General features: G+C 33.8%; 7 protein-coding genes and 1 non-coding gene across 11 annotated transcripts; 6 read left to right on the forward strand and 2 right to left on the reverse strand.

Annotated features, from left to right (window-relative positions):
• The first annotated feature begins 1,400 nt into the window (after positions 1-1,400).
• On the forward strand, positions 1,401-5,763 carry LOC114420084 (sodium/hydrogen exchanger 2-like). The gene is made up of 14 exons (XM_028385938.1): positions 1,401-1,730; positions 1,813-1,931; positions 2,171-2,268; positions 2,391-2,450; positions 2,559-2,605; positions 2,694-2,888; positions 3,000-3,055; positions 3,166-3,232; positions 3,310-3,410; positions 3,500-3,601; positions 3,691-3,829; positions 3,922-3,984; positions 4,405-4,488; positions 4,990-5,763. The coding sequence occupies exons 1-14, from the start codon at positions 1,548-1,550 to the stop codon at positions 5,293-5,295; spliced, it is 1,620 nt and encodes a 539-aa protein (XP_028241739.1). The 5' UTR covers positions 1,401-1,547; the 3' UTR covers positions 5,296-5,763.
• Positions 5,764-7,730: 1,967 nt separating this feature from the next.
• Positions 7,731-10,888, reverse strand: LOC114420085 (vesicle-associated protein 1-2-like). Of its 2 annotated transcripts, none has more exons than XM_028385940.1 (8): positions 10,669-10,888; positions 10,494-10,564; positions 10,311-10,392; positions 10,094-10,209; positions 9,414-9,596; positions 8,950-9,120; positions 8,344-8,421; positions 7,731-8,075 (listed from the first exon to the last, which is right to left on the reverse strand). In XM_028385940.1, exons 1-8 carry the CDS (start codon positions 10,715-10,717, stop codon positions 7,962-7,964), a joined length of 864 nt encoding a protein of 287 aa, XP_028241741.1. In that variant the 5' UTR covers positions 10,718-10,888; the 3' UTR covers positions 7,731-7,961. The 2 variants fall into 2 exon arrangements, with proteins under 2 accessions (XP_028241741.1, XP_028241740.1); XM_028385939.1 differs by having other exon boundaries at positions 8,926-9,120.
• A 5,847-nt stretch (positions 10,889-16,735) lies between these two features.
• Positions 16,736-40,544, forward strand: LOC114420086 (chromatin structure-remodeling complex protein SYD-like). 3 transcript variants are annotated; one of them, XM_028385941.1, is made up of 37 exons: positions 16,736-16,912; positions 17,704-17,818; positions 17,915-17,976; positions 18,551-18,639; positions 18,727-19,392; positions 20,274-20,425; positions 20,593-20,735; positions 20,823-20,887; positions 20,970-21,662; positions 21,786-22,021; positions 22,193-22,290; positions 22,371-22,556; positions 22,693-22,873; positions 22,958-23,146; positions 23,231-23,274; positions 23,519-23,575; positions 23,881-23,977; positions 24,223-24,395; positions 24,474-24,687; positions 24,883-25,008; positions 25,122-25,211; positions 25,385-25,501; positions 25,669-25,749; positions 26,669-26,776; positions 27,684-27,853; positions 29,672-29,750; positions 29,844-29,918; positions 31,092-31,189; positions 31,277-31,384; positions 31,846-31,903; positions 32,349-32,579; positions 32,800-34,027; positions 34,120-37,307; positions 37,384-37,623; positions 37,727-37,954; positions 38,035-38,115; positions 38,525-40,544. In XM_028385941.1, the coding sequence occupies exons 2-37, from the start codon at positions 17,714-17,716 to the stop codon at positions 40,136-40,138; spliced, it is 11,370 nt and encodes a 3,789-aa protein (XP_028241742.1). In that variant the 5' UTR covers positions 16,736-16,912; positions 17,704-17,713; the 3' UTR covers positions 40,139-40,544. The 3 variants fall into 3 exon arrangements, with proteins under 3 accessions (XP_028241742.1, XP_028241744.1, XP_028241743.1); XM_028385943.1 differs by having other exon boundaries at positions 21,030-21,662; XM_028385942.1 differs by having other exon boundaries at positions 17,709-17,818.
• A 1,790-nt stretch (positions 40,545-42,334) lies between these two features.
• LOC114420087 (pentatricopeptide repeat-containing protein At2g36980, mitochondrial) lies at positions 42,335-44,621 on the forward strand. The gene has a single exon (XM_028385944.1). It carries the CDS (start codon positions 42,561-42,563, stop codon positions 44,457-44,459), a length of 1,899 nt encoding a protein of 632 aa, XP_028241745.1. The 5' UTR covers positions 42,335-42,560; the 3' UTR covers positions 44,460-44,621.
• A 1,214-nt stretch (positions 44,622-45,835) lies between these two features.
• Positions 45,836-50,129, forward strand: LOC114420089. The gene is made up of 2 exons (XM_028385945.1): positions 45,836-45,958; positions 46,722-50,129. The coding sequence occupies exon 2, from the start codon at positions 46,837-46,839 to the stop codon at positions 49,711-49,713; it is 2,877 nt and encodes a 958-aa protein (XP_028241746.1). The 5' UTR covers positions 45,836-45,958; positions 46,722-46,836; the 3' UTR covers positions 49,714-50,129.
• A 1,029-nt stretch (positions 50,130-51,158) lies between these two features.
• On the forward strand, positions 51,159-51,230 carry TRNAP-UGG. The gene has a single exon. It is a non-coding gene; the product is annotated as a tRNA-Pro (tRNA).
• A 51-nt stretch (positions 51,231-51,281) lies between these two features.
• Positions 51,282-57,006, reverse strand: LOC114420090. Its single transcript, XM_028385946.1, has 9 exons — positions 56,491-57,006; positions 55,352-55,462; positions 54,364-54,808; positions 54,121-54,270; positions 53,601-53,738; positions 53,430-53,504; positions 53,011-53,124; positions 52,342-52,853; positions 51,282-51,975 (listed from the first exon to the last, which is right to left on the reverse strand). Exons 1-9 carry the CDS (start codon positions 56,530-56,532, stop codon positions 51,364-51,366), a joined length of 2,199 nt encoding a protein of 732 aa, XP_028241747.1. The 5' UTR covers positions 56,533-57,006; the 3' UTR covers positions 51,282-51,363.
• Positions 57,007-60,021: 3,015 nt separating this feature from the next.
• LOC114420741 (heavy metal-associated isoprenylated plant protein 19) lies at positions 60,022-60,498 on the forward strand. The gene is made up of 2 exons (XM_028386555.1): positions 60,022-60,139; positions 60,236-60,498. The coding sequence occupies exons 1-2, from the start codon at positions 60,022-60,024 to the stop codon at positions 60,496-60,498; spliced, it is 381 nt and encodes a 126-aa protein (XP_028242356.1).
• Positions 60,499-62,652: the final 2,154 nt, after the last annotated feature.

The raw sequence follows: 62,652 nt of genomic DNA on the forward strand, positions 1-62,652 counted from the left end.
AAGAAATTATATGTACTTGGTTCGGAAATACTACAAAATACCATGCAAATCGATCACTGTTGTTCACAAGCGTGTGTTTCAATCGTGGCGTTTGACATCCATGCATTTAAAAGTTATATCATGCATGCAGGAATATATCATAATAGGTTACCAGGAATAATTCCTACGAAATCACTAGTAATTGAGAATTTAGGTCATTAATATGAAATTTTAAGTCAAAAGGATTCCTAATAATAAATCAAAAACCTTAATTACGATAGTTAATAAAATAAAATCAAATAAAAAATATCACAACGCCTTATAAGATAAAAGTTTTGCAAAATAACTAGTCAACTAGACAAGTATATATATTGTGCATCACTCAAATCTAAGTGACAGTAAGTATGTCTGGACTTGTGTTCTGAGTGAGGGGCAATATTGAATCCTGGGAGGTTATCCTGTTGGTTAAGTACGAAGAAAATATTCATCACCAGCAATATAATATCTAGCTAGCCATCCTTATAGGTGCAAGTTTCATATATATGGCTTAAAGTTATATAGGATGTCAACTTGAATCACATTCAACAAAAAGTCAAGAAGAGGTAACCCATTGCTAAATTAACTTTCTAGTTGCGTATTATTTCAACCTGTCTGGCAAATTAGTTTTAAAAAGTTAAGACATTGCTAATAAGAACTTTTAAGTGTATTAATTAATCAATAATTTTTTATTAAATTATAATAGGGTTGTAATAAAAAATTTAATGAGAGTATGTTATTAGTATTATTTCCATAAAAAAATTATATTCTTTGATCAATATTTATAAAAGATAATTAAAAGTGCTAAAATGGATGCGTTTTCAGTAATAATTTGGAATAGAAGAAAAGCACAAAGAAAGAAAAAAGCACCCAGGTCCCACACAAACAGTTTTCATTCCATAGTAGCCAAGAAAGTGTAGTCCATAGGCTTTTCTCTCTATCTTGTTATGTGAGGAAAAAAAGAAGAAAAAATACAACTAAAAGCAAATCGTGCCTAATGCAAAATGCAAATAGTGTGTGAGTCAAATGGTAAGATGATATTAAAGTTTAACGATTATTATCTTATTAGTCAGTAATTAAATAAGAGTACATACATGAAAAAAATACATTTTTTCGGTACTGATGATAATAGATCCCATCGCATGTATGTAGAAAAAATAGTAACAGATTTGAAGGATGAAAAGAAAAGAAAGGATAACGAAAAAAGTAAAATCCGACAGAATGATGAGGTGGGGCAGGGGTGAAGTGCAAACATATGTCTCACTCTTCCACTGGCATTGGCATGCCAAAAAGCTAAGTGTTCCCTACATTGCAAACCTTCATCATCGCTTTCATTTCGTCACACAATATATGCCTGTGACTATGAACACGATTCCTTATATATATATGCAACCCTTCCCACCTTTCTCTTTCCACTCACACACAGCACTTTACTGCTCCCTTCTCCATCCCAACCAAGCAACAGTAGTTGGAATGTGACAGATAAAATAGGTGGGGGGAGCACGTGCTACTGCAAGCATTTCTTCATTTCTATGGCTGTGGGAGTGGGAGCATTGTATTTGTATGATAAACTAACCACATTGATGATGACCTCTGATCATGCTTCCGTCGTCTCAATGAACCTTTTTGTTGCTCTTCTCTGTGCTTGCATCATCATCGGTCATTTGTTGGAGGAGAACCGATGGATCAATGAATCCATCACTGCCCTTCTCATCGCGAGTCACTTTCTTTATCTCTATTACTTGCCTTTTCATCAACAACATGAATTTGAAGCAGCTAGCATTTTTTCTTTGTCAGGGTCTCTGTACTGGGGTCTTTATATTGTTTACCACGGGAGGAAAAAGCTCTCATATATTAGTTTTCAGTGAAGATCTTTTCTTCATTTACCTTCTTCCACCCATCATCTTCAATGCCGGGTTAGTTCACTTCTCTTAATTTTTTATTTTTCTTATTCAGCTTTCAATTACATGCTTAACTGCATAATTTAAGTTGCATTATGATTTTGATTTGTTAGAAACAATGATTCCAACAGTTTAGGAAAATCAAAAGTTGTATTCACTGAATTGATACTTCAATCATAATGGATTTAATTTAATGACTGTGCTTGCTTCTCTTATACTCACTTCAATTTCAATTTATTCTTTAACTGTTCCAGGTTTCAGGTGAAGAAGAAACAATTTTTCCGCAATTTTATGACTATAATGCTCTTTGGTGCAGTTGGTACTTTGATATCATTCTGCATCATATCACTAGGTAATTGAAGTCTTCAATTAATGCTTCTTTTATAAATTAAAATACAAAGTAGTAACAATTCATATTTGGTAGTCAGTGCTTTGTGTTTCAATTTGTTTATAAATCTTATTTATTTTGATTAGGTGCCATACACTTTTTTCAGAAATTGGACATTGATTCCCTCAAGATTGGAGATTTTCTAGGTGTGCTTAAATTACCTTCTTTTACAGTAATTTGTTGGACTTAACTCCAAACTTGGAACATTCCCTTCTTCCCTCCTATATCTACTTACCTGAGTCAACTGAATGCAGCAATTGGAGCAATATTTTCAGCAACAGATTCTGTTTGCACGTTGCAGGTATAAATGTCAAAAGAAACACTGCAAACCTTTGTTTTAATTTTCCCTTATTGTACTGAAAATGATGATGAGTATGTGGATGCTTCAGGTTCTTAATCAGGATGAGACTCCCTTACTATATAGTCTAGTCTTTGGGGAAGGGGTAGTAAATGATGCTACCTCCATAGTTCTCTTCAAAGCAATTCAGAATTTTGACCTCTCTCACATTGACTTAACCACTGCCTTACAATTATTAGGAAATTTTTTGTATTTATTCATTGCAAGCACTGTGCTGGGAATCTTTGTAAGTTTTCCTGCCACTTTCTAATTTTGTCCCCTCTTCTTTCCTAATGTTCTTGCAATTTGCTTGGGATTACTAATATACATATTTTTTTGGTTTAATTATGTTTTTCAGGTTGGATTGCTCAGTGCATTCATTATTAAGAAGCTCTATTTTGGCAAGTTGATAAGGTTAATTCTAATTAAGCTCCATTAATTTTCAATATGCTTAACCACATCAATGAAATATATCAGTACATTGTTAGCTATTATTCCCTTATTCATTTTACGACAAATCCCAGGCATTCTACAGACCGTGAGGTTGCTCTCATGGTACTCATGGCATACCTTTCGTATATGCTGTCTGAGGTAAGAATTTTCTCTGAAACTTGGCCACCTTTTTAGTGTAAATAATTCCCATGCTAACCGATTTATTTCTTTGACAGCTATTTTCTTTAAGTGCCATTCTGACTGTTTTCTTCTGCGGCATTGTTATGTCTCACTACACGTGGCATAATGTGACAGAGAGTTCAAGAGTGACAACCAAGTACGTGAAATTCTTCAACACATTCATTAGGCATGTACAAGATAGCTACTAATGATACTACTTAACTGATTTTAATTTCCCTGCCGCAGGCATGTTTTTGCCACTTTGTCATTCATTGCTGAAATCTTTATCTTCCTCTATGTGGGGATGGATGCATTAGATATAGAAAAGTGGCGAATTGTAAGTCAAAGGTAAGAGATTTTTAGATGAAATTAAACCGCCTTGAAACTACTTTCTTAGGTGTGAAATTAACATTTTGACAATTTGTCGTCATTATTAGCCCAAGAAAATCAATTGGGGTCAGTTCGTTGCTGTTGGCACTTATCTTGGTGGGAAGAGCTGCATTTGTTTTCCCTTTGTCCTTCTTATCCAACTTGCTTAAGAACTCTCAATCTGAGAAAATTGAGTTAAAACAACAAGTATGTGTTTTCCTCCCGTTTCCTTGTCAGCAGGGTCTTGAACTCTTGATAATTGAGGTGTTACATTACTGCGATGATTTTTGGCTTCACAGGTAACTATTTGGTGGGCTGGTCTCATGCGTGGAGCTGTTTCTATCGCACTTGCTTACAATCAGGTGAAGGAATCAAACTTCATTGCTTTAAATTCTTCATCTCTATGGCTGGAGTTCTTAGTGCCCGTTTTTTTATTCTCTTGTCACCTTTAAGTTTTAAAAACCGTTTTCTAGGACATTTTCACACTATTCGACAATCAATTTCTCATAAAAAGAATCTATTAAATTTTGAAAATTGCTTCCAAAATAAGTCTTTTCAAAACCAGAAAAACAGCTGAGAGATGTTTTCTCATCACTTCCTTTTGTTTTCATCTTGTTCAACAGCTCCCTCAACCACACTCTTCTTTGTGTCTTGCACCACCCTCTACTAGCTGGCTAGGCAACTTTGTTTAGTTATATTTTCAAAACTAAGCAGCTTTTAAAATAGAAATCAAACACATCCTTAGTGTTTTAGTACTAATAAACTGTTTTTTTCACATGCAGTTTACCAGGCTGGGCCATACTAAACTGCGGGAGAATGCCATCATGATCACTAGTACCATCACTGTTGTACTCTTCAGCACATTGGTTAGACACTAATCTTCAATTGATAAGCACGGTTTGTAGTGATTATGCCATGTTCCAAATGTTCAATTTTATACCACTGGTTGCTTGAGGATGAGAAATTGTTACATGGTCCCGAACTGCATATTTATATTTCAGCTGATCTCCACGTGACACATAGTAGAGTTTTTCAATTTACAAAAAGAAATTAATAAAATTCAGCTACGTGTCTCATAGAGATTGATCAAAATCATGAGGTGGTGGAGGACCATGCAATAATTTCTCCTCGAGGACAGTGTTGGTATGTTCTTGAACCCAAATAAACAACAAGTGATAGGATGTTTTCCCAGTGTGATACGAGTCCCCACTAACTGGACATGAAAAAACAGTATTCGTTGGTGGATTTGGAGAAGTGTCATTTTCTTATGATGTAAAGGAAATGGTTGTTTGATACGTGTGATTCCCTCATGATAACATGGGAAAGTCAAAAAAGCCACCAATAATGCTTTTGAAAATAATGTGCAGGCGTTTGGGTTGATGACAAAGCCACTTGTGAGGCTATTGCTTCCATCCTCTAAACACGTAATGAGCTTGCCGTCCCCACCATCGACACCGAAATCATTCACTGTGCCACTTCTTGGCAGTCAAAATGGGCCTCCACCAAGCACCTTGAGGATGCTCCTAAGCTGCATCCCTACTCGTGGGGTACACCACTATTGGCGCAAGTTTGATGATTCTGTCATGCGACCCGTCTTTGGTGGACGAGGTTTTGTACCCTACGTTCCAGGGTCACCCCTTGAACAAAGTGTTCATCAGTGGCGTTGCACTTAATTAGAAGATATATATATATATATATATATATATATATATATATATATATATAGAGAGAGAGAGAGAGAGAGAGAGAGAGAGAGAGAGAGACTTATTATGTGATGGATGGTGTTGGTGTGGTGTAAAATTGGCTTGGCTTTGGTTGTGTGCACTTTTGTCAATAGTTACAACATTTCAACTTCACATGATACTATAAGACAGGATGTTAGGGGAAGAATTTATGTACACATGTTGATGTCAACGCGGGCTTTTTTTGTCCCCCTGATTTTGCTGACATAGAGAGAGGGGGTTGCTTGCATTTTAGTGTTAAGTTGTAACTTGATGCTGCTCAGGTGATTCGAATTAATTTTGTGTGTATACATGTTATGGATGGAAAGGTCTTGACAGTTAATATAGTTTTTGTGTTGCTTGATTGTATTTATTGTTACAGTTTTTTGAAGGATAATTTTGTGGGCTTTGAACTTGTTACACTTGTTTTGCGATCATATACTAAGGCACAAGCAGTATTATACGCATGATTAAGCTTTCGATGTTTCCCTTGACATGATAGATCTAGCTAGCTATCAATGCATAGTCACTCGATTGCCAATTGTGCATAGCTTTAGCCGCAACAATGGTGTATATTCTTCTGGAAAGAGATAAAACATTATAACTTTTGAGAAAGAAAAAAGTATCCGAGTAGTTTGCACCTTCATGGCTCACCATAGCAAGAAATTACCAAGGTGTGTCAAAATTAAGCACTGCTGAACTCATGATGTCATAATTTTAGAAGGAAAAATTGCTGTGGTGCCCGCAAATTTCAGAGGATATCAGTACCCTTCATTGTTCGGACAATAAGGCAGCAATGTGCATGCACATCAAATCCATATTAAATGCTGAAATAATACTTCACTTAACAAACCAATAAACTACTAGTTTATTTTTTCTTTTCCATTTTTATTTCAGTGTCTTGTCAAAATTTCTCCTTTATCATCCTTATATTTGAAGAAAAATGCTAAATGTTACGAAAGTAAAATTCGTGCATCTCACACGAATAACAAAATATATATTTTTTTCTCCTTCTGCCTATTTCTCTCAATTTTTCCTTTTTTGGGACTGTTTCATCCTCCCACCACATACCTAACCTATGCAGCGATCAAGAGAGATGGGAGTCTCATGACAACAAGGATGCTGCCACCCACCGACATGTTCACCTTGGAAGGCAGGTGTGAGAAACACAAACACATGATTTCTATTGGTTTTGTTGTATATATTTAGGAGTGTTCATGAACCAATTGAATACAGTGTGGACAGACAAAACTAATTAAAAAAAAAACTGAAAATCAAATGGATCAAAACTTGGAAAACCAAAGTTTATTGGATTTTGGATTAAATTTTAGAAATCAAACTTATACATATGTATTTATTTTTATTCATAAATTTATAATATCACTTATTTTTATTTTTTTTATTTCTTATATATTCATAAAATTATCATATAACTTATATTTATTTATAAAAAATATATTTAATTAAAGATATTTATACTAATTATTTGAATTAAAATACATAAATATTTTATTATTAATTATATAATAACATATATATAAAATATTTGATAGTTTAAATAATTTTTTTATCATATATCTTACCTTTTATTTAGTATTTTCTACAAAAAGTTAAAAGTAGGATTAAAACAAAAAATCAATTCAATTCAAACCGCTTTAAATTTAATCAGATTAAAAGTTTAAATTAAACCTATTGAATAATAAATTAATAAAACCATGATTGAATCAAATAGTTTTTTTCCTTCAAATCCAATTCAAAATCGAAATGTATTGTAGTGTGAGTGACATAAAATAAATAACCTGTGTACCTGTCGGAGAAAGATTTGTTCGTGCATTTCGTGCTTGAGGGATTTGTAACGTATAGCACCTCTAATATTTGAAACTCTCCCACACTCTTACCATCTCTCATAAAATATTATTTTTTATAATGTAAAATCATATATATTATCTCATTTTGTTTAATAAAAATATTTTAATATGTAAATAAAATTAAAAAATTATCCTAAATTAAGATGATAAATTTATGAAATAAAGTAAAATATGAAATGTAGTCATTATTTGAAAATATATATAATCATTGAATTTCAAGTAATATCCAAATAATTGAATATATATTTTTATATAATTATATATATTAACTAATTTAACAACTAATTTTACCAAACTCTTAATTCAATCAATTAATTTATCAGTTCTTAAATTCTAACTTCCAACTAATTTATTTGCTAGTTTTGCAACACATCTTACGTGTGATTTCCTTTATTAGAAACTAGAAAGTTCAATCAACCAAAAAAGAAACTAGGAAAATTCAGAAAAGTATTTGGAAGAATATTCTTCCACTGATGTGTCTCTCTCAGGCGGATTTTAAAGGAAGCATTTCTAGAAAAGTTAATGAACAGGCCAATGATTTGGGCTCAAAATATCAGAATGCTGGCTTATTACACTTCTATTGAAAGGCTTAGTTCACTTTACATGCAATTCCAAAGCTTCCCACATCACATATTAACATCTGTCCAGTAAAACCATCACAATAAACAAATGAACCATCCTCTATCTAGTCATTACGGAGAAATCCATGATTTTAGAACGTCTGCTATCCTATACACGCACTTTTCTCCCTTATGGGTGAATATAATATCCAACTGCCACGCTGATAAGAGCAACCATGCAAACAAACAGAAATGGAAAACCAGCCTGACTTCCTTTCGTATTGATTTGCCTCTTCAACACCTCCTACAAAACATGAAACAATTGATATCAAATATTGAAAGTAGTCAATCACTAAATAAAATGCTAATAAATAGCTCAATACTTTAATTGCATCGCTTTAAAGAGACAGAAGTGATGAAATATTCAATAAGAATCACAAGACCATTAATCAGAAAACTTTAAATGATTATATGAATAAGAACACCTCATAACTGAAAACGCATGAAAATGAGAATCTTTTTTCCCATTAGACTAATAGCATGGAAGAGGAACAAAAATAACAAAAACCTACCAACTCTTTCTTAAGCAAATCTTTTTCTTGAGTGTTCCTGTGCCTCTCCTCATTCAGCTTCGTGATGGTTACCTCAGCCTGCAGAAATTATAACTATATTGATTGCTTCCAACATTAAAGTTTTTTTTTAAAGAAAAAATAGGTAAAAAGATGCAACTTTAGGAACTAACTCCATGTACCATAAGCTGGGATAGCATCTTCATATGCTACACTGAATGCCAACTTATGGAACTAGAATGCAGGAAAAAGAAATGCTAACGTCAATGATACTGAAGAGGATAGAGTTTGACAACGTTCCTCTTTTTTTGGCTCTATGAGAACTAAAACAAAATGGTATTATGATATTATTACCGTGGCCTTATTTTTTAAAATTAGTAACATGCTCAGTTAATCAAATATTAGATACCTTGAAAACAAACATTATAATTATTTTCTCCATCAATTCCCATTTAAAATAGTTGAGTAATCACTTTCAGATATTTTGGCAGCAAAGTATAATCTAAATAACAAAGTTGACATGACTAGAAAAGTTGACATAAAAATGATTGCGACAACGTGTAATCTAAATTCATGAGCTCTAACCACTCTTAGCTTGGAATCCATTACACTAAGTTTTGACTTCAATTCCTCAGATTCGTTAGTTAAATTCAATTGCATATCATCTTTTGCTGGCTTCATGTCACCAACATTCTCAGCTTGTCTTGGGACAATATCCTCATCTTCTCTATCCTCCTTCATATCCTGGGCTGGTTCCAAACCTTTAACCTCATCAGAAACCTGATACATGGGAATAATAAATGGTACAGATCAAGCAATGGAACAGAACATCATATGCTACCACCATGTTGAACTAAAATTAAAATGTTTCAGATTTACATTTGGGTGGTGGCTACTGGATAGCTGACACACACACACACACAAAGTTAACATTGTTATTCATAGTATACTACAGCTGCAAGTCTACAAAATATATCCACAAAAAATAGATACTGTATCTTCATATGAAAGCAACTTGAGAGAAAGAGAGAGATTGAAGTTTGAAACCGGAATGATAGAGGGGAGGAGCTCACTTTACAAGGGGGAGGTATGTTTTCAACTCCACTGGGCACCCTATCTTTTTGCACATAAATTTCGTTGGATGGATCATGCTTCATATCACCATTTACTGGAAGCAACACCGGAGAAGATGGCGGACTGATGAGGACTACCCTTAGTTTCTTCTCCTCAATATACTTTCCGCTGTCTTTTGAAAACTGTCGAAAGAAAAGAAGTTTAAAATTATCCAACCTACCAAAAAGAAATATTTTAAAGGGAAAAAAACAGAAACAAGGGAGTTGGACTATTGAATTAGATATTTTACCTTCACATATCCCAGGCATCTCAAAACGGGGAGAAAATGGATAAATAATGAACTCTGGTTTATAGACACTAAGAACAGTATCACCACCTTTTGAGTGATCGTATTACGAACATACAAATTCATCTGATTTTGTTCTTATCTCTTTCTTATTATTTTTTTAATTTAATTTTAATACATAATATTTATCAAATTTTCTTTATATTTTCTCTTTTATTTCCTATCTGTCATTCCATTTGAGGGTTGAGACGCTTCATCTCTCACTCTCTCTTCCTAATTTCTTATCACATCAATTCTATCACTTTCATCTCTTCTTAGTTGTTATTTCTCTTGTGATGTCTACATCGAAAGGGATTGCGTACCAAACAATTTGCATAAACAATATGACCTTACCATATCAGAGGTGATGTCATCTTCTGTGGTTCCAAACGGGACAACTGTGCTTTGAATGAGAAATTTGTCTTTGCACAGCATATCAGGCGGTGCCATGCGCTGAGCTTGCATAGTAACTGCATCCAACACGCACATATAAAGGACACTAAAAATGTAGAAACTACATACATATATGCGTGCGTTAAAATGTTTATTGAATACAGTAACGGAAAAATACCAGTAAAATCACATTTATCATTGGGCTTGACGATGCCTATGTTGGGTCTGACGCAATATTTTTTGGGTGAAGTTGTTTTTACCTGCGAGTTGTGTCGTGACATTGGCATCAGATTCATTTGGTTATGGTTGTTAGATAGAAATGAAAGGGGAAAGAGCGAAATGGGAGAATGTAGGAAGGTACCTTAAAAGCAATAAAGTGATCGGTGGTGTTGGCAAGTTGAACCAAACATGAACTTTGTTTCTTCAATTCAACTGAGAGAGAGCACATTGTGATGTCATGATTGCAAAATATGGCATTGAAAAGAAGAAGAAGAAGAAGAAGAAGAAGAAGAAGAAAGGAGAGAAGAGTGACTTACAGACGAATCGGAGCTCGGCGGGTTCGATTTGAAGAAGCTCGGTAGCCATGGGAAAATGCAAAGTGGGAGAGTAGAGGAAAAGGCTTGATAGAACCCTAATTGGAGAAGAAGAACGAAATGAAAATGAAAGAGAAGGGAAGAAGTGTCATTGAGTTGAGTTGTTACTTTGGAATGGGATAGTTGGCGTCGTCGGTTACGCTGGTGGGCCTCACACTCTGCTGTTCTAGTTGTACCCATTCACCACCTGCTCTTTTTCCTTTCTTAATTTCTTATTTTCATCTAAAATTGAACCTTTTTAGCGCATTAATCACTCATCAATCACTTGGTTCTCTTCTTTATATCTTTAATCACTCGTCTCATTGCTTTTATTACTCTTAATTACGTGATAATTTCTTTGAAACCTATCAATATTACCATGCTTGTCCATATACTGTAACCCATCGGTTAAATAATGGTATTCATAATCATTGATTCATAGTAGGTAAATTTAATTAATACATCTAACGTAAATATAATATTATTTTTTTAATTTTTATATTATAAATATCTATATATAAAATTGTTATTCATGTTTGATCAATGTTTTCCCCTATAGTTTAGCATTAATATATGCATAATTTATATACTGATACTGTTTCAGGTAATAATATATCTTCAGTATGAGACTTTTCTCTGAAAACATGCTGCGTGTACCAAAAAATAACTAAATTATTCTTAAAGAACTTTAAATGTTAACTATCTAACAAATTACTTTTAAAAAAACGATGTAACAAATTTATGATAATTATACTCCTCGTGATGTGATATCAAGTAATGTACTGTATATAATTAGAAATTTTGAAACAATTCATCCTTGTTTTAAATATAAACTCACTTTAAAGGAACTTTTTTAGGGCAATTTAAAGGAACTTTACTTGTATATATTAAAACTATTCTTTAACCTAATAGCCTAATACTACAAATCAATAAAAAAAAAATAAAGTTCTTACATTAAAAGTGCCATACACTAATTAATAAAAAGTTGTAAAAGCATTAGTCTTGTTTTCATTAATATAATCTTTGATATAAATATAATAATGCATATTAATTTATGATAACATGCAAGTGATGTATCATTTTGTTGATATCAAATTCCTATATCAGCTTCAATATGCAGACCACATACCGCTGTATTCACACGGCCACAGACTTCAAGTGCATCGATCACATGGAGATTTCTTTCCCCCGAAGTTTTTAGTTGTCTAGCTTTCCGTTTTCGTGTTCTTTTTTTCTTCATTTATGTAGAAAAATCCTATATCAATGCAATTGTTTATGGATATACTAATAAGTAATATGTGTGTTATCATATAATTGTTTTTTTAAATATTAAAGAGAGCATTAATTGTCAATTAATTTAAAAGGTTATATTACAGATATCAGTTGACACTACGTATTATATTTTTTTCTCATTAGTATTTCCTCGCAAAGACATGAGATCACCGCTTCGGACACTAAACATTTGAGTACCTTTTTCAATGTTAACAGGGATTTGAACTTTAGTTGTGTTACTTTATGAGAACTCAGCTTCTTATTAAATAACTATTAAATATAAACTTCTTGTATATATAATTAAATTTTATTTAGTATCCATCTTCCATGTTAAATGTTTTAAACTATATATTAATATTTTTATATATTATTACACGTTAGTATATCAATTGTTTTTAAAAAAACATTTTCAGGTATTTCTCAATAAAATTACATGTCAAACAAATTGCATTTATCAACATACAAATTTATACTTTGATAATATATATCAATTTGGAGTATTTAAACTCATATTTTTTTTTTTTACAATTTGGAGACAATTTTTTTTTAAAATCAAATGGTTAATTTTTTTGAAAATTTACACATATGAATAAATTGTGTTTTAAAACATGTCTATCGAAAAGTCAAGTTTTAAAACACGTTTTGTTTTATATATTTTATAAAATATTGAGAAGTTGTGTTTAGTAATTAATACAACCTTCTATTCTTTTTAGCTCAAGTTATGCTAATAAACACAACTGTTTTATTTAGAAAAAAAATTGTTTTTTCAAAGTCTGATTCAATTCATGACTTACACATATTTTAGTTTTTTTTTCTTCCAAATTTTATAATTGAAAATCAATTTATTTTAAAAAAAAATTATAAATTATGTTTTAAAATACAACTTTTTCATGTAAAGTCGGATTTACTTCCTTATTTATGTAAATTTTTAAAACTTTATCCATTTTCGTAGTTTAAAATAAAATGAACCCTTATTTTGTAAAGTCAAACAAAAATATTTTTTCTCATTTTTTCTTCTTAAGAATCCAAACAACAAGAATTTGACAAGGGAAGAGAAGTGATAATGGAATGAAAAAAAAAAACGGCATTTAAAAAGTAATCACCCTTTTCCTCCTTTTCTTTCGTTGATTGAAAATGGTGGGGACTAATATAACGATGTAGTAGAAAATTAGAAACGGAGAAAATAAAAAAAGGCAGGGTTAATTAAATCATGAACAATAAAGCAGGGGACACAAGCTAGATGTTTCGTTGCTTTTTGTTTATTCGATTTGTAATTTTGTGTACAACATGACAGCTAATCGATTGAATAACCAAAAAACTCATTTTTTTTTTCATGTTCAATTATACTTCATTTCAATTCTCTCGAAAGATAACATCTTATTACTAAGTGTAAACAAAGGCCATACTTGCTCCAACAAAAGTTGTTTCGTCAACAAGCATAAGTTTCTTATCATTTCTTTATTCAGAATAGATTAAGAGAAGGGGTTGTGTGTTCTGTGTTCATGCGGAGAAACAACCGAATAACATATTAGGTTTGAAAGAGTACGAAATTTCAACTTGTGAAAATGAGAATACGAATTTGAACTTCTGGGGATGTCACGTAATTCTCGGATTCCTACAGTTGAGCAAACAGTTCAAATAATTATAGACAGTTCAAAACTTAAAATGAACCAAACATACAGAACATAGTAATTTTTTTATTAAAAAAAAATGCCGTAAAACGGAGAATGGCAGTTGGCAACTACTATTTATTTATATCTTAATTTGAAATACAGGTGTTGCGTTAAGGATAGAGATATGTCAGATAAATAGGTACACCAAATTAATGGCCACCTGCCTGCTATCTATCTGTCTGGTTATGGTAACCTAATTAAAATTTTAAATATTGATCATTTTGGTTTTTATTATTGTAATTTTAATTAAGTACTCAAATATTGTTGCTGTTTTTAATAAAAAAACATTTTTGTTTAGTAATATTAGAAATTAAAACAATCCTTCCATATGTCACCCAAAAGAAAAAATAAAATAAAACCAATCGCCATTTAGTAATTGTTAATTAAGTACTAAAATAATATTTTTATACAGTATTGGTTTATTTACAGCAATATATTTTTATATTGTTAAAGACCAAATTGATTGATACTTGTATTTTTAATAACAACTAATTTAGTATGTCAATTTTTTTTCTGCAATTTACTGAATTTAGTATGTCACTTGGATCTAATAATACAGAAATTTAAAGTTTTCTTCCTCGATCCTCAAGCATACAAGAAAAATTCTCAAGAACATGGATGGTATTTTTTTCCTCCTTGAAGTATTTATCTGAAATCAGTGGCTGTGCAAACACGAGTGTAGATGTGTTTTTGCTTTCGTTCATTTACAGAGTTTGATATCGTTCTAGTTGTTACCCAATCCCAATATATACGGCTAGCCTGTTTGATTTGCTGGCAAGTCACGTTTTCAGCAACCAAAATCATATTCGAAAGGTTTAAATCGCGAGCCAAACCATCCATCATTTGGGGCAATTTTTTTTTTCAAATTTAGTATTAGGAAGTAAAATTTACTCCTAACTAATAAATTTGAAAATAAAAATGCTCCCAAATGGGCGTTTAGCCGTAAATCGTGTTTAACAAATTTTGGTTTATTCTCAAAATCAATTTCGTACAGTGCAGAGTTGAATTTGCAAGTAGGAAAAAAATTACTTTTGAATTAAATTTTGGGTGTGGGATCCTGTGACACATCTAGAAATTGTAAATTCTGAGAGCAAAATTTATACTATATAAATTAGTATTTTAATCTCTATATTACATATAATATATTTTTATTTATACATAATCAATAAATAAATATTTTCCAATATATAAATTATAATGTATAAAAAATATGTCTAAATATATAACTTAGGTTTGAGATATATAATGAATAACTTGTACTTTAACTTATCTATTGTGTAAAATAAACTTTATTTTATACGACTCAAATTTATAATAAATTAATATTTCTAAATATATAAATTATATTATAATTAAATATTTCTAAATATATAAATTATATTTTTGATTTATTAAGTAATTTATATTGTAATACATGGTCATTCCTGTGATCAACATTGGTGCAATTGAGGCTTTTAAAGTTTGAACCTTCCAACAACTTACAACAAATACAAAATCTCACTAGCAATGCAAGTCTAAACCCTTAACCGTTGTTCGGGTGAGTTTCAAATGTTTTAAAAGCAATAAGTTTTTAGTTTTCAAAATTCAGTTTTATTTTTTCTCTATTTTTCAATTTCAAAACAATCTATTATAAAACTTTTCTATTCTATTAAAACTAGTTTAATGGGTTTTTGTATAACCATGATAATGATAATAATAACAATAATAATAATAATGTTAGTGTTGATAGTAGAGAATATTTGTGGTGATGTTGGTGTGATGGTAAGGATACTAACAACAATAATATTAGTGGTGATAATAAAACAAGAAAAATTATTGTTAAATGTATAATGTATCTTTTAAAAACTAGAAACAAAACTATCAATTTTTTTATTGGTTTTGAAAATAAATATAAAACTGTTTTGAAGTTTAATTAAAAATTATTTGTTTCATTTTTATTAAATATGTTTTGTTTTGAAAATTATATTTAGAAATAAAAAATCAAAATCACATAACCATTTGAATTGAGCTCTTAAAATTGAAATTAAAAGAAAACAACTATAAGATGTTAATGGAGTAAAAGTTTATCATTGATGTAATTGAAAACATGTAAAACCTCGTGCAAAGACAAAAGGAACAAATAAATGTGCATTTGGAAGAAGAAAAATGCAAATATAGCAAAGCAGAACCCTAATTTAGTGTACACATGTGAAGATGGTAAGAAAAAAATGCCCAATGTTTGGATTAGATTTTGGAACATGATATGCTAGATTTTCTTATCCTTTGTATGTTTACTTTTATTTCACCGTAATTTTCATCCTTATTATGTTCAATTCAACATTTATATTTCTAATGAAATATAATACACAACAATTGATGCACCATCATTTTTTTGGTCCGGTAACTATCTTTCTTTATCACTAGAACAGGTCATAATTGTGATTAAATACAAATCATTAATACCGTGAACTTAAGGTTGTTGAGTTATTTAAGTAGTATCTGAATTGGATTATTAATATAAATATTTATTAATCAGATTTTATTTATCTTTCTATTAAATTTTAAATTATTGAGAATCTTTTACCCCTAATGAACCCAATGATTCCAAAAATATGTGCATGAAATAAATAGACATAAAAAAATCATTATTATAAAAATTACTGTACAAGTATAATATTTTTCATTTCTAATTATGATTTCAATTAATTACATGAGTTAGTTTTTTAATGAAAACATTTTTACAATTTTTTCATTAATGAGAGTATTTTTAACCTTTAATATCTTTTAATCTAACATTATTTTTATTTCTAATAAAATTTTAATATTTTAAAATAAATCACAAGTAATTAAAACTAATATATATGATAATATAAATTATAAATCTAAAATATAGTTCATATGTTTAAAAATATTTATTTATTACAAATTTAATTATAATATAATTTATATATGTTAGTAATGTAAAATAAACATTTTTATTTATCCTATATATTCCGCATGTTAAAATGTTAGTGATTCCCCTCCAACTAAATGAAATAAGAACAAGAATGTAGTTGCGGAGTATATATTTTGTTTTTCATTTTTTATTTCTTTGAAGGAAACGTAGTGGATTTTACGACTACGTGTGAAATATAGGCCATCGTTTGGGGCTCTTCTTCACACTGTCCCGCAAAAAAAGAAGGGGTTTCGTCTTCATGGCGTGAGACTTAAGACGAGATTTTACGACTTCTCTTCTCTGCGAGTCTATGTAGGTGCAGCTGACCTCGCTTCACTTCTCGCCTCAGGTATTCATTCCTCTTTCCAATTGAATCTCTCTCTCACGCCGCAACGCAATTTCAAAACTCGACCTACTTTTTCCTTTTTCACGAAATTCCTATGCGTTTTGTTTCGATTCGCCGATTGCAAAGCGTGGCCGTCTAGGGTTCAGCTGGCATTTGAAGGTTTTAGGGGATTTTATGTGTTTCACAGTGTCAACGACGTGTTTGTGTTTCACAGGATAGTCGTTTTATTTTGGGGTAAGGAAGGAAAATGAGGTTATTCTGTACGATGATGGGTTTGGGGATCAATGAATACTTAATGTTAGGTTTTGAAGGCTTTAAGGAAGAAGGTATCTTTTGATTGTTATCTCAGATGCTAAGACACTGGCTCCTTGGTTCGTATATTCACTTAATTAATGTTTTTTCCTTTTATTTTCGGGATGTTGACACATAAGCTTGCTTGCCTGGGTTTGTCTAAGTGCTATTGCCACATCAATTCTGTTATGTCTTTGTGTTGAGTACAGTCATTCAACAACAAAACCCTTTTCCGACGAGGTGAGGTCCGCTACGTGGATCATATGATGCCATTTGGCTCGGTTAAAGACCATATTGTTTACCATGAGACCCATCTCAATAACTTCCCCAATGTCCTTGTTGGGGTAAAATTGCATCATTGCTAATTGTAGCTTCTCATTATTAGCTTAAATTATGATAGGTTTTTTTTTGCTCAGCTAAATTATGATAGGTTGACTATCCTGAAGTCTCCAGCTGGTCTGAGTTTATCTTGATATCACAATCACGATATTTTGCTTGTGCAGTTCAGATGAGATGGCCTCTTCACATAATGTTGAATTGGAGGCTGCTAAGTTTCTGCATAAACTTATTCAAGATTCTAAAGATGAACCAGCCAAGCTGGCTACTAAACTCTATGTGGTGTGTGTTGTTTTCTCCTAACGAAGCTCTTTGATTGTTCTATTACTGCTTATAAAAGACTTGGTTTACTCGTGATTAATTTGATGAATGTTTCAGATACTACAACACATGAAATCAAGCGGTAAGGAGCATTCAATGCCATATCAAGTGATATCAAGGTAAAATGTCTGCAGCTTAGCATTCAAACGCATTCATATGCTGTTATTTATTTATTTATTTTTTGTTTAGCCCTGCTCTCTTGAAGTTAGCTCAGATAAAATAATTGAATATCTGATTCTGATTGTCTTCATCAGGACACATGGTTACTTTTGAACTCTTCCTTTAATGGTAGTTAAGATATTAATCATGGGACTGGTTTGTTTAATTGCATCATATTTGGTTTGAACTTTATAGAAAGGTTAATGTTTTTTTTCCCATCTAGACAAACAGAAAATGTTGGATTTATTTTGTTGCTTTGTGTAATTTGGCCTGGGTAATATATGCTCAAAACTGTTGGCTACTTCCCTCGTAAATACCTTTATTTGTTTGACTTTGCAAATGGATGATAAACTTAATTCTCAAGGTAATTTTGAGGCTCATTGGACTTAGTTTTCTTTTTGGTGCCTTAGTGACTGTAATGAAGCTAATACATGTCATTCTTAGCACTGGACCTTTGTCAGTGTTGGTAATTTGACTCAATATTTGGTTTCATGCACAATGCTGTTTCTTCTGACTTGATGCTGTCTGTCATAGGGCAATGGAGACTGTCATCAACCAACATGGTCTTGATATTGAAGCATTGAAGTCATCACGTCTTCCTTTGACTGGTGGTCCTCAAATAGGTAATTATGCATGTTTGCCTAATGCAGAAAGGATATTTGTAATATTTTTTATGTCATTTTGATTTCATTGTTTGATAATTTATGCAGGTTCTTCTTCACAGTCAATGAATGTTACAAAAGATTCCAGAGTGAGTTTGGCTGAAAATGAGGTGTCCAAAATGGACCCGTTTGCTTCTGGCCGGCCACCGGTTGCCCCAAGTGGTGGAGCACCTGATTATTATCAAGGATCTGTGGCACAGAGGAGTGGTCAGTCTTTTGATCAAGGAAGTCCGTCTAGTTTGGATTCTAGGTCTGCTAACTCACAGTCACAAGACAGACGTGATACTGCTAATTGGGACAAACAGGTGAGCCAAAAGGATGGCAAGAAAGCCATGACAAAGAGAAAGAGGGGAGATACATCATCACCTGTGGAACTGCATGTTGACAGTCCTTCACAGCTGGATCCTCGCAATACTGGTGTTAATGCAAGGAAGGGGAAAATGACCAAGGCTGAATCATCAGATGGTCTTCCAGTTAAAAGTGGTGAACTAACCAACTTTAACATGGCTCCAAATAGTGGTCAATTGGAGAATATTTCAGCTTTGTCTGGTAGCATGAGAACAATGCTTAGAGCAAACCAAGAAGGTCATCATTTATTGGCAAAACAAACTGATTTGACAAAGGTTGGCAATCTGATGGTGCGAGCACCTAATTCAAAGTATGCAGAAGACACGGAAGTTTCCTCTGCACATATTGCTTCAGGGAAGCAGCAAGGTACTTCCTTACCTTATACACAATGAGATTAGAGGTGTATGTAACCAAAATAAAGACGGATTAGCACTTTTAAAAAATCTCAGGTTCCCCAGTCATCTTCTAATGTTGTTCCTGGTGATATGATGTCAGAAATTCCGATGCATCAGTTAATACCTCCATCCGTTGGTTCAAGAAAGGGATTTGGAGATTTTTCAATCATAAGTTGTTGGAAAAGCTGCCTTAATCGCGGACACCCCTTAGCTTGCCTTAATCACTGCCTCTTTGGTGGTTTAGTCCCACATTGACTGGTGAATAGTGATATGACCAAAATAGTGTATATAAGTGAGGGGGCAACCCTCATCTTATAAGCCAGTTTTGTAGGGTTGAGTTAGACCCAAACCCACATTCTTAGATAAGTCATGATATAACTTGATCTAACTGTGCTCCATGGTTTGAGAACTGCAAACTATTTGGATTATTTATACTAAAATGCCAATGCCTAATATTTTGAGTGTTGAAGTTTGACAGGCTCCTGGGTTTGAGAACTGCAAATAATTTGGACTATTTATACTAAAATGCCATCGCCTAATATATGACTGGTGAAGTTTGAAAAAAGACTTTCTAGAAGAGCTTACATGTAAATATAATCATTGGAATGGAAGAATTTATTTGAATAGAGGTTTTCTTTAACACTTGTTCTTTTATCAGTCATAGCTGTTCCTAAATTATTTTTGAGTATTCTCTGCTGTTGGATACTTCACAATGATTAGCTCATTATTGAGAGAATGACTGAGGAAATATCAATTTTACTTAGAATTAGATGTAGTCAAAGAAAAAGCAACTATAAATTTGAATTTCTTGTCGACAGCTATTGATAGAAAATAATTCATATTGAATTTCAGGTGCTTATGCAAAGGTTCATGGAGGGATGGCGGTTCCAGCTGGTGCATCTTCAATGGTTGAAGCTTTCTCAAATTCAATGCAATATGGTGGTGCAGTGGAGCGTGATGGGGGAAGTTCTACTACTTTAGCTGATGGACATAAAATTGCTCAGGTACTTGCTATTCACTAAATTTTGCCTATGCGTTTGTCTCTAAGCTCTATTACCCCCAAGCTATACTCATCAAACTTCAAAAGTTATTATACTTCTATTGTTCTCTTTTGACTATGTGACTTGTATATAGTCAACTTGATTATTTGACCAGGTAATTTTATTGACAGGTTGGCAGGCAAAATAGTGGCTCAGAAATAACTATGCTTAGACAAGGTGTTCCTGCAAGAGACACAGGAAAACCTGCCATGCCTTTCAAGGAACAACAGTTAAAACAGCTTCGAGCTCAGTGCCTTGTTTTCCTAGCATTTAGGTAGACAGTTCTGCTATTACCTTTTGGATTTGAAAAAAATGACTTGAATGATATTTTTGATGTGAAACTTTGTTGTTCAATGTGCAGAAATGGTCTAGCACCGAAGAAACTACATCTTGAAATTGCACTTGGAACTGCCTTTTCTAGAGAAGGTGGCTGATTTTTATATTTATCTTATTTAACATGTTAAAGATCTTCATTGACTAACTTATGAGCAATGTGATGGTAATACAGATGGTTCTCGCAAAGATCTAATTGACCACAAAGGAAAATCACAATCTTTTAATGAACCAGGTAACTCATCTGGGGTCATGATGCCATTTGGAGGTCCCAGCAATGTCAGACAGACAGATAAAAACCCTTTGGGGTCCTCTTCAGCTGGCAAAATTGTGGAGGCTGACTCTTTGTCAAAGGGAACTGAGAGCCCAAGAACATTGGAGGACAAAGGTAACCTACATGTCACAAAAAGAGGAGAGGTTGAAAGACGAATTCAAGAAAGAGTGGCTGCTCAAGCTTCCTCTGCCACTTCATGTCAGCAGCAAGATTCTTCAAGTACAAGGGGTGCTGTAGTTGGTAATAATCATTTGGATGATGTTGACACCGGTAATATGCAGGTTGGAAGATCTAACCAATCTTCTGTTGTTGGCCCAAATAACTGGGCTGGTTTTGCTGGTGCTAATGAGGCTTCAAAGGGACCTCCACAGGTCTCTACTATTCAGCATGAGTTGCCTATAGAAAGAAGAGAGAATATTCCTTGTCAGTTTCAAAATGTTGTTAACAATTGTGGTTCACGGAATCACAATTCTGTTAATCAGATGTCTTTTTCTTTAAAAGAGCAATGGAAACCTGTTCCAGGGACAGACAGTGATCCTCATGGAGCAACCATGATGAAGGATGGGAATGTAATGATAAAACACATTTCTACAGGTGAAAGCCATACTTAACGAAACCATGCTATTGCAATCAGTTACTTTAAAGCTTATATTTTCTGCATTGTTTCAAGTGTCAATAATTTATGGCTTTCTGAATATTAATTGTGATTACTCTCAGATGGCTTCAAAACAGTTCCACTTGATAATGCATCAAAGCATGGCATCTCTTTTGCTACAGAGCAAGATGGGAATGAGAGGTTGGTATCAGCTGATTTGCCACCTTCTCCAAAATGTACAATGACAGAGAGATGGATCATGGATCAGCAGAAAAAGAGGCTTCTAGTTGAGCAAAATTGGGTGCTAAAACAGCAGAAAACAAAGCAAAGAATGGCTACAAGTTTTTACAAGTTGAAGGTTTGTTTTACTTTTAACTACCTCTTTTTCTAGTTTAGTGCACACTCTGTTCTCCTTGCACATTCAAATTATTTTTGCACCCCACACATACACAATTTGTTACTGGTAATGGCTACACACTGCATAAAAATCATTGCCTGTGCTTCATTCCATCATTCCATGTTATTGTAGGAAAATGTGAGCTCCTCTGAAGATATTTCTGCTAAAACCAAAAGTGTCATAGAGTTGAAAAAACTTCAACTATTAGAGCTCCAACGTCGTCTCCGGAGGTAATTTTTGCTCTCGTGTGAATAAATTTGCTATTTTCTTCAATTATCAGTTTGACAGTATATTCTCCCTTTGTGGGCAGTGATTTTCTGAATGATTTTTTCAAACCAATTGCAACCGAGATGGAACATTTAAAATCAATTAAGAAACATAGGCATGGTAGGAGGGTCAAACAACTTGAAAGGTTTGAGCTGAAAATGAAGGAAGAGCGTCAGAAGCGGATTCGTGAGAGGCAGAAGGAGTTTTTCAGTGAGATAGAGGTTCACAAGTATGTGCTCTTTCTGTCTATTTCTATTTTCCTTTTCTACCTCTTTACTTTTTCCAATGTATTGTAGTAGATAACTATGAATCAGTGTTCTCCTTAATCCTTTCCTCAAACATGTGCACTATTCCTTGAAATCTAGGGAAAAACTTGATGATGTATTCAAAATCAAGAGGGAACGGTGGAAGGGTTTCAATAGATATGTGAAGGAGTTCCATAAGAGAAAAGAACGTATTCATCGTGAGAAGATTGATAGAATCCAGCGGGAAAAGATTAATTTACTGAAAATAAATGATGTGGAGGGCTATCTTCGAATGGTGCAGGTAGGTTTATTTTCTTATTTGATATAAATAGATACAGGGATATGATGTATTGCATGCTTAATGCAATTTTCAATGGTACATTAGGATGCAAAATCAGATCGTGTAAAGCAACTACTTAAAGAGACCGAGAAGTATCTTCAAAAGCTTGGGTCCAAGCTACAGGAAGCAAAGACTGCAGCAGGACGTTTTGGGCAGGACGTTGATGAGACAGGAAATGTCAGTTTTCTTGAGAATAGTGAAACAGAAAATGTGGATGAAAGTGATCAGGCAAAGGCAAGTTCTCTTCACACATCTCTTTCTTATGTTTAAATCTTAAATTGTTCAATGTGTGACTTATTTGTTTCACTTTTTTTACAGCATTATATGGAAAGCAATGAAAAGTATTACAAGATGGCTCACAGGTATTAGTTCTGCACTTATTTACTCTTTTTAAAAAAGGTTTCTTGGTACTATAAGTTGCTTATCTTATACTTTTGCTATTAATGAAAGGAAAAACAGCATAGGATACTGGGCAGTTTGCTGGTTTAGTTTTAGTTTCAAAGGACCAAAAGTGTTCATGGTGCATTGGTTCCATTAATCTATAAATATGTATGTGCATTGGTTCCAAAGTCCTTCGGCTTCATTCTATGATTTTCCCCCCTGCAGTATAAAGGAGAGCATTGCAGAGCAGCCATCTAGTTTGCTAGGCGGGAAATTGAGGGAGTAAGTTAAATATTTGCCTTTTTATAATGCATGTTATTTAGTTGACAAATATAACATATGCTTTTGTCTTGCAATGAGGTCAAAGTTTTTATTTTATTTTATTGCATTTAGTTGAGTTGTAGTTTTTTTTTATTATTTATTATTATGCATCTTCTTTGTCTCCATGGGGATTTTATCCTTCTCACTTTACATTCTTTTTACCAGTTTTCTTAAATTGTTTGTGACGAAAGGACTTTGGACTTTCATTCTCTATTATTTTCAATCTAAGGACTTATATTCTTTCTGATTGCAATTTTTGTGCTTAGATATCAAATGAATGGCCTGAGGTGGCTGGTTTCCCTATACAACAATCATTTGAATGGAATTCTTGCTGATGAAATGGGACTGGGTAAAACAGTACAGGTATTCAATTTTTGTGAACCGAGGAACATATTATAGTCAGTCAAATTCCTATTTAGTTCCATTTTGTCTTTTTTAATTAGCATTTCTGGTAGCCTGTTATTTGCTGTTTTTATCCCTGCTGAATATTTTGTGCTTTTACGAACATTACAGTAAATATATACATGCTGAAGATCTGGACCATATTTTGCAATGAAAAGATTAAAAGAAATTTTCTATCTATACAATCCTAATGACCCTTTTTTTAGGTTATTTCTTTAATTTGCTATCTGATGGAGGCAAAAAATGATAGAGGACCATTTCTTGTGGTTGTGCCCTCTTCAGTTCTACCTGGTTGGGACTCTGAAATAAATTTTTGGGCTCCTGGTGTTCATAAAATTGTCTATGCCGGTCCACCAGAGGAGAGGCGTCGGCTATTCAAGTAATTGGACTTTAGAACCCTTCACCTATATGATGATTGTGCCTTGGTGTGTTCCTTATCAGTTCTTTCATATTTTAGGGAAAGGATTGTTCACCAGAAATTCAATGTTCTTTTGACTACATATGAGTATTTGATGAATAAGCATGATAGACCAAAGCTGAGCAAAATACATTGGCATTATATAATAATTGATGAAGGCCACCGTATAAAGAATGCTTCTTGCAAGTTGAATGCTGACTTGAAACACTATCAGAGCTCTCACAGATTGCTGTTAACTGGAACACCTTTACAGGTTTTTTCTTCTTCTTTTTGCCCTTCAGTTTTTCAAATATATACATATGCTTTTTTCTTGGGATTAATTGAGTTTTTTCTCAACCCTTATTGGAGGCTCATGCTATATCCTTTGTTTCACTTTTGCCCTTATTTTTTATAACATTAGTGTTATATGCTTGCTGTTTCTGGTTTCATAATTTATTTTTATATGCAGAATAATCTTGAAGAGCTATGGGCACTACTTAATTTCTTGTTGCCAAACATATTCAATTCATCGGAGGATTTCTCTCAATGGTTTAACAAGCCATTTGAGAGTGCTGGAGATAGCTCACCTGATGAAGTAAGTTTTAGATCATTTCTATTTATATCTATTAAGTTTATGTAGTCTTGAGTTCTAATTTAAGCCTCATTGATTTTCATGTTCTTATTGTGTTATTTTCTATCTCTAAATAGGCTTTATTGTCCGAGGAGGAGAATCTTTTGATTATAAATCGTCTGCACCAAGTTTTGAGACCATTTGTACTTAGGAGGCTGAAACACAAGGTTTTTATACTCAACTTTAAGCTTATTAAAGCATATATTAGCTAATACACAAGGTTTTGTAATTAAAAGTAAAATTAGAAAACATTTTCTTAAACCAATTAGTCCCCTAGCTTGCATTATAGTAGCTTCTGAAATCATTGTGTTACTGTTCTTGCATTATCAATTTATTTTAGGTTGAAAATGAGCTGCCTGAGAAGATTGAGAGACTAATAAGATGTGAGGCTTCATCATATCAAAAACTTTTGATGAAGAGGGTGGAAGAAAATCTTGGTTCTATTGGCAATTCAAAGGTATCTTTTCTAGCACTTTATTCTGTGTTGAATGATGTTTCTTGACCTTTTGATACTGGACTAAGAATTGATTTCCCTCTATTTTCATTTTTGATAACTTAGCTTCCCCGCATAGTATACATGTATGTACTTACTCTGCTGGTCTAATTGAAATTTATAATTTTTAGGCTCGATCAGTGCACAACTCTGTCATGGAGCTTCGTAATATATGCAATCATCCATATCTCAGCCAGCTTCATGCAGAGGAGGTATATTCCAATCTTATGAATGGTTCTATTCTGAATGAATGCATTTTGTGAGTGACTTTAACTGTTACTCAATCAGAAAATGCATTTTAGGAGATTTAAATTACGCTGCAATACCTTTCTTATGGGAAACTGAAAGATTGAAAAATGCTGTGTTCAATTATATAAATTCTGTGTTTTAGGGGATGTTATCCCTTGTACTTTCTGTAGTACCTCTGGTACTATGTTTATTATACATATAATATTATCTTTGGCTGTTCAAAAAAAAAAATATAAATTATGAAGTATCATCGCAGGATCATTTTCTAAATATGCAATAGCTGACAAAGAATGATCCTAAACTATAAAGTAGTTTGTCTTTTATTTTGGGTTTCCCTGACATGAGACTCAACCAGGAATTCTGTTGTGACTTGATAAGGAATTTTCTAGGAGATTTGTGGTGGAAGTGGAGGGTTGTATGTATGAAATGGAGACTTGTAGAGTGAGCAAAAAGCCCAGCAAGAGTGATGATTAATGTGTATTGGAGTTAACATTAAGGTTTGTGTGTTGAGCAGTGACTGATGTTCAATGATCATAGTGAATTTGTAAACATTGGCCAATAGTTTGCTGTAGGTTGAACCACATTAACTTTATGTTTATTTCTCTTCTGTCTTCTCCATATTGTATGTTTGTGGATCCAGTTTACAATGTAAGGTTTGTCTGTAGATTTTTTTATCACTTTCCAACTTCAATGATGCAGCCAGAAAGTAATCAATTTCTTTGCAGAGTCCATAACTTTCACTTCCAAAATGGGCATTTTATCTGTCTGATGTAGTCAACTGTTTATTTGACTACTTCAGCAAGCAGTCACGTTTTAATATAATTTTGTATATTTGTTATTCTTGACTTTAGGCTATGCTACAATTTAACTTTTTTGCTGCAGGTGGATAACTTCGTACCTAAACATTATCTGCCACCAATTATTAGACTTTGTGGGAAGCTTGAGATGTTGGACCGTTTATTACCAAAACTGAAGGCGACAGATCATCGGGTATGAAATATTCTATAAAGTTTTTCTGGATGACTACATTTGACTTATTTCGTGTCAGTATTGACATGAGTTGTTATAAGGTTTGATTACTATTTTGGTCATCTAATTTATTTTTTATGTTCAATTTGGTCATTTTATTATTAGAATGTTCAATTAGGTCCTGTAATTATTAAAAATGGTTCAGTTATCAGGTCCTTTTATTTTAAAAGTTGAAATTAGGCCCCTTACTTTTTAGAATGGATTCAATTTGGTCCCATTTAAAACCTAATTTAGTCATTTTAATTTTTTTTTGAAACAGCTGGAAGAAAAATGAGACCAAATTGAACCCATTTTAAAAAAAATAAAGGACCTAATTGATCATTTTAAAAGTAAAGTGACCTAATTGAATCATTTTTAAAAGTTACAATGTCTAATTGTATTAGAATAGAAGAGTAGACTTACTCCTTTTCTGTTTTTTAACTACTGTTGGTTAGTTAACTCAACTAACTTAAGGTTAGTTGACAGTTACTAATGTTAGTTGTAACAGCTGTCTAACTCTAGTATAAATACTAGAGATGTAACTGGTTTCAGTTGAGTTAGTTAATATCAAAATTCCATTTCTGAAGTTTGTGGTTTTCTCTTCTTTCATTTCTGAAATCCTTTTAAATTGAAGCTTTTAATATTAAGAGGACCAAATTGGACCTAAAAATAAATTAGAGGACCAAAATAGTAATTAAACCTTGTTATAACTATGAAGATATTTTGTAAACTTATTTACTATGCATGCATGTGTTTGACAGTTCATTTTTCCTTTGCTAAATGTATGATACTAAATTGGTTCTTTATTTAATGAGTGCCTTCTTGTTAATGCTTTATTTTGGAAATTTAACTTTTAATGTCTGATATAATACTGCCAATCCCTTTTCAGGTTCTTTTCTTTTCGACAATGACTAGGCTTTTGGATGTTATGGAGGAATACTTAACTTCAAAACAGTATCGCTATCTCCGGTTGGATGGGCATACATCAGGAGGTGATCGTGGTGCTCTGATTGAACTATTTAACCAACCCGGTTCCCCATATTTTATTTTCTTGCTCAGGTAATTTTAATGTCGGTCAATTAAAACATTGAATTGTGGGAAAAAGGTTTTTTTGGGTGGGGGGTTTCCTGGAAATTTGGCTGAATCCCTCCTATTGACATATATATAGACCTTTGTTTGGCAAACCAGGGGACTCTGGTCCAAATCTTAATCTATATTTAATAATTGGCATTACATTATAAATTTTAGGGTCTGTTTGGTTTGAGAAAATGTTTTCTATTTTTTCATTTTCAATTTCTTATGATTTAGAGAATGTTGATCTTTTTTCTATTTTCATTTCCTGGTTTGGGAACCGTCTTGGCACTTGAACCCAACCCATCAGCCAATACCTTGTTACAATCACTGTAGCCACAAACTTTGTTGCCAAATTGGAAGCACCACTGTCCCGTGTCGTCTTCTTTGAACCACAACCTCTCCCTTTGTTGCACTGCCCATCATTCAAACCATCAAAGCCTAGACAACCACCAACTTGCCACCGAATTTAAAGCATCGATGTCATCTCCAACTCCTCGCCTTCAAAACCATTGACTCACCATCGAATTAGAAGCAAAGTAGTCGTTCCTGACTTTGCCATTGTAAACATTGATGTTCCCAATTGCACTGCACCTCTACCTCATTGATTCCCACTGCCTGTCCTCGTTGGAACCAACCATACCCCCAATAAGCTTCCATCCACACCCGCTTCAACCACCATTCTTTTACACAGAACCCATGATTGTGTGCGACTGCTAGTAAATGATAAACGCCTCACTTGGGGAACCCTCCCTTAAAAGCTAGCTGTTATGGGGGGTAAACCAAATACCCCCTTAGACAGTTTATATTCAAACTTATAGAAACTGACTCATTTTAGGATGTAATTGATGCCCCCCCAAATGATCTGATAGAAGATTGATGCGAGTACTCTTGTCTAAAAACTGAAGCTGATCTGCTGGAAATTCATGAAAACAATGAGTTGAAGAGTATCAGAAACATCAACAACTTGGTGTGCATTGCCTTTCTATATCTGAAATCTGGAAAATTGTTGAGTTACAACTGTGGCCAAAAATGAATACTTAGGGATTTTCAATTAACAAAAGTTCCAAGTGTTGAACTGTTGATAAGTGGTAACTAATATAATTGATGTTTTGATAATTGCAATTCTGCTCCTGCACCCGAATGTAGTATTTTCAAGATTTCTATAAGCTTATTGTTGAAAAGCCACAGTAATGGCGGTCATCCCTAGCCCGGCTTAATTGCAGACTCTTCAGGTGCTGCCTTAATTGCAGCTTCCAGGGAGTGCATTTAGTCCCACATTGCCTAAAGATATTTGCTTAAATAGAGCTTTATAAAGCTTGAGCAATCCTTGCCTTACAAGCCAGTTTTGTGGGGTTGAGTAAGGCCCTAAGCCCAAATTTTAAGACTTATTTTTATTTCACTTCTAGATATCTCTTGATGAAAGCCATTTCACTGCTGTAAGTTGGGAATAATTGGATTGAAGTTGTCAAGTGTCTTCCTGTGATTGAAAACTTTCACATAAATGGATATAAGTTGGAAATATTTCTTGCACTTAAAGGGATATAAGTTGGAAATACTTCTTGTAATTGTTTGGAGGAAGTTGGTTTTGGTTGGAAGCTTGACCTATCTCTTAAATCTCTATCATATTATATCTTAACAGTTTTGAAACTTGTTTTGGTGATTCTTCCCCTACATCTTTTTTCATAATTTTTAGATATAATCTTAAGTACTTAGCAAGTCAGGCCTAGTTCAATATTGTGTACTTGATAATCTTGAAGTTTTATTATCATTTTATTGCTGACATTCATCTATTGTCAAAAAAAGCATTCGAGCTGGTGGCGTTGGAGTGAATCTTCAAGCTGCTGACACGGTGATCTTATTTGACACTGACTGGAACCCACAGGCAATGAAATTTCTTTTATATGATTTTCTAAATGAAATTGTTTGCTTATGTGGCTAATTATTATGATCTCTTCATTTGTTGGAATATTTTCAGGTGGATCTGCAAGCTCAAGCAAGGGCTCATAGAATTGGTCAAAAGAGGGATGTTCTTGTTCTTCGGTTTGAAACGGTTAGTACTTTTCCCTTTGAATTGTGGTTCGTCATGGGTGGGAATTTTGTTGATATAATTATATATATGCTACATTAAAGCAACATGAATGTTTTTGATAGGAACCCTGTTGTTAAGCCTAAGTCCAAATGGGATAAGCCCTTTAACGTGTATTCCCATAGGCCCAAGATGAATTAGTGCATGGCTGGCATGCTGAGGGATAGAAAGGGAATTGATCAGTAGTTGGTTAGTGGGGAGAATGTGTGCATTCCTTTATAACAGAATGCTGTACTGGTGGGAGAACCGTCATGGGGATCAATACAGAATTGGGACTTGGGAGCACAGAGATTATTCTCTTGCTAAGGGGAGCTTGGCTCTAAGATATTTCCTTTTCTCTCTCTGTTTTCTGCCATTATTTTCCTTTCCTTGCAGGTACCATTGATACATCACGTATCAGTTTTCTTGATAGAAAAAATGTATTAATGAAGAGAATAAGTTTTAAGGAAAGTTTAGCTAGGATATCTGGTCCTTGTCACACTGTTGATTTAAAAACAATTTGCAATATGATCGTTGTTCTTTTACTCTACAGTGAGAACTAAGAATTGTAATAAATTCAAATCTCAATGTCATGTAAAATGAATCTTCTGTTCCTGTTGTGTGGTGGTCATAAAATGTGCCTTTTGCTGTCTTGGGACATATACAAATTCATAATATGTGATTCATATATATCAAATTGTTTTATTACTACTTGATTTGGGAGTTATCTTTTCCCTGTGGAATAGTTTTTAATGCTGTTATGGACCTTGTGATCCATGTATCGATTGATAGGGATAGCCTGTGGTGGTGAGTACTAGAGGTGAACTCAGCTTAATTGTACTGCTTTATGCTCAACTGTTTCTTTGCTGTTAAATATAATTGCTATGTTTTGTTGGAAAAAACTTCTAATTTTCTCTTTGAAGCTATTGGGAATTTTCATTTTGTGGTCATGGTATTGATATTTTATCCCTTTATTCTCGGGGAGTGGCCGGTGTCTATCTTGCGAAATATGTCTGGCTTTGCCCCTGCATCTAGCTTGTCTGCTTAATTGTTCGGATTGATAGTAGCTTTTTAGGCGTTAATGCTATAACATTACTACAAATGTAGTTCTACCTTTTCATATATGCTAAAGTTGCTTCTTCTGCTAAATGTAACAAGGTTCAAACCGTTGAAGAACAAGTCAGGGCTTCAGCTGAGCACAAACTTGGCGTTGCTAATCAGAGCATTACTGCTGGTTTTTTCGACAATAATACAAGGTTGGTGATGCCATGATATTTCACCTTTAGTTTATGACAAACTTTTTGAGTTAGCTCTGAAGTTTCTGTTGTCTGTGTTTATTGCAGTGCTGAAGATCGAAGAGAATACTTGGAATCGCTCCTGCGTGAGTGTAAGAAAGAAGAGGTTGCACCTGTTTTGGATGATGATGCTCTAAATGATCTCTTAGCCCGAAGGTTCTTTCTGAAATGATTTTACCATCTGTCTATTATCCACAGCCTGGTATATCTGCTTATTTTCTGATGATTAATTGGGTTGTTCGACTTTGTATTCCTAATGTGTCAATTTGAGAATGTCAACTTGGTGAGTGCAGTAGGAATTAATGGGAATTCTGGAAAGATATGTATTTGACTTTCTACTTTCTTTTTAATTAATTATAGATAATGGTTCCTGATGTATTATTGTCATGTCAGCATTCTACCCCCTTCCTACTGCTTGGTGCTAAAACCTTTTGATTGTTGATAAGATCTTTTAAATATTACAACTGCTTGTTGGTCCATTTTAATTGCATTTAAAATAACATTATAAATACATTATAATAGTTTTTCCCCCTTTGGTTATTCCTTCTTCCACCTAAATTCTGTGTTTAAAGAGAGAAGAAAAAAAGAGTTGATGTGAATTTTGTTTTTGTTGGCAGTGAAACAGAGTTGGATATATTTGAGGCTGTTGACAAAAAAAGGAAGGAAGATGAGCTGGTATTCTATTGTGTATTTGCTTAGATTTTTCATCAACACACACACACACATATTATATAGGGGACTGCTAATATACACCCACTCAAACTAATATACACCGACATAGAAATATATATAATCTCAATGCTGTCAAGCGAAGTTGTCGTGTTGCATGTTCAGGGGAAAGAGAAAAGGGAATTTTGTGTTTTGCATTTTTTTTTTAAAAAGAACACATTGAAATTACAGAACTACCCATTAAGCTATATGTTAGGTGGTCTAAATGAAAGAAGAATGGATTTTTTGGTCCAACAGAAAAGGTGTCGAGTGCTAACATATACCTAATTTTTGAGTGGGTGTACATTAGCAACCCGCCCACACACACACATGCAATCATACAATATAATATCTTTTTAAGTGCCCTTTGTGAAAGGGAGAATCTCACTGGAACTCCAAAAAATTGTTGCAGGCTACATGGAAGAAATTAGTGCTTGGACTGGCCGCTGATGGCTCTGACTCTGATATTCCTCCACTTCCTGCTCGTCTGGTCACTGATGAAGACCTGAAACAGTTCTATGAAGCAATGAAGATATCCGATGTGCCTAAGGCTGAGGTAGAATCTAGTGGAGTAAAGAGAAAGGGTGGATATATTGGGGGCCTTGATACTCAACATTACGGCAGGGGAAAACGTGCAAGAGAGGTTTGTCTGTATGCTTTATTCATTTGGATTGTGCAGTCAATTGTATTCCTTGCCTGCTTTTTGCTCTTTGTTTGTATTTTCCCTAGGGTTAATGTATAATTGTGATATACATAACATGTGATGTGTGAAAAGCAGAAGAAAAGAAAAAGTTAATTGAAAAGATACTTGTGTGCTGGATATACTATCTAATTGCTTATTGCCATTTTCATACTTTTTAAAGGTACGTTCCTATGAAGAGCAATGGACAGAGGAGGAGTTTGAGAAGATGTGTCAGGTTGAAAATCCAGATTCACCCAACAAAGTAAAAGAAGTGGCAGAGAAGAGTTGTCCAACAAATACTTCCAGCTCTGTTGTATCTACTTCTAACTCACAACCTGTGGCTGTGCCTCCAGTGGTCCCAACATTGCCAGCTGTGGAGAGTTTGCCGGTAGTGGTACAGCAAGTTAAAGAGATAACCCCACCCGCCAAACGTGGTCGTGGAAGACCTAAAAGAATAACTTCAGATAAGTCACCAGCTGTGGTGATCTCTCCAGTAACTTCTGGAACTGTTGAAGTAGACACGCAGTTACAGAAAGGAATTGGGTCTGGACATTTAGCATCATCAACTCCTGATTCTGTTGCTCATTCTGCTGAAGTTGTAGGTGTGAATGCACCCGTGCAACAGTCTGATCCGGGAGTTTCTCCTAACTCACAGCCTGTCATTCCTATGCCTTCTATTCCACCAAATTCTCAGGTAGCTGCTGTTCCTGTTTCTGTACCTATTCAAGCAAGAGGACAAGGGAGGAAAAGTCATGGTGGTGAAGGAATTAGACGTAGAGGGAAGAAGCAGGTCATGACTTCATCTCCAATCCCTGCTGGTTCTGTTGTTGCTGATCTAAAGGTTAATGAGAAATTGGAAGATACATTGGTCAGTCCTTCTTCAGGTCAAGCTATCTCCCAGAGTGAAACTGTTCCCAGCTCTGCTGCAGTTCCCCATCCACCTTCTGCTTCTTTGAGCAGTGGAAAGGATCCTGTGGGTGTTGGGATTGTTTTGAATTCTCAGGCACCCCCTCCTTTGCCCTCTAATACAACCTTGATTCAAACTGCACCCACTTATCCGTCCGTGCAGATGCAAAGTAAAGGACAAAATCAGAAGTCACAGACTGGAGTTTCCCGCCGTAGGGGAAAGAAACAGGCAACAATATTAGCATCGGTTCCAGATCTTTTACATCAGGATTTACATCAAACTGCTAATTTACCTATTTCATCAGACAGTATGTCTGGTGAAAAAGCCACTGAGTTAAAGAGCTTGCAAGCGAACAATGTTCAAGAATCAAAATGTGTTGTCCAGGATCAAGCATCACAGAGCGTAGGTGATCAGGATTTAAAATCACTGGGAGGATCAGATGATTCATCCAAACAGACAGTGATCATGTCTTCATGTGAAGATAGTATGATCAAATCTCCAGGTGAGTTGTGCATTGCAGTACTGAAGTTCTTAACGCCTTTTCATTTGTTTTAGAAAAGATCTTGAATATATACTCAACATTTTTTTTTTCAGGGCAAGATCTTGACGAGGTTAAGAATCCTGATGCTCATGATTCTTCTGTGAAGGTTGTTAAATCTTCTGAAATTACCTCATCGAAAATTGATGAAGTTTGCAATAACTCGGGGAATGAAACTTTACTTGTGACAACAGTGCCTGTTACCGAGGCGATAAAGGATCAACATTTAGGTGGTAAAACTCATAATCAAACTGTTGAAACTTCAAAAACCTTCCCTTCAGTTGTTGATACTTCAATTAATTCCTTGACTGGCAATGAAACTACAGAAAACATCAGCAAGTCTTTAGATCCTGTGACTCCAAAGATTGTTCCCAGTACATTAAGTACTGTTTATTCTTCCACGCCAGGCTCTGAATCTACTCATCCAGGATCGATTGAATCCATGCCCACCAAAAGGCAAGGTCGTAAAACTCAAAATAGAGCAGAGCCACCACGGCGTAGGGGGAAAAAATCAACTGCAGTGTTACCTGTTGTTCCTGATGCTGTTACTGGTCAGGATCCTAAGTTAAGTCATCATGCACAGAATTCATCAGGAGATTCATTGCTGGGTAAAGCCACTGCGAATGTCACTCAAACCCAAGCATTGGAGATCCTTTTACCCTGTGGAGTAGTTAGTCATGATTCGAATAGAAAAGAGAGGGCAACCAATTCTACCCACAATAAGCAACAGAAAGTTGCATCAACAAGGATTGATGGTGCACCTATCTCCACAGATAAGATTTCTGTGCATGATGTTGCACGGGTAATGAAGGAAGTTTTCTCTGGAACTTGCATACCAAAGCCTAAAGCTCATGATTCTGCTGGGAGCGAAGATAGGAATGCACCTGTTGTACCAGTACTGACTAAAGCTGCAGTGGATGTCACTTCCAATAACCAGAGTTTGAAGGATAAAGTGTATTCTGATATAGCAGCTACTGGTGCAGCATGCCTTACTTCAAATGTTGCTGTGAATGTTAACGAAAAACAACCAGAAATGGCATCCAATATGCAGAATTTGGAGGGTAAATCATGTTTAGATATGCCAATTACTGGGGAACATAACCTGACATCAGATGTTAAAGAAAAGGCTGAACAGATGCTACATTGTGTTGAAAGCTCAACCACGGGGTGTAAAATAGCTCTTGATACAACCCTCAATGCTGTCCAAAAGACCGATGGTTCTTCTGAGAGACTTCCTACCAGCTGTGCTCTCAATGATTTAAATATAGATAGTTCTAGCCATCAGATGTGTTCATCTTCAGGTGCTGAACCTCTTGCAGTAATTGATCACAAGATTAAAAGCCAATCCGACTCTTTAGAGAAGTGTTCAAGATCTTCTCCACTTGATATTGGTAGCATGGGATGCCCACCAACTCCATTGGAACCAGACACTTTTAGCAATAATCCTGTAACTAGTCAGGCTGATACCTGCACTCAGAGCCATTCATCCACAAACAAACCTCCTGTTTCCACAGAACTCATTTCTAATGAAAAATTGGAATCTTTGGAACCATCTTTGAAATCTTCATCTCTTGCTTGTGTTGACGGCTCTGGGTTTTTGGTTCAGACTGAAAATTTGGGTGATCAACCACAAGTGATCCCATCAAGTCCTGCAACAGATCTTCCTCCAATGACAATGATAGTTTCTAGTATTTCGGAACATGCCGAAGTTAAAAGTGAAACAGAGTCTACATTAAAAGCTTCTGCTGAACTCTCTTCTGATGAGGGGATTGTTGGGTATAAAGTTCCTTCTTCTCAGTTGCTGGAGACTGAGAATCGGAATCCATTTGGACATAATTCTCAAAAGGCATTAGAACCCTCCGTGAAACAGTGTTCAGAATCAGCTTCTGAAATGAAAGTTCCTGTGAGTCCTAAAGCTGTTCAAGTTCAGAAACATCCAGATGCACTAGAACCTGCTGATTTGCATGGTACTCCATTGATCGAGAGTTGCCCAAAATCTCTCTGTGAGGAAAAAAAGGATGATGGGAATTCCATATGTGAACCGCTTCAGTCTTGTGTTGTTGAACCTATAAATATTGACCCTGTTTCCCAAGAAAATATAGTATTACCCATTCCTATTGAGAATCTAAAGACTGATTCTTCTGAGGCTTGCCATATGGAAATGGACACATCAGACAGGTTAGTGTTGCCACAACCTTCTGGTTTGGAAGCTGTAGGGAATGATTTGGTTGGTATTTCTGGTGTTGGCAGTCTTGTAGAGGGAAATAAATCTGAAGCTGCAGTTCTGCCCCCGTCAACCTTGAAAGAAGAGCAAAATAGGGGATTAGCTGTAACATGTACAGTTAGGAGTTCAGAACCTTTGGAGGAGTCAATGGAGAAGGGTGTGGCTAACGACTCTAGAGTCCAGGAGGAAGCAAAAGTTGATAAAGTAGAAACCGATATTCAAATGGATTCATCAATTAGTCAGACTTTGCAAGCCAAACATGAGATTTTTCAAGAAAATATGAATTTTCCCTCCCATCTAATGACGAAGGAAGAAAACATAGAAGTCTCATCCTCAAGGCCCCTATCTATCAGTTCATCTCCATCACATGAATTGAAGGATTCTGAACTTGAACTAGGTGATAAATATATATCTCAGGTTGATGATTCTCAGACTGGATCTGAAGATAATATGTTGAAGAGGTTGGATTTAGTTTCATCTCCTTCAGTTACGAAGGAAGAAGTGCTCAGTTCTACATCTGATATTGATGGTTCTGGAGGCCTTTCAACATCTCTGAATGTTCATCAATTAGTAACTGTCCCGGATGCTGTCAAGTCTTCATCATCCCAAGTGAGAGAGGAAGAAAAGATTGGAGTATCTTCTGACAGTAAATTAGTTGTGAGGTCTGTATCTGAAAATGACATGGAAGGAACTGATCTTTTGCCAGAAAATCCTTTGCTGGAAATCAATAAAATGTCATCAGATTCCCCAATGATTATTAGCCACTCTGTGAAGGGTCGAGTGTCATTTGTGAAAGAAGACAATTCAGTAATTAAAATTAGTGATCAAATGGATGCTTCTCAGGTCTCTGAGAATAATTCAGAAAGGGTTACTTCCAAATGCATGGATGTACCTTCTTGCTTCCAAATGGTGGAGGGAGATAATGTTGATATGTTGTCTGACAAGGGCCCTCTTTGCAATTCCCTTGCTCCTAGTGAACCAAGAGACCCTTTGATTGAGAATAGTAGTGATGGCATCGAGGTAAGTTATTTGTACATATTTAGCACATCTGGCTCTGTATTTTTTCTCCAATATTGAACTGATTTCTTTTACGCAGGATTCTATTCCAAATCCATTACCACAACAGAAATCAGAATGTTCTGAATCTGAGAAGGTTGATGAGGTGAAGACATCTGATGTTGTCAGGGTTGATCCAGGACTGATGTCCAAAAACACAGATTTGCCTTCTTCCTTGGTGATGGAGCAAGATAAAGCTGATGCATCATATGATAGCCCACTGGCTGCTGCAGAACCAAAATATTGTTTGACTGGAGAGAATTGTGAAGATGCTAATGAGGTATGGCATTTGGCACCTTGGTTTATTGCTAGTTACTATCCTTTCAATTTTACTCGTGTATACATTTCTTCTGGAACCCATTACAAAACCATTAACTTTACAGGAACCGAATCCTTCAGAAGCTGAGATTGGTAATGAAATGGATGCATCTGATGTAGCTGGGATTAATACACAACTTTCATCTAGTAACAATATTGTGCCATCATCTTTCTTGATGACCAAAGATGATAAGATTGTGGTGTCATCTGACAATGGCCCACAATGCAGCGTGCAAGTACTCAAGGGATCGGAAGATTGTCAGACTGAAGGGAGCTGTAAAGATGCCACTGAGGTTAGTTATTTTGAACCTATATTATGTCTAGTGCCACAATTCTCCTCCCTTTAACTTCCTTTATGAATGCATTTCTTCAGGGTCCATCTACAAATCCAGTACTACTGCAGGAATTAATTATTAATTCTGAAGCTGAGACATGTAATGAAGGCAAGACACAGGTTGGTTACCCCTTTAGACTCTGCAAAAACCTTTTATCTTGGTTTTACAGTCAATTTGTTTGCTTCATTTTTTGAACAATTTTTTGTAATATTTTATTTAAAAGTATATTGTGAAAGGGTAAGAAGTTTTCTCTAGTTGAAAGTTAAACAAATTAAAATTTAAGCTGTCTGGCTGAGTTTATTATGATTGTACACTTATACATCCCACTTTGCAAGAATCATGACTGCATTGTTTCTGTTCTGATGCCTTATATATGGAATCAGTATTATTAGGTATTAGCACATTAGACAAATTGGGAGATGATTTTGTATTACACATACAGCTTTCATGGGTTTGTCTGCATTAAACAATATCTATGATCTATTGTTTCTATTACTTCTGGTCTGTGATTCCATCTGTGCATCCCAGGTTCGGCTATCTGTGGAAGATGTCACAGCATCAGGGGGAAAAAGAGAGGTGGAGACATTGTCTGATGAGGGTCCACAAGGAATCTTGGAAGCCCAGGATGGATCAAGAGGACTAGCTGACTTTGAGGAAGGGGCAGATAGTAAAAGCTGTGCTGCTGAGATGGGAAATGTATCTGAAGTCCCAAAACCCTCAGTATCAGCTGAGAAGGTGGAAAGAATCTTGGAAGCCCAGGATGGATCAAGAGGACTATCCGACGTTGAGGAAGGGACAGATAGTAAAAGCTGTGCTGCTGAGATGGGAAATTTATCTGAAGTCCCAAAACTCTCAGTATCAGCTGAGAAGGTGGAAGGAATCTTGGAATCCCGGGATGGATCAAGAGGACTATCTGACATTGAGGAAGGGACAGATACTAAAGGCTGTGCTGCTGAGATGGGAAATTTATCTGAAGTCCCAAAACCCTCAGTATCAGCTGAGAAGGTGGAAGGAATCTTGGAATCCCGGGATGGATCAAGAGGACTGGCTGACATTGAGGATGGGACAGATAGTAAAAGCTGTGCTGCTCAGATGGAAAATGTATCTGAAGTCCCAAAACCCTCGGTATCAGCTGTGAAGGGGGAAGAAATCTTGGAAGCCCAGGATGGATCAAGAGGACTATCTGACATTGAGGAAGGGACATGTAGTAAAAGCTGTGCTGCTGAGATGGGAAATTTATCTGAAGTCCCAAAACCCTCAGTATCAGCTGAGAAGGTGGAAGGAATCTTGGAATCCCAGGATGGATCAAGAGGACTAGCTGACATTGAGGATGGGACAGATAGTAAAAGCTGTGCTGCTGAGATGGGAAATGTATCTGAAGTCCCAAAACCCTCGGTATCAGCTGTGAAGGGGGAAGGAATCTTGGAAGCCCAGGATGGATCAAGAGGACTATCTGACATTGAGGAGGGGACAGATAGTAAAAGCTGTGCCGCTGAGATGGGAAATGTATCTGAAGTCCCAAAATCCTCAGTATCAGCTGAGAGGGTGGAAGGAATCTTGGAATCCCAGGATGGATCAAGAGGACTAGCTGACATTGAGGATGGGACAGGTAGTAAAAGCTGTGCTGCTGAGATGGAAAATGTATCTGAAGTTCCAAAACCCCTAGTATCAGTTGAGAAGGTGGAAGGATTATCTAAGGAAGGTATAGTTGGCAGCCAAGCAATAATGCAGGTATCAGAAGAATCTGAAACTGTTACGGGAGATGGAATTGATGTTACTCCAGATTGTTTGGCTGTGCCAGAAACTGTGTCAAATGATGGGGCTTCATCTTTGTGCTCTTCAGCAGCAGGAAGTGAACATGTGGACAGCTTGTCTGAGAAGGATTTAGTTGGCAACTCTGTTGCAGAACTTTACACTAAAGAATCTGAAGCAGGTGTTTCTGACCAGGAAAATCAAGTAGTGCAAGAAAATGCCATGGAAGATATGGAACATGAGTACTTGTCCGAGAAGGATTTGGTTGGCAACACTGCAGCAAAACTTGACACCAAGGAATCTGAAGCTGGTGTTTGCAACCAGGAAAGACAAGAAAATGAGTTGGACATTGAAAAATCCCCTCCGTCTGCAGCAGAGGGCTCCTCTTAGAAGGTTTTCAGTGCCTGCTCAGAAATATAGCAGGAATCAAAAGAATATGAAGTTGAGGATTGAAGAAACATTTTTCAAGAGTCAGGTTGTAAATGAAAAGGCACCTTAAAGAGCTTGGATGAGAAGAGAAAGTGGAAGGAAACGGCCAATAATATGAAACCAAGTAATGAAATCTGACCTTGTATATATTATTATATTATTATATCATATGTAAGGATTTTTTGTACATATATGTTGTAGTTTTCCTTTTAACTCCTGCTGGTTATCCTATTACTTGGCTAATTATTAGTTATTTTTGCTACCGACGATTTGTTAAAATGGTAACCCATTACATCTATTTGAATAGGATATTTCAATGTTAATCATCAAACAAATTATAGTGAAGAGTTCTCTTTTATTTGGTTGCTGAACAGGCGTTAGAATAAAGGTTTCTCGAGTGAATTTGATCAAGATACGACTTAGTTGTTGGCTTCGAGCGAGGAAATTGGTAGACAAAAATAATAAAAGTTTATGTGGCCAAGGTTGTTCTGTCTTTTCTCTGCGCTATATAACATAGTCTAAATACGTAAGAAAGAAAATTGATTTCAGATGGTAGTTGGCCAGTGTCATGAACAATGATACCCAGTTTAAAATTACGTATGCTTTACATTACATTATAAGTCGACAACCCGAAAGAATTTAGATATAAACATAGTGTTGAGATAATTTGAGAAGTTTTAAAAGTGATTTTACTAAATAACTTCTCAATAACATTTTTATATATAGCCTGTTTGGTCTTGTTTTGCGTCAAGAAATACTCAGGTCTAGAGCATAATCAAATGGAGACTTAATCTGTTAGTTCGGTAAAAAAAAATGAATCAAATTAATTTTGAACCATTTTGATCGATTTGGTTTTATATTCAAATAATCGATCTGGTTTAGAAAACTGATTTAGAACCAAACCAGTTTTAAAAAAAAATCAATTTTAAGAATCATATCAGTTTTTGAATTGTTTATTCAAATAAAAAAATGATTTAGGTGAAACTTAGTTCTGTTAATCGAATTAATTTTTAAAAATAGTTTGGTTAATCAAATCGATTTTGAATTGTTTTTTCAAATAAAAAAAATGATTTAGGTGAAGCTTTTCTTTTCAAATTAATTTGGATAAAAATTGGTTCAGTTTCATTCGATCCGAACCTTTTTTTTCTCACAAATCTCTACTGTCTGAATCAGTTAGTTCAACTGGAAATTGGTCACTAAATTTCAAGACTGGTCACAAAGAACCGATGCAAAATCCATTCAAAACCGATCATAACTTGTTTAAACGGTTTGTTTATTATTTTATTTTAAAAAAATATTATTATAATAATTGATACGAATTTAATTTAATATTATGGTGCTTAATAATTATATTAGTTATATTTATTTAGTTTTTGATTACATTTGTTAACGGATATTATTATGTTATATTAAATTTAAATGTTATGACATTTAATTTGATTTCATTTTTAATTTTGAATATTATATGTTGTGTATATGTAATGACATTTATTTATTAAAAAAATTAATGACATGTACAAGTGAACTTTGTTTTTTAAAAGACTAAATACACCGTCTTGGTTCTTCATCTTGTTTTTTGGTTTCAGTTTGATTTGTTTAAAATAATATTATTTAATTATTACTGTTAAAATCAGATAACTGAGCCTTGAACAACTATCTTTATCAATTCAATAATCAGTATAGTTTTAAAAATCTTGTATAATTTTAAATACTTAATTTTTTTGTGTGTTTTTAATCTAATAAATAATTTTTATTGAATAATTTTTTTTTATTTTCTTATTCAGTTTTTTGGGGTGTTTATTTTCAATTACTTTTAAAAAATTATAAAAGGTGGAAATATTCTTTAATCAAATATTTAATTAAGAATTTTCTTTATTTGATTTGATTTAGTAAATAAGACCAAAAAATTTGTCTTAAAAAGAATGTAGCATTACTCTTCACCAAATAACTTAAATCTTATTCTACTTTTTTAAGAGTTTCATTGACATATACGGTTAATGTGAAAGTTTTTATATTATCAACTAAAACTCACTTTTTATGTGAATTTTATAAAATAATTACCATAAATCTTATATATTTTTTTGGTTTGACTTTGAACCTGTTATGTCTCTAACCCAAGACCATGAACATGGTATTATATGATGTTGAGATTGGGTGATAATATAATTTTACACTGTTAGAGTATTTATTATTTATTTATTCGTTGGGCATTTCTTACATACGTTTCACGGGTTCAGCTAGCTATGTGTAAAACGTTGGAATTGCCACCTGCTACACATTAGGTTGGTCTCATAAACGACAAGTCGTTTTGGTGTTTGCAGGTAACGTGAGTAATAGTCAATTGTGGCATAGCTGCTTCGAAAGCTTATTACTACCTGAATGAATGAATGGCATGCGCTCTTATTTGTTCCGTACTACGCCTAAGATTGTAGCGCTAGCACGTTCAGGTCAAATCTCCGATGCTCGCAAACTGTTCGATGAAATACCCCACAAAGACTCTGTTGCTTGGAACGCCATGCTAACCGCCTATTCCCACGTGGGACTTTACCAACAGAGTCTTAGTCTCTTTGGTTGCATGAGAATCTCCCATTCCAAACCCGACAACTTCTCATTCTCTGCAGTCTTAAATGCATGCGCTTGCGCTGGTGCATCCTATGTTCGTTTTGGAGCAACCCTACACGCTTTGATTGTTGTTTCAGGCTACCTGTCTTCTCTTCCTGTGGCTAACTCGCTCATTGATATGTATGGCAAGTGTTTGCTTCCTGATGATGCAAGAAAAGTGTTTGATGAGATGAGTGATAGCAATGAAGTGACATGGTGTTCACTTATGTTTGCTTATGCAAACTCTTGCCGGTTAGGCGTGGCCCTTGAACTGTTTCGTAGCATGCCCGAAAGGGTTGTGATTGCTTGGAATATAATGATTGTGGGCCATGCTCGTCGCGGCGAAGTTGAAGCGTGCTTGCATTTATTTAAAGAGATGTGTGGGAGTTTGTGTCAGCCAGACCAGTGGACTTTCAGTGCTCTCATTAACGCTTGTGCTGTGTCAATGGAGATGTTATACGGATGCATGGTGCATGGTTTTGTGATAAAATCTGGTTGGAGCTCTGCTATGGAAGTAAAGAACTCGATGTTAAGCTTTTATGCTAAATTAGAATGTCAAGATGATGCCATGAAGGTGTTTAACTCCTTTGGATGTTTTAATCAAGTGTCTTGGAATGCCATCATTGATGCTCATATGAAATTGGGGGATACCCAGAAAGCTTTTCTTGCTTTCCAGAAAGCTCCTGAGAGAAATATTGTTTCTTGGACTTCTATGATTGCAGGGTATACGAGAAATGGAAATGGAGAGCTAGCTCTGAGTATGTTCTTAGACTTGACAAGAAACTCTGTCCAGCTTGATGATTTAGTAGCCGGAGCAGTCCTTCATGCTTGTGCTAGCTTAGCGATACTGGTTCATGGAAGAATGGTCCATGGTTGCATTATTCGTCATGGTTTAGACAAATATTTGTATGTTGGCAATAGTTTGGTTAATATGTATGCAAAATGTGGGGATATAAAAGGTTCACGGCTTGCATTTCATGACATTCTTGATAAGGACCTGATTTCTTGGAATTCAATGTTGTTTGCATTTGGACTGCACGGGCGGGCTAATGAGGCTATATGCTTATACAGAGAAATGGTGGCATCTGGTGTGAAACCTGATGAAGTAACCTTCACAGGGCTGTTAATGACTTGCAGCCACTTGGGGCTTATAAGTGAGGGCTTTGCGTTCTTTCAATCAATGTGTTTGGAATTTGGACTATCCCATGGAATGGACCATGTGGCATGCATGGTGGATATGCTTGGTCGCGGTGGATACGTGGCAGAAGCAAGAAGTTTAGCTGAGAAGTATTCAAAGACAAGCATAACTAGGACCAATTCATGCGAGGTTCTACTAGGAGCATGTTATGCACATGGAGATTTAGGAACCGGGAGCAGTGTGGGAGAATATCTAAAGAACTTGGAGCCTGAAAAGGAGGTTGGTTATGTATTGTTGTCAAATTTGTATTGTGCAAGTGGGAAGTGGAGGGAAGCAGAGATGGTCCGGAAGGCAATGCTGGATCAAGGGGTGAAAAAAGTACCTGGTAGTAGTTGGATTGAGATAAGAAACGAGGTTACCTCTTTTGTATCAGGAAACAATGCATATCCCTACATGGCTGACATATCCAAGATACTATACTTTCTTGAATTGGAAATGAGACATACATCGCCTATTAATTTTGATATTGAAGGACCTTTATAGACTAGTGAAGCATATGGGAAAGATAACTTGATATGTAATTTTTATTGTCTTCTTTGGTGCCGTCAAACCTGAGATTAATTTAGAAGTTCTTTCAACGATAAACTACCACAAGCCCGGGCTTTGCCTCGTGGCTGCGAATGAAAGCAGCTAACTCTGTGCTAACAACGCACTCTTCAATACAGTATTTTCAAATACACCTTTTATTAGTATTAGGTTTTCTTTTTTTTTTTTTTTTTTGAAAATCACAATTTTGTGAGTCTCATTCTCACCTTTTATTTAAAGAATCTCACTCATAATTTATTATTTTCCATAGATTTCAATCAATAGAGAATACTACTTTTGAGTTTTGACTCAAATATACAAAAAATTGCCATGGTTGTAAATTAAATGATTATGGGTATACATGTTATTTAAATCGCTAATTATATAAATCGTGTTATGAAATTAAAATAAATTCTTGTGATATTTCTTAATTTGAATCAACTATAAGTTTGAATAAGAATATATATTGGTGTTATTAATTAATTTGAATAAGAATACATAATTGTGGTAACAATTTGAATGCTTAAATTATGAAAATATTTATAGCTGTAATTACATTAATTAACATTTTTATAAACTTTTATTAATTAAAAAGAAAAAATTACATCTCAATAGAGAAAATGAATGAAATGTTGTCATATAACATTTGTTTAAGATGAAATAACTTTTTAACAAATAATATAATTGTTGGGGTGCATTAATGAGAGGTGTGTTTACAAATGAGAGTATGAAAAAAGTAGATCTGAACTATAAAATTATAGATGGTTAAAATTAAATGTTATTTAACAATCATATGATTATTTCAAAAAGTTATCTAATTTTGTGATTTTTTTTTACAAGAGCTAAAAACATAACTTTGTGATTTAATCTTAACCATTCATTTTTTTAATGCAAAATGCTTATATCATTTTATTAATAAACAAAACATTGATACAATCAGGAATGATATCAAATGATTGTGTTTATATGATTTAGATTTTCTTCTCTCACTCTTTGGGACATAATCTCCTTTCACTTGGTACATTCGACATAATTGATTATTATTTTTAATTGATAATTATAACTACATTTAATTCTCTAAATTATAACTATTTCACTCGAGAATACATTTAATGAGAAAGTCATTTTTATACAAGAGTGAAGAAAACTAATTTGAATACAATCATATGAATGATAAAGGTTAAAATCAAATAATATCACCAAATCAATTGTAAATGTATCTATCTTCGATTCCTATAAATAAATAAAAATACACAATTCTACTTGTGAGTTGGGTTGGACTGAAAATTAAGATGGGTTGGACTCGAAAAATTGAAATTGAAGGCCCCCAACCATTGTAAGAAAAGAAATGAATATGAATGAGTATAAGATTTATGATGGTGTCTGTCTCTGTCACTTTCAGAACTGAGAAGTCATCACCCGTTCGTTTCGTTTCCTCTCCCTTCCTTCTTCCCAAGGTCCGTTCAACTCCATCGCCTAACCTTTCACAATCCCTTTTCGGTTTATGCTTTACCAGTTTTACGCTATTTTCTTTTGCATTTACTTTTTGCATGTTCAGTTTGTTTAGTGCATTGTTCTGACATGAAGACGAAAACTATGTTTTGGTCCATGCGCGTTACTTGATCGTAACGGTAGCTTTCAGTTTTTTATTTTTTAAATCTTTTTTACTTGACACCTTTTGCTTTACTTTTCATTTTTCTTTTTCAATTTTTTTTCCAGTTGTATTTTTCTCGAAATAATTAGGGTTTTTGTCTGTTATTTTAATATGTTCTCGTTTTTGAGTTTTAGTGTTACTCATTTTCTTGAATGTGTTCGTTGCATGTTTTCATTTGGTGATGATGCTAAAGTAGATTTTAAAGTGTCTTCACTTATTGGTTGCTTTTTGATGTAGTTGTTGAATTGAAGCATTTTGATCTCTCGCTTTGGTCTTATGTACACCTCCATTATTGTACTTATTTCTAATTTTTGTAGATATTCTGCTTGTTTTGTGTCCGACAAAAATTCACATACAGCAAGAGGTGATCACGTACAATTTGTATATAGGTTTTTGTTGTGATTGCACTGCTGTTGTTATAATGGATTCAATGATCCAAACCATCTATACTTGTGTTGTTATCATGTTTAGATATGTGTTTGGAATATCAATGATTCCTACATTCTTTTAAGACTTGAAGTGAATGATTTGGGATCTAATTGTTGCATGTTATTAAAAATATGCAGGGTGAATCTGAAATTGACTGCTGCATATCGATTGGGGGACTGGTGGGTTGTTGGATTAAATGTAGCTTCACTTGGCCATAGCATCCACTATAAGATTTTCTGATCTGGATCTTTGATGGACTGCAATAAAGAAGAGGCCTTAAGGGCCAAGGACATTGCTGAAAAGAAGATGGAAAACAGGGATTTTGTGGGGGCTCGCAAAATTGCTCTAAAGGCTCAGCAGCTGTACCCTGATCTGGAAAATATAGCTCAAATGCTTGTTGTTTGTGATGTGCACTGCTCTTCTGAGCAGAAATTATTTGGTAATGAGATGGATTGGTATGAAATTCTTCAGGTCGAACAGACAGCTGGTGATGCAATAATTAAGAAGCAATATAGGAAGTTCGCTCTCCAACTTCATCCTGACAAAAACAACTTTGCTGGTGCAGAATCTGCATTCAAGTTGATTGGGGAAGCTCAAAGAGTGCTTTTGGACAGAGAAAAACGTTCTCTTTTTGACATGAAGCGTAGAGTTCCAACGAACAAACCTGCTATGTCACGTTTTAATTCTACAGTGAAGAACAATGTTAGACCCAACTCGTCATGCTCAAATTCTCAGCAGCAGCAGCAATCTAGGCAGCCAGCACAGCAGCAGCAAAATGGTGACCGCCCTACTTTTTGGACGGTCTGCCCGTTTTGTTCTGTTAGGTATCAATATTACAAAGAAATTTTAAATAAATCTCTTCGCTGTCAAAATTGCAAAAGGCCCTTTGTTGCATATGAAGTGAATGTACAAGGTACATCATCACCAGCAACTAATTCAACTCAGCAAGCTTCTGACCAGCAGAAAGATGGTTTGAATCATGGTGCTTTCAAGATGGGTGCAGGATCTCAAGGCAATTCGCAGGCTGAGAAGTCCAATATGGGGCCTTATGATAAAAAAAGACCTAGTAATGTCTCTGGAAAACCAAATGGAAAGAGGAAGAGGAAGCAGGTGGCAGAATCCAGTGAAGGTTCTGATACTATGAGCAGCAATGATTCTGAAGAAGATATAGTTGCTGGCAAGGATGGTAATTCTAGTGTAGAAAACCATTCATCTCCAAGAGAAGGGCATCCACGCAGATCTACACGTCAAAAGCATCAAGTTTCCTACAAGGAGAATGTGAAAAACAATGATAATGGCTTCTTGAAACCACGTGGTGATGGTGAAAGTCATGGCAAGACAACTAAAATGAATGATCAGAAAGGTTTAGCTGCTGAACATAAAGAAGGAAAACAGAAGCAACACTTGTATTCTGAAAGAAATGAGGAAACTAAGACGGATAGGGGAAAAGATGCAGTGGGAGGGTCAACACAGATGGATGGAAATTCAGAGCATTCTCCAGATTCAACCTCCAAAGCAGAAAATCATCCTAATGTTTATGTCTATCCTGATGCAGAGTTCAATGATTTTTTCAAGGGCAAGAATAAAGAATGTTTTGCTGCTGGGCAGATATGGGGTATTTATGATACAGCAGAAGGCATGCCTAGATTCTACGCTTTAATCAGAAAAGTTTTGTCTCCTGGATTCAAGCTGCAGATAATATGGTTTGAATCACATCCGGATTGCAAGGATGAAATCAACTGGGTAAATGAGGAATTGCCTGTTGCTTGTGGTAAATATAAACTTGGTGACACTGACATCACTGAAGATCATCTAATGTTCTCTCATCTGGTTTTGTGTGAAAAAATTAGCCGTAATACTTTTAAAGTGTATCCTAGAAAGGGCGAAACTTGGGCCCTTTTTAAAAATTGGGATATTAAATGGTACATGGATGTGAAATCTCATCAGCTGTATGAATATGAGTTTGTTGAAATCTTGACAGATTATGTTGAAGGTAAGGGTGTATATGTTGCATACATGGCTAAGTTGAAAGGTTTTGTAAGTCTCTTCCTTCGAAATATTAATGAAGAAAACAAATCATTTCAAATTCCACCACAGGAATTATTTAGATTCTCTCACAGGGTTCCGTCCTTCAAATTGACTGGTCAGGAAGGAGTGGGTGTACCAGCAGGATCTTATGAACTTGATCCTGGAGCTTTGCCAGTGAATCTTGAAGAGATTGCTGTTCCTGAAAATTCGGATGTGAAGGTTGGTCGTAGTTCATCTGGTGGTGAGAATACAAGGCCTTCAAATAGATCAGAACCCCTTATGACATCTGAGGGAGATGCATCTATTCCCAAGGTTAATTTGGAAAGAAGCAATTTGGCAACAGAGAACAAGGATTCTGTTGATGACAGTGATAATTGTTGTGCTCCTCCAGAATCGAGCCCAGAAGCTATCAATGTTCCAGATACTCAATTCTTTGATTTTGATGGTGGGAGAGCCCTTGAAAAGTTTCAGATTGGTCAGATTTGGGCATTTTACAGTGATGAAGATGGATTGCCAAAATATTACGGTCAGATTAAAAAGATTGAGACAAGCCCAGATCTTGAATTGCATGTTTACTGGCTTACTTGCTGCTGGCTACCAGAGAATACCATTAAATGGGAAGACAAAGATATTCTTATTTCCTGTGGCAGATTTAAAGTTAATGAAACACATGATTTTCTCAGTGTTTATAGTACCACCTCTTGTGTTTCACATCAAGTACATGCCGATGCTGTTGGTAAGAATAAGAATTATGCCATCTTTCCGAGGAAAGGTGACGTTTGGGCGTTATATAGAAAATGGACAAATAAAATGAAATGTTTTGAGATGGAAAATTGCGAGTATGACATAGTTGAAGTTGTTGAAGAAACTGATCTGTTCATAAATGTATTAGTTCTGGAGTTTGTTAGTGGGTATACTTCAGTTTTCCGGGGCAAATCAAATGAAGGATCATCTGTCAATCTAAGAATACCCAGAAAAGAGTTGCTTAGGTTCTCCCACCAAATCCCAGCTTTCAAACTGACAGAAGAGCATGGCAATCTTAAGGGCTTCTGGGAACTTGATCCAGGTGCACTACCAATGCATTATTATGGCTTGAAATGAAAGGCCATGGGTGACTGAATAGCCCAATGTTTTTTTTTTTTTCATTAGATGGAGCTAGTGCTGGTAGTAACATTTTGGTATTGTGTTGGCTACCCCTAGGAAGTGTGAATTGTTAGTGGTAGGCTGTGGATTACTAACGGAAGTGAGGTTTACCAAGAACTCACTACTCATCGGTGCATTTACTTTATATATAGCAGTCATATTATCTTCCCTAAGTTAGATATCTTTCAAGTTGAAAAGACTGACTGCCATGTATGCCTCTTAATGTACTTTGCTGGAACTTTCAGCCATGGCAAATATAACACTTCTCCCTCTCTCTTCCCCCCTCCCTTTCTTCAACTAGGTTTTCTTTTCTGCGTTTTTCAATGAATGAGTTAAGTATATGTGAAAAGCAAATGCAATGCACAATTATGGACTTAGGCTGTCCTTTCTGGAATGAGTATTTATTTATATGAAAAGAAAATAATAAGTTTAAAATGAATTAAACTTTTTTCACTTATCAATTTATGTACTTCAGTTTTTATAACAATTTAATATTTTTAAAACTTGAGGTGCATTAGTTTTGATTTATGAAAGAAATTTGTTTTTTAATTCTTAAAGAAATTTGATTTAATTTAGGGTAAATATCCATTGAAAGTGGCAAATTGATTCTTAGAAGATGGGAAACTTTAGTTTATGCTAAAAGTGTGACACATTGATCCTGTAACAATTAATTATTTAATGATAAATTGATTCATGAATTTTGTAACTTAATTTTAAATTCATAATAAAAAATATAATTTATTATCAAATTAAATATTATATTTTAATGACAAAATAATTTTATAAATTTAACAGAATCTATAATATTTTTTTATACATTTAAGGATTAAATTTATATTTTTTATCTTTCAAAAATCAATTTATTATCTTTTTACACTTTCAAAAATAAAAAATAAATATTTACCGTTTATTTTTATCTTATACTTATTTTCCAAGAATTGGAAAAATACCCAATCTCGGTTGAGCCCACTAGTAAGCATAATAGAAGCAAAGACCTATAAAATGTTTGAACTCCAACATCATGAAAAATGTCAAAGGGGTTGGCTATTAGAACTAAAACTATTGATGATGGTCCTTGGATCAAAGTCAATCTTTTTTGTATCTGTTTTATTCATTCAAAATTATAATATTGTATAAATTAATATTTTTGTTCCACCTTTGATTTAAAATTTTTTAAAATAACACGAATCAAACATATGCGACTATAACAAAATTTTTTAATTTTTTTACTTAGAAAATCATAATTAATAAGACTGATGTTTTATAATACAAAAATGACAATAAATATTTTAATTGAAATCATTATAATACAAATGTTTTTAATTTTCTGGGCTTTGGTTGTTCCATGTTGGTTAGGCTTTAAAAACGGATAATATGCTAATTGTTTTATTATCATGACGAGCGGGCATTTGGTCTAGTGGTATGATTCTCGCTTTGGGTGCGAGAGGTCCCGAGTTCGATTCTCGGAATGCCCCTTAAATTATTTTTTGTATGTTTTTTTGATCTTGTCTTGTAACAAAGCAAAGTATTGAAATGCCTCAGTAAAAAATTCAAACAAGTTTCATTACAGTAACAAAAATGAACTCCAATGAAGAAATCAGCAAAGAACTAATGGGAGAAGACCTTATAAACACGTTGAGGAACCTTCCGAAATATAGCCAACATGAGATCCAAGTAAAGAGGGAGTTGAACCAACACAAAAAACGACACTGGCAAACATGTCACAGCATATATGAGATAAACTGAGGATTTCATTCCATCTTCAATGATGAAGAAATGTCCTGCACAAAACGAGACCAATATTGATGCTATAGATGTCCAAAGTGAAGTCATTCCCATGAGAAGCTTCTTTGGTAAGTCCATAGCAACATCCTTTTCTTGGAACCTTGATGTGAGTATTGAAAGAAACAAAACAAGGGCTGTCACTGAGGAGCACAGTGCCACAAGTGATGCCACAGCGAAGACTTTGAAAGCAGGTTGTCCACTCAACACTGGCACACCAGTTACCTCATTGGCACCACCTGGTATTGCTGTTGAGGTTGTGAATGCTACTGTTGCAACAAGTGCTGCAACTAGTGAGCATGACTCTGAGGTCTTGGACAGCCATTTCCTTCCCTCTCTCACGAGTGGTTGGTGAGTGATGATGAAAACCTGTTTAGCTGTTTGTCCCTTGTTGTTGTAACGTGCATAGAAATTTGGTGGCATGGAATTCTTAACAAGCTGAAAAGGCACAAATAAATTATGAGCAAAGGAAAGTGGAAACTTAAATTTATTTACCCCGTCTATAATTTGAACTTTTGAAACCAAAGGCTAAAAGTTAAACTCAACCAAACTATTAGTTGGTGGGAAATGACTATGCTAATTTGTAAAGATTTCCAATTTTTTCCTCACATTTATCCTCGTTAGAGGTAATCTTGTCCGAGACATTGTTGTAAACATTTCTAAAATGATTTTGCTAAGGAATTAATAAATAAATTTCCTTATCAAAAATTATGATGAAAGTACTTTAGTAATGATTTTTCATAATAGTTTTCAATCACAAGATAACATTCTAATATTATTAGGATTGAAATGAAGAATATTTACCTTGTACCACTTATATTCCCACTGCATTTGCATGGCATCACCAGGGACACGCCAAGGTCTATGTTCCCTATACATGGCAGCAAGGTGCAATGCACTGTTACCTTGATTGTCTATGTGACAAAATGCACTTTCCTTTACCAAATTCCTCTTTGCCAGCAGCTTGTACACACGAGGCTGCCTGTTCTCTATAGCCAAAAGAACAACATTCTTGTTGTCAGAATCTACATCATGGATGGCCACTGGGAAGGTATCTAGGACCTTCTCCACCATTTCATTCACTCCCATCTTTGCTGCAATTAAAATTGGTGACACACTTCTCTTTTTCTCAATAGTTTTTTTGTTCACGTGACTATCTTTGTTTTCCATATCATTGTCATGCTGAAGAACAAAAGAGCTTTTTCCAGTATAGTCATACTTGTACAGAGAAGCTCTCTCAATCAATTCATCCATCACTAGCTTAGCCCAAATGTGTTTCTCCTTCCTTCGTTGGATTTTTCCTATCCAAGATGCTCCTGTACGTGTGTCACTCAATTTAGAGAAGTTAACATAGAAATTGGTTGTTTATATTATATTAGTCCACTAAACCTCATAATTAGTCCATCTCATCTGCATGTTCATTGTATGACAATGAAATGATACATGGTGAATTGGTGATGTACGTGTGCTTACCCACTCCAAAAAGTATTAGCAAAGCCTTCATCATAATGGTCAGAAATCGGATCAGCACTTCCCAATTCGGAGGGAATCGGTAGAGTTTATTTTCTTTCTTTGCTCGCTCTTGCACTGTGTAAAATAATATAGAATGTGTTAGACTATGGGTATATTCAGAACACCCAAAAATTGACCATTTTCACGAACAGCTAGCATTCATGCATGCCGCATTATAGTAACTAGTAAGTGAAAAGAAAATGGGGAGGTAGAAATTGCATCAGCTAGGAGTACAAATAAGAGTTTTCTAATAAAATATTAATCATTATAATGAATGCAGCACTTAAAATTCCATAATAGTTTATAAACTCTAATTTATGTTTAGAGTCAGAGGGTAGCACTAAAATCATGGTTTTACAAGAGGAAATGAAGGGTTTTACCAAAGTTAGTGGGGGATGATTTTGGGAGATTCTCTTCATCATCAGTTCCAGCATTACTATCCTTTGTACCTATTGCTGCAACCCAGCATAACAGACTGAAGAGTTATATTGGCTGGCCATGTACATGAAATAGGTAAACCAAACTAAATACATGAAACACGATTCGCGCACTTATAGCTTTAACTGCATTCTTCAACAAATTTAAGAAGCTGAAGCATGTTCTGTAGTTCATTGCATAGTTAAAATGTGTATCTTCTCCATTACTACTTAGGTCCTCTGTCTCTTCCTTCAACTCATTCACAAGCAAACCTGCCATAACCGTTTGTCAGAAATATACAAGAGAGACTACAAAACTACTATATATGTATAATGAAACTCAATCCTCTGTGACCAGTAGGTATGATGAAAAATGTTATTATCTATACTATGTATAAATCATAAATTTTCAAAAAAATTATTTTTCCAAAAATGCCTTTGATATTTTTTGGGGGTTGAATACTAACCTTTAATTCAACTAATTATTGATCTCTCTTTTTTTTGTTCATTGTTAGGTTTTTTTTATTAAGAGAAAATGCATGTTTTGAATAGAAACAGATTTTACGTAAAATAAATTATAATTGAATGAAATAAAAACTTCAAACTTAGAAAATTATATAGCAAAAAACTAGATGGGAATAAGTATTAATCTTACAATTATAGATCATACGATCCAAAAACTCCATCCGCGTGCTGCTTTTAAAACAATTTGGCTTCATAGCAAGAATATGAAGAGGTGATAACCCATCCTGATTGACAGCATCCGCAAGATTTGGGTACATCCGAATTATTTGAAGTGCCAAACCTACAAAAAATTCATCAAACTTCAGCCAACATACATAAAAACTGAAACTATTTTAGCATAAAACAAATTGCACCATATGAGAGTGGCACTAACCAAAGTATTCATTAGAGATGGTAGAGTGAAGAATAGTGTCCCCGTTGCTCTTAATACATGGCGAATAATCATCTTTGTTTTGTAGGTGACCATGGAGACAATAAAATGCATCTTTGGTACCATGAATTGCTGCCAGGTAAAGAGGGGTCTCATCTTTAAAATTGCGACACAAAATGAGTTTGGGGTCTCTTTTGGCTATAGTGTTGCAAATGTCCACTTTCCCAAGCTCTGCGGCTAGATGCAAAGGAGTGTTTCCCTTTGAGTTTGGCATATTTAGGATTGCAAGAGAGACATCTTCATTAATGTTCTCAAGAAGGGTGGTCAAAAAAATGGTTTGGCCCACATAGACAGCGATGTGTAAAACACTGTCTTCTGCTTTTGTGACTTTAGTTTCCAACGCTCGAGGGTTGTTCTTGCAGACCTCTAGCACTTCTTTCCATTGCCCCTTCATGGCATAGTTAAACAAACTTTCAATCTCAACTACCTCCACCATTTTTCAAGAGCTAGCTATAGCTATTTATTTCTCTCAAGATCGATCAATGTTTCGATAAACATTAATAACCACTTGGTTTACGTGCATATATCCATGTATGTCCAATAAAGCGCCAAACATGCATTGTGTTATATACTACCACTTTGGCAGATTATTATATGGTTTATATGCATCTTCAGAAAATTGCATGCATGTTAGAGTAAGCTGAAAGAGGAAGCAAAGAAATTATATATATAACAATTGAATCACCTAGGAGGCAAATGGAACCCCCAAAAGGCAATCAGAATGTGGAATGAACAAGTAAGTGCCGAAAGTATGAAAGATACATAACAGATTTTTAGTTTTATATTTCCTGTACAGTACTCGGAGCTAACTCAACTAATTAAGAAACATGCAACATGGGATATATATATATCTTTTGTCGCCCGTGGACATTTTCTTTCTATGCAAGATAAGCATTTTCTTGATGTTGAAGGAGATTTGATTCCAATATACCTCGATAAGGCCAAAAGGTTTAATGGCAAAAGGCATCATGTTCTTTTTCCCTAAGCTAGAAAATCTGATCTTTTGATGCCAACCAGGGTGTATACACATCCACACCATTTGCTGAAAGGGAAAGATAAATGTAAACGAGTGATGTAATAAAAAAATTTAAAGAAAAAAAAATACACGGGTATTAAGTATGTGTAAAGAATTAGAGTGTACACAATAAATTAAAAATAATTTAAAGTATAAAATATGTTAAATTATATACTTTTGTAATTTAAAATATTCTTTAAGAAAATAAAGAAGAAAATTCCCCCTTTAATGAAATAAAACACCAATATACACGGAAGGTAAAACTGAAGTCGTCCTTCTTAAATATAATAATATTTTTTTTAAAAAAAATGTCACACACTCACACACACAGACATATATATATATATATATATATATATATATATATATATATATAATTCATAAAAAATTCGATATATTAGATAACTTAAGGATTAGATTTTATCAGATTTATATTTTGAAAAAAAATATTAATCAGATTAAGTTCAAAAGACCTAATGAATTCTTACCATGATAGGAGACAGATATATGAGGACCTAGTTCAATCTTTAGGTCTGATCTTAACCTTTTATAAACCTAAGGAAAAACAATAAATAAGGGTTCCTACATATATATGTATTTTAAAATATAAATATATATTACATATAAAATATTTAAATTTATACTCGTAAATATATATATATATATATATATATATATATATATAAATACAAAATATTACATACGTGAGATTAATTTTTGTAGAAATTAAAATTTTGTTATTTTTAATGTTTGAATAAGTTAAAAAAAAAAAGGAAATGAAAGAGTTTTGATAGAGTTAGAAAATTGAAAATATTTTGTTTTCTCGCATTAAAGTTGTCTGGCTTTTTTTTTTTCCTCTTTAATCATGGTTCCTTGTGTAATCGCACCCAAAAAACAACCCTCAAAACCGACCTAATGTTTTTTTATTTCTTTGCATACATCACATAAAAACGTCTATTTGGTACACATGAAAGCTCGAACAAGATAAAAGTAAATAAATACATATCATTTGGTGTTCAAGAACAAGCTTTGAAATATGAACTTACAGGATATACCTTATTATTGTTTAATGACAATCTAAAATATTTGGGATTCATGGATACCCCACTGCCATGCAGGTCTCCCAAAATAGTCTATCTTCGGATTCATTCACAATAACTTGATCAATCCTTATTTCTGCTTCATCTTCTAAAGCTGTAACTTCATTGCCACAAAATTCAGCAAATCCTTGATCATCTTCACCATCCTTAGGTAGGCCACAAGTACTAGTTGTTGTGTCACAGCTACATGACTCTGCATCATCCTCATTATCATCACTGATAGCTATGCTGCTGGGACACACACTAAAGAAGCCATAGTCATCTTCAGAATCTGCACTATCCTCAGTTAGTAACAAAGCCGAAACATCCATAGTACTACTATTCATTTCTTCTTCACAGGAAAATGGGCAGCAAAATTTGTTTCTTGTTCTTAATTAGGAATATTTTTTAAGGATGAGAGGCTGCAGCTTACTTTACTACTCTATTTATTTATGGTATTAATTGTAAGCTGGTCATGTATCTATGTATTGTTCACAATTATTGGTAGATCTTTTGCTGGCATGCGTCGCTATTGATGTCATTTCTTGTCAAACGAAAAATTGTTGCAATTGGTTGTTGGTTGACATATATCCCAAATTGATGGTGAGTTTCATGGTCCATCCACTTCATTATTTGTAAGACTTGATTATATATCCTAATATCCTTATCCTTTATTAAGTGCCAATACTTTGCCTTGAATGTGTTTTAATTTAGGATAGAATCTATCCATATGGTCATTAGATTGTACCTTTTCAATGGTGCAATTATGGTAGAGTTGTATAATTAATTCATTTTTTGTGAGTTTTACAATAGGTAAATATTCTTATATAACTGTCAGGTCAGTTACTATTCCAATAGTGAAACTACGTAAAAACCCGATTATTAAGTTTAGTAACTCCCCAAACAATTTTTAAGGAAATTGCAATGTTCAAGGTTTAGTTGATGAATAGCAAATTAATGTTCTTACATGTGTTGTAACGCATACTAGCTAGGATCTGCCGACGCTTGTTATATACATATATATATCACAACTCACATCAGAGCATATTATGAAGTGTGATGGCACTGGCTCTAATTATTGGAGTTGTAACGTCACTGGCATATATGTACAAGAAGTTTCTTTTGCTTTTCCCTGGACACCAACCAACCGTAAACTATAGTGCGGCAAATGTGAGGGTTATATATTAAACAATACAAAAATAATGCCGACATATTTTTAAATCTTTTAATACGTCCTTAATTTATTTTAGATTTAATTAGATTCTTATAGTTTCATCGTATATTTTTTAATCCTTATAATTTTAAAATGAATTTTATAAAATTTATAGTTTATATTTTAATTATCTTTTAATCTCTATAGTTTGAAAATGATTTTTTTAGTTTTTATAATTTATATTTAATTCTCTTTTAATTCCTAAAAGTAATATTTTTAATCCTATATTTTATATTTTAATTCTATTTTAGTATTTACCATCAAAATATGAATAATATTATCAATTACAATTAACTACAAAAATATTAACAATTAATTCGTATCTAATTTATCGTAAAATAAATTATAATAATAAATAATTAATAATTTATAACTAATTATTTTTATATATTTTTTTAATAAAAATTAAAAGATAATTAAAATACAAATTATAGGGGTTAAAAAGATCTCTTTTAGATTATAGGGATTAAAAAATCACTTTCAAACTATAATGACTAAAAGGTACGAATCGTTAAACTATAGGGGACCAAATGAATAATTTAACCTTTATTTTATCTACTTTTATAATTGTGTTTTGTTAATTAAAAAAAATAATAGTTAATGTTATCTCTTGTCTAAGATAAGGACATAATTAGAAAAATAATAACTAATATTATTTTAAACTTTAAAATAATATGCAGGCAAAAGCAATTTTTTCCAGAGCGATAGTTAATAACAAAATCCATACCTCGTAAAAAAATATTTTGATGTGATTGAAATAGCTAGACCTTAGTTTTTGTTTGGAGTCTCAAAATAATGACCATCAAAAGAAGGTGAGCAATATATGTAGATATATCTCTACGTTTGTTGCTTGAAATTGGAGGGGTTATGCATTTTTGCTTCCACATTTTTGCAGGATGGATCTGTGTACCTAATATTCCTGTGAAATAGAACAGTCTTCTCTGAAACACACAACACACTTCACAGTGTGCAACTTCAATTGTATGTGCCCCCGCAAAATGCATGTTTTATATACATTTTGGTAAAGAAAGTGTGTACATGTAATAAGTATGTTATGTCACTGTGAAAGGGAATATTTCCTGACATAGATACAAGATCAATTGAGCCCATGGGACATGGCTGACAAACTGATGGATTACAGCACAGAAGTCCAAGTTATTTTTATTAATTAAAATTACCAATCACTTTATCTTTATATTATCTTCCATTAATAAAAAAAAATAATGGACTAATTTTCATATATCTATAATTATAAAAGTATTTTAACTATTAATTTTTATTTAATATTTGTCATTTATGCATTTCATTGTCCAAAACATACTTATTAATTTATACAATACAAACCTATTTTTCAAAAAAAAAAAAGGTTGAGCCATATTTTCCTATCTGAGGTAGAAGAGATTATTCCAAGTGCCCTTTTTTTTTCCACTGATATAATGCTCTTATCTTAAAAAAAAAAAAGTTTATTTCTTTATTAAGCCAATTTGACTTTAGGAAAACGCAAGATTATCTTACTTCCGCGTTCATGTGGCATATTGGTTGAATGTGAGATGAAATCCAATGTATATTTTTCCTTTAATAGGAAAATCCAAAGTATAGTTGCGATATCTAAATGATAAAATGAATATATCAAGGCTGCTAAAATTCTAAATCAAGTATTGACCCCACATTATCGAATCAAGCGGAAGAAAAAAACAAAATAAGAGTAATATTTAGTAATATAATTTTTTTAAGATTATAATTTGAGTAAATATTTTTTATTCATATTTAAGTAAATAATCTATGCATTAACAATATAATTTTTTTTGTAATTTATATTGTTATCCAAACTGTTATATGTTATAAATTTAGTAATTTTTACAAAAATTATTATAAAAAACACATCAACGATAGTTTTTAATTAGCTAAAAATATTTACATCAATACTACATAAAAAAATCTTATAGCAATATACCTAAAATTTTTAAGATATTTATAATATTGTTCAATTTTAAACTATCATATTTAAAACTTATTCACTTTTTTATCTTAGCAAACTGAAATGGTTGCTTATTGATCAAACAATAAATTTAAAAAATAAAAAAGGACATTATTTTTTTTATAAAAGAAGTACTAAATTTGAAAAACTGTGTCCGAAACGGTGATGATAACAAAGGTATCAACCGTCATAACTAACTGTTCCCACGCAATCAACCAAACAAAAATAACCTCTCCTCAGAATAATTTCCAATATCATTTTCATTTTCTCTTTGCATGGCACTGTTTCGTTCTGACTTGATCAATGTTTCAGTTCCATGGGCAAGAACAAAAAAGTTGAACAACAAAACAAAGTAATAATTGTAGAATTCAAGGTTTCAATGTACTGCAATTCATGTGAAAGAACCGTTGCCAAAGTCATCTCCAAGTGCAAAGGTACGAATTCATAACTTCTTCTCTTAATTTTTTGTTTTTGTTAATTTTTTACCCTGGAACTAGATAATAGTTGTGTAACTACTACGCTTTTGTTAGGAGTGGAAAAGTTCATTACCGACATGAACGAACACCGGGTGGTGGTGACGGGTCGTATTGATCCCATGAAAGTATTTAAAAAACTAAAGAAGAAAACGGGAAAGAAAGTGGAGATTGTGTCTAACATGGATGAAGAGCCAAACGATGAGTCGGATAAACTTGTTATGATGCATCAGTTCGCACCGGAAAATGATAGTTGCATAAAGACCGAAACCATCATGATGTTCAGTGATGAGAACCCAAATGCATGTGTAGTAATGTAGGGGGTTATTAGAGAGTTTCAATTATTTATATCATTCTTTGATATCATGCATGTTGTGTTTGTAAGATCATCCTGTTCTCTACGACTTAGAGTCAAATAAATTGACACCATATACGTGATACTGCATAAGATCAAATCATTTTAGTCTATCACTTACTTTTTTATCATGTTCATATATGTACCTACCTCAAATATATTATATATCTCAAAATCAAGGGAGGCAACTTTTGTCGTCCCATTTTGATGATAAAAAATAATCAGTAAGCCTTAAATAAAAATTGTTGTAGCAACATTAAATAACAAATTCCTTGTTGTTTACTTTTGAATGAAAATAATATTGATATAAAATATTTATCAATTTTATTGATGATTAATCTATATTTGAAAATTTTATTGATACTTTTAATAAGATTTTTTCTTTTAATTATATTTTTTCATCTGAGATTCGAATGAGACTTTCCTTAAGAAAATCTAACATAATTCTACTAGGACAAATAACTTGTTGCTTTACTTGTTAATTTGCTATATTGCTAATGAGATTTAAGTTTTTAAAATTAGATTGCAACATCTCTCACTCTTTTAAGTGAGAAATTTTTTATTTTTATTTTTCCATAATGAAAAGAATAAATCTTGAATAATAAATTTTAAATGAATAATTAATATTAAAATATAAAAGTCATGTAACTTTTAAACAATTAAGCTTTGATGTTAATCATTTATATACTATTTTATGATTAAAGAATTGTGTTTCTTACTCTCAAATAAAAATGACTCTTCTACTCAATATATTATATCTTCATATATTAACAATTCAGAAATTGCATAGAAGAATGTTCGTGGACAATAGGCATGCTATGGTTAATACATAAGCAGATAAAAGGAGATAAAAAGAGAACCTTATTTAGTTTGCAAGAGAAAATATGAAATATATATATATATATATAGAGCAAGGGAGGAAAAGAAAGATAAAATAAAATCTCATGAAAATCCAATCCACAAAATATAAAAGTTATAAATAATTTTTCCTCTCCTCCAACTGCTCACAATTGGAAGGAGATAAAAATTGGAGGAGAAAGATTTTAGTGTCCTTATCGCTGGCTTTACCTCCAATTTTTTAAATGAGTGAGATGAATAACTCAAAAAAATAAAATTAAATGAGATAAAATTAAAGATATTTCTCATTTTTTTTCCTGACTTCCTCAAACCAAACACCTATTAGATTAGATGAACTCCATGAGATTATGCAACAATTGAAGCATTTATTATTTTCATTTGAACTAGTTGCAAATGACACCTTGATGAATAAAGTGATTGAACATAAATAATTAATGTATTAAAGTTAAGGTTGAATCTTTCGAGTAATATTATAATTTTATTCTTTAACAAAAATAATTATTGATTAGACTTTACTTATTTCTTGGTCGAACTCTAGATTAATTAGAATATTTTTTCCTTATGAACCAAAAGGTTAAGATTCAAAAAAAATGACATCTTAATTTTTAAAAAAAATTATAAACTCTCAATATTCAGAATTAAATTAAACCTCAATTAATTGAAACAGAAACAGGTGAATTCTCCTAAATCTTTATTCATTCACCAAACTCATGTAGCTTTTTTTTCTTCTTTTTTTCCTGCATTGAAGGATGGGTTGTCCACTTGTCCTCCTCATGTTCTTAATTTACGTGTGCAAACTTTTAGCCGCGCAGGCGCACCAGATTAGCACCAAACTGAACATTAAGCTATAGGCACCGCACATTCATAGTGCACTTTGTAAAACCACAGTGTGAATTCTTTTTTTATGCAGGGTGTATTTGCGTGATAACGTCATCATGTCATACGTATAACTTGGGAATGCGTTTAAGGTTAAGAAAAACTTCTAGCCTTGGTAAGAATTTATAAATTGCCTATTAATAAGAAATTTTTGAACTTGAATCCAAGTTATACAATTATCGTGAACAAAAAAGGTGACTAGGACAAAATAATCGTGAAGGATTTCATAGGTATAATGTCAGCATAGAAATATATCCATTATGTAATAACTTTACACATAATGACTCAAGTAAAAACTACAAAGATAAAATAATAACTAATTTCATGATCTATTTTGGTCCAGTTTGAAATATGTTAATTACAACTTATGAGATCATTGGAGAAT

This window comes from Glycine soja, chromosome 7, assembly GCF_004193775.1.
Source record: "Glycine soja cultivar W05 chromosome 7, ASM419377v2, whole genome shotgun sequence".
Lineage (NCBI taxonomy): Eukaryota > Viridiplantae > Streptophyta > Magnoliopsida > Fabales > Fabaceae > Glycine > Glycine soja.

Excerpts from the sequence above, each read along its gene's own strand:
- LOC114420086 (XM_028385941.1), top strand. The coding sequence starts at position 17,714 with ATGGCCTCTTCACATAATGTTGAATTGGAGGCTGCTAAGTTTCTGCAT. Across the intron at positions 19,393-20,273 it reads TGCTTCAGGGAAGCAGCAAG|GTGCTTATGCAAAGGTTCAT; the intron begins GTACTTCCTTAC and ends ATTGAATTTCAG. Across the intron at positions 20,736-20,822 it reads CTTGTTTTCCTAGCATTTAG|AAATGGTCTAGCACCGAAGA; the intron begins GTAGACAGTTCT and ends TTCAATGTGCAG.
- LOC114420089 (XM_028385945.1), top strand. The coding sequence starts at position 46,837 with ATGGACTGCAATAAAGAAGAGGCCTTAAGGGCCAAGGACATTGCTGAA.
- LOC114420090 (XM_028385946.1), bottom strand. The coding sequence starts at position 56,532 with ATGAATCCCAAATATTTTAGATTGTCATTAAACAATAATAAG. Across the intron at positions 55,463-56,490 it reads TGTCATTAAACAATAATAAG|CAAATGGTGTGGATGTGTAT; the intron begins GTATATCCTGTA and ends TTTCCCTTTCAG. Across the intron at positions 53,125-53,429 it reads ATCATCCCCCACTAACTTTG|TGCAAGAGCGAGCAAAGAAA; the intron begins GTAAAACCCTTC and ends TATTTTACACAG.
- LOC114420085 (XM_028385939.1), bottom strand. The coding sequence starts at position 10,717 with ATGGCTACCGAGCTTCTTCAAATCGAACCCGCCGAGCTCCGATTCGTC. Across the intron at positions 9,121-9,413 it reads ACATACCTCCCCCTTGTAAA|GTTTCTGATGAGGTTAAAGG; the intron begins GTGAGCTCCTCC and ends CCCATGTATCAG. Across the intron at positions 8,076-8,343 it reads ATTTGCTTAAGAAAGAGTTG|GAGGTGTTGAAGAGGCAAAT; the intron begins GTAGGTTTTTGT and ends CATGTTTTGTAG.
- LOC114420741 (XM_028386555.1), top strand. The coding sequence starts at position 60,022 with ATGGGCAAGAACAAAAAAGTTGAACAACAAAACAAAGTAATAATTGTA. Across the intron at positions 60,140-60,235 it reads AGTCATCTCCAAGTGCAAAG|GAGTGGAAAAGTTCATTACC; the intron begins GTACGAATTCAT and ends CGCTTTTGTTAG.
- LOC114420084 (XM_028385938.1), top strand. The coding sequence starts at position 1,548 with ATGGCTGTGGGAGTGGGAGCATTGTATTTGTATGATAAACTAACCACA. Across the intron at positions 3,602-3,690 it reads TGGCGAATTGTAAGTCAAAG|CCCAAGAAAATCAATTGGGG; the intron begins GTAAGAGATTTT and ends CGTCATTATTAG. Across the intron at positions 3,830-3,921 it reads AAATTGAGTTAAAACAACAA|GTAACTATTTGGTGGGCTGG; the intron begins GTATGTGTTTTC and ends TTGGCTTCACAG.
- LOC114420087 (XM_028385944.1), top strand. The coding sequence starts at position 42,561 with ATGAATGGCATGCGCTCTTATTTGTTCCGTACTACGCCTAAGATTGTA.